The following is a 72089-nucleotide window of genomic DNA, read 5'->3' as shown; positions in this document are numbered from 1 at the left end:
ATCACAGCACCCTGGAAGGTATCTTTGGACCCTCAGTGGTCTGTGGACTCCAGCTTAGGAATCCTTGCTCTACAACTTCTACACAGAATAGAGTTAAAAACCCACAAAAAATATCCACATTTTATTTTACGCAAATTAAAAATGCAAGGGCTCCCAAGGTCCTTGTGGCCTAAATACAGAGCCCAGAATGTTATTGAGCCATTACATTAGAAAGACCCAGGTTTGATCTGTGGTATGTGCTGATTTAGTTGCTCTCAGCTCGAGCAGTGGCGAGCTTGTTTCAATTCGCCTTAGTTTTCCCACATTAAGAAAGGAAGAGATATCCAGACTCAAATCCGGTTTCATTTTGAGACTGCAGACTGTAGAGGAAAGTTATGGAATTCATGGCTTTTGGGAGTTCAAAGCTGAGGTAGGGCTCTTTTGTCCAATCCACCACCAAGCCATTTGGGTGGAGATCAATGGTACAATACTGATGAACATAGACGTGCCTAAAATGTACTGCAAAAAGCAGGCTACTTGACCCAAATAGTGTGTGCTTGTATTTATACTCCACGAGTCGAATATTATTTGCAACTCAAAGTTTGGAAAACCAACTCATGATAACAAATGTTGAGGGTCAAGCTCAGAAAAGTGGTGAAATATACTCAAAGTACTGTACCGCATGCAAAGCAAAATTTATTAATTTGGTTATTTTAGATTTGTATTAGCATTTTCCTTTTAAGTACTGAATGTACATATGGTCCACTTACTGTCTCAAAAAGCAATTGGACATATTGGGCAGAATCTTCCCATATTTGCACTAAGTGCGGTAGCGGGTGGGGAAAATGAAATTTTAACCGCCGGCCGCAATGGCGGCTTCTCACGCCATATCGTCCCTAACCTGCCGCATTGATTATGCATTCCCGGGAAACATGCTGCTTCCATAGTGGGCGGGCTCTCATTCGCCTGCCATGCCATCACCTCACCACTTCATCATGCCGGACGCCATATTTAAAGTGCAGTCACGCACACCTCTCAGAGATTCCAGCCCAGGACTGCTGCACAGGAGCCAGGATGGCCGAGAAAGGCAAAAAGACCGAAGCCCCCCTACTTCAGTGATGCATCCCTCGAGCGTATACTGAACACCATGGAGGCCCATCGTGATGTCCTCTGCCCCTGCTCTGGCCGCAGGATGGGCAGCGGCATCACCAATCCAGCATGGGAGGCAGTGGCAGCGGTGGTCAGCGCCAATGCCATGAAAAAGAGGACAGCCACTCAATGCTGCTACAGGATGAATGATCTCACCCGTTCCACCAGGGTAATTAGCTCTTCACATCACTCTCAACTCGCGCACTCACAAACGCATCACACATCCACAGGGATCTCACACCTCAAGGGACAACACCACTAACTCTCACACACACCCTCACATCTACATCAGGCTCATATCCTCTCGAGCTTGTGTCCTCATCCTGTCCGTGGCTCCACTCGCCACACAAACATTCCATACAGTGCCGTGTGTCCTTCTCATGCTCTCTCCATCTGTTTCCACGCAGGACAAGAGAAGCCTGCCCACATCAGTAGGGAGGCGTCCCAGTCTGGGGGTGAAATGGCCCACATTGGGCTCCTCACTCACTTTTAGGAGTATACCATCGCACTGACTAGTGAGGACATGGACCGTGCCTGCAGTGATGGTAGGTCGTCAGCCAACATCCTCGTGATGATCCTGCACCACATCATCCCTCTCTCAAAGCAAATGTGGGTGCTCTCTCTCCTGCTTTTGACTCTGCTGACATACACTAATTATCTCTACTTTGGTTCACAGGGAGCTCTGCCACATGACCGACACCCTCAGCCAGCCAGTCCCTCAGCTCCATCCAGGTCCTCACTCCAGCCAAGAGGACACCTCCTCCATTGAAGAGCTGTAAATAAGCAGCCTGGAAGACCCATCACAGCGCTTACCCACACCCTCCACCAGCGCAGAGACACACACCTCGGCGGGACCTAGATCCGGAGCAGACTTAGGTTCACAATCTGGTGGTCAGCGCATGGACACATGTCCGCAGCAGGAGGAGGCAGGTTTGGTCAAGCTCCCCAGGACTCAGAGGACTGCTGGGGAAGAGGCATCTGTGAGGTCTGAGTCAGATGACGAGCCTTTGGATTTGGCCTTCCAACTCATCCTGGAGAGTCAGCAGAAGGCGTGGGAACATCATGCAGAGCTGTTGGAAGCCCTGGAGAGAGCGGCACATGAGTCGGAGGAGTGCATCTGCCTGCTCTCTGATGAAGTGGTGCCCACATGTGCATGTAGGAGGGTCTCAATGGGGAGGATGGCAGACGCCATGGAGACCCTGCTCCAACAGAACGCTGAGATGTACGCAGACCTGCACTCCATTGCAGTAGCCATGGGTGAGTTCCTGCAGTGGCAACGTGAGAGGGAAATGAGTCACCTCAATGTCCCTCCAGGTGCTCCTTCCTCTCAAGGAGTTAGGCCAGGGCCTTCGGGCACCCGATGGGAGGAGGAGCAGCAGCTGGACACCCCTGGGTCATCCACTCAGTAATCTCAGAGGCTGTCCTCTCCCTCCCCGTCCGCTTTGCCTGTGAGGACCTCAACCCTGTCCTCTGTCATTGCATAGGGAGCAGCTGGCCAATGAATGATTCTAGAGGGAGAAGAGTGTGTGTGTGTGTGTGGTAGGGCCTTTCATAGTCTTGTGCAAGCACTCTCCCACACACGCGGATCCTTCGCGTATCACACTCATCTCACTGTGCTGAGTATTTTCAATGCTGCCTGCTGGGGTTTGCTTTCAGTTGTCCATCTGACCTGACCTGCATCTCCACACACCCAATGATCACTCCCATTCAATACCTGACCTTGCCCATCACGCCTGTCGTTTCACTTGCAATTTAGACAGCATGATTGTGATTCAGTTTTTTGTTACAGCCCTTGTTTTTTCTTCTCCCCCAGTCACCTGTTTCCTTTCCCCCAACCACAGTTGACCCCCGGCATCACCTTCCACCTCCCCTCCGTGACCTACCAGCCACAACCCTTTTCCTTCGGGGATGTCCAGGTGAATGTGCATGTTCTCTCACTTCCCGAAAATCTCATCCCCATCCACATTCACCTACCCGACCTCCTCCTTCCCATCCCCAGGGTCCGTGTCTGCCTCCGGGTCACCACCAACCACCCTCACCATCCCTTCTACTGCTACCATCGAACCCTCACCCTCCCACCCTACCACCCCATTCTGCCCTTGGTCATTCTCACCATCCCCTTATTCCACGCCCACCCTCAGTTCGCTCCCCAGGAGGCAGTCATGGACTGATCAGAGCCCCCCCTTGCACATTTACCTGAACATCACCCCCTCCAGACCCCTTCCCTCATGGAATCCCTTTCCCCCTCTGGACCCCTGCACATCCTGGAACCATTTCCCCTTTCCAGAACCCTTCCTCCACGGAATCCCTTCCCGCTTGGAATTCCTTCCTCCATTGGAACTCCTTCCCCCCTTGGAACTCCTTTCCCCCCTTCCCCCAGACTCTCTCCACTGCTTAGTCCTTCCCCACTCCTGACTCTTTCCTCCAGCTTTACTTCTCCCTCCAGCCTTATTTCTTCCCGCGTCCTGACTCCCTCCTCCATCCTTACTTCTTCCTCCAGCCTTACTCCCTCCCCTCTCCACACTCCTTCTTGCCCCCTGGACTCTCTCCCCTCTCCGCAGTCCTTCCTCCCTCTAGACTCCCTCCCATCTCCAAACTCCTTCCTCCCCCAGATTCCTTTCCCTCTCCAAACTCCTCCCATCCTCCAAACTCCTTTCCCTACACCTTCCACCCCCTTTACACCTACCTCCCCAGTTGCCATCTTCTCACCCATTATCCCCTCCTCCCATGTACCCTCTTCCCCCTCCCAACCTCCTCCCCCGACACCTTTATTCCCCCATCCCAGCCTCATCCCCCAGACACCTTCATCTGCCCCCTCCCAAGTTTACCTCATCCTGACACCTTCATTCCCCCCCCTCCCAGCCTCACCCCATTCTGACACCTTCTTCCCCCCCCTCCCAACCTCACCCCCTTCTGACACCTCTTCCTCTCCTAGTAGGTCCAAGAGCTTCCTCTCCCACTCCCAGTACATCTTCCTCTCTCAAACACAGCTGGACCTTCCACTTCACCCCCCCGACTATCATCCGTTGTGAGCAGACCCTCAATGGTAACTTTCCAACTTCCGTGTGTAGCTTCAGAGCAGAGCCATGCCCATGAGAATCTACCCAGCATGCCATGGACGTTCTCTGGTGTGAGGTAATTCACTTGGGGAGGGCTAACAAGGCAAGGGATTACACTATGAATGGTAGGACTCAGGAAAGTACTGAAGATCAGAGGGACCTTGGTGTGTATATCCACAGATTCCCTGAAGGTAGCAGGGCAGGTAGATACGGAGGTTAAGAAGACATATGAGATATTTGCCTTTATTAGCCAAAGCATAGAATGCAAGGGCAGGGAGGTTATGCTGGAGCTGCACAAAATGTTAGTTAGGTCACTAATGGAGTACTGCATGCAGTTCTGGTCACCACATTATAGGAAGGATGTGGTTGCACTAGAGAGGGTGCGAAGGAGATTTACCAGGATGCTGCCTGGGCTGGAGGGTCTGAGCTATGAGGAAAGATTGGATAGGCTGGGACTGTTTTGCTTGGAGTAGCAAAGGTTGAGAGGAGACCTAATAGAGGTGCATAAGGTTATGAGGGGCATAGATAGGGTGGATAGGAAGGTAATTGTTCCATTAGTAGAGGGGTCAATAACCAGGGGGCGTAGATTTAAGGTAGGAGGTAGAAGACTAAGAGGGAACTTGAGGAGAAATCTTTTCACCCAGCGGGTGGTGGGAGTCTAGGACCCGCTGCCTGAAAGGGTGGTTGAATCAGAAACTCTTGTAACATTTATGAAGTGTTTAGATATTCACTTCCGTACCATAGCCTCCAGGGCTATGAGCCAAGAGCTGGAAAATGGGATTAGTGTAGCCAGATCTTTGTTGACTGGCATGATCACAGTGGGCCGAATGGCCTCCTTCTGTGCTGTCGACGTCTGTGAGTCTATTTCTTTCTCTTACTACTGGTTAACGACAGTTTGTTCAATAAACAGTTTACTTACTAAGTTTACAAACCTGGTGCTCGTATTCTGTTAACCTAAATTAAACAGTTAGGTAGAATTGGGACAATCTGGTGATTTGGTCAAACTTTTCACGCTTGTCGCGGCTCGGGGAACAGTGAGGCTCGATATAACAGCGCACTATCCCCAGTGAATCGTGACAAAGTTTGGGGGCTTGGGTCCGGGATATTTTGGAACAGAAGACAACAACGATTTGGGTGTAGATTTAGTAAGTAATAAAAGCTAAAAGGCAACACCAGGTTTGTGCTGTCAAATATCAGATGACACTGGAAACTGCTAAAGCTTTCCTGCAAGCATCCGTGACGATTTTACAACCTGGCCAAAAGCCAGGTTAATCGAATTGGCAAGTAAATTAAGAGTAGGATTGCCTGCCAAAGCTAGGAAGGCGGAGATAATTGAGGAGATGGCACAGCATTTGAAATTGGAAGGAAGGGGTGGTTCATTGGAATGGGCTCAAATACAGCCGCAAATAAAAAAAAAATTGGAACTAGAGGCAGCAGAAAGGGAAAGAGAAAGTACATTTCAAACAGAGTTAGAAATGGTGAAGTTAAAAAAGGAGGAAAGAGAAAAAGAGAATTTCAGCTTAAAATGCTGACAGTTAAAAAAGAAACATCAGTAAGTGAGGCAGGACTTATTTCCAGTGGGGAGATGTTTAAATTTGTACAAGATCTTTCAAAGTTTGAGGAAAGGGATTCTTTATTTCATTTGAGAAGATAGCTAAACAGATGAACTGGAAAAGGAAAACCGGACATTGCCACTGCAGAGCAAATTGACAGGTATAGCACAGGATATTTATACTTCAATGTCAGAGGGGGTTTATAGGGATTATGACGTGATAAAAAAATACATTTTTGAGTGTACATGAGTTGGTCCCTGAAGCATATAGATAAGTATTTCGAAATTTAAGGAAACAGCCTGGACAAACTTACATTGGATTTGAAAGGATTAAGCAAAGTAGTTTTGACAGGTGGATACGAGCATTAAGAGTTGAAACTACCTATAAAGTTCTCAGAGAGACCACACTTTTGGAAGAATTTAAAAACTCCCGACCTTCTGTAATAAGAACTCACGTTGAAGACCAAAGGGTTGCCACTGCTAGACAAGCAGCAGTAATAGTTGACAATTCTGAGCTGATCCATAAAACAAATTTTTTCCCAATGTATTTCCCATAAATTTGAAAAGGATAGAAAGTGGGAGAGTGAAAGGAAAGCAAGTAGCCAGGGTAAAGAATGGATAGCTGGGAATACCTTGAGATCCCCTCCCCAGATCAGGAAGAAAGGTACTGAGGGTGGGAGTGAAACTTGAGGGCCTAAGTGTTTCCATTGTAATAAAGTGGGACACATTCGTTCAGAATGCTGGAAGTTACGAGGGAAGCCCATGGGACTTATTGGAGTTCATAAGAGTGAGTTCGAAAAGGGAACTCAAAAAGAAAATGCCATGGGTCAAATTGTAGCTTGAACTGCAGAATGGGTCTGGAGGTAAACACTGCTGTGAATGCAGGTGAAGTGGATAAGGTAGATGAGGGATATAAAGGGCTTTTGTCTAAAGGAAAGATAACCCCTTTTTCATCAAATGCTGCAGTTAAACCCATAACAATATTAAGGGACACAGGAGCTACTCAGACTCTTTTGCTGAAGAAGGACCTAATTTTCCCTCCAGAGAGTTCAACGAAAGCTAAAGTATTGGTAAATGGGATAAGTGGAGAGTATGTCCCGGTACCATTGTACAAAGTGCAATTGGAGTGTGATTTGTTGTCTGGGTCAGTGGTTGTACGAGTGGTTAAGAAGTTACCCCTGGATGGAGTTGATTTACCCCTGGGGAATGATTTGGCAGGAGTGAAGGTTACAGCTTCTCCCATAATTACAGAAAGTCTGAGGGAGGTTAAAGAGACGGATTAGTTAAAAGAGCAGGTTCCTGGTATTTTTTCATCGTGTGTGGTGACCAGAGCAATGGCTAAACCAAGACCATCACCAGAGGTCAAAGTAATATCACGGGCAGATGTTAGAGTAGCTGAAACTTTCTTTAAGGATGAGGATAATTCAAAGGAAGTGTTTGGCATGTCTTCATTAATTGGGGCTCAGGAAGCAGATCCAGAGTTAAACAAGTTAGCACAGTCAGCTCACACTGAAGCTGAGGCTAAAGGAGTTCCGGAGTGCTATTACCTTAAAAACAGAGTGCTGGTGAGGAAGTGGAGGCACCCCTGCAAAATGGCGGATGAGGAATGGTAAAATGGTAACCCTAATTGTAAGTATTGATTCCATTTTTAAAAAATCAGCAAGCAGGATATTTATTTGGAAGTGGAGAAAACCCCTATTCAAATATGCAGTGAAGCCTGGTGCTCCCCCCACTCCTCCCCCAGCATGTTGGGCTCCATGGTGCTTTATGCTAAGGAGCAATTCCACTCTCTATGCTATGAATTCCAGGTATCATCTATGCAATCACGAGGAAATGTTAAGCTGAAACCCAAAACTAAAGTCAGGAGAAGTGTGGGGGCAGGAGGAGTGTAGTCATCCCAATCTACTCCTAACAACAGGCCTGACCTCTTAGTCGGGAAAAGTGTGCGCCACTGGGAGATTAAGGTGGGATAAAATAATAAACAGTTTAAAAATACAAACGGACATCAAGCAACTGAATTTTGCAGCTGCCAAATCCGAGGTAGGATCAATTTGCTCTCTCAAAAGAAAAATATAACTTCTTGTTCTGCCGAAGAGGCTTTCACTGTGAAAGTCTGGGAGGGGCTGAGACGATACATTTTCAGATAATTTCAATGGCACCTTCCATTCTGTGAAGATGCAACCAAATGTTTTGCCTCAGGAACCTTCCTGGCATTTTTCTTAAGACAACAAGAGCTCCTCTGAAACATCATTGTGAAAGCAAATCGCAGCAGACTGTAAAAAATAAGTTCATCAGATGAGCCAAATGCAAATGATAACTCTTTTTTCCCAACCAAGAAGCAGAAGAATTTCCGGTGATTTCTATAAGTTCGCTACATTATAAATGTAAGAACAGGAGACAATTAAGTTCAAAACCAATGCATCTAATAATGATATTTCCTAGCAGAAGTAAAACCTTTCATGACATTGGAATCAATTTTTTGGATCATTGCTAATGATGCATTTTTATATATATAACAAATGGAGCAAAGACTGTTCCACCATACATTTTAGCTGAATTTATTTTATTTATGGATTATTTAACTCTTTCTATGTTTATTGACTGCTTATTTTGGAAAAAAAATGCAAGGCCTCCTATTAATATTGAGATTAAGCTGAAAGTCTGGCTTCCTGATTTGCATAGTTGGTGGGTGAGGATCACAGCCCACAGAGCAATCTCAGAATGAGGTGCTCGGCGATGTTTGTCAGTGAAAGTGAGTGACCAGTTTGATTTTGGTTCTGCCTTAGTTCCAGCCATTTGTGACACGTATAATGAACGTGTGACAAAACTGCACCTGCAGCGTTCCCACTGGGAATAAGACCAAAACCTTTGATCACCTATCCTGATTGGTTTTTACGAGGCTTGGTGTCAATTTTTTGTCTGATAATGCTCCTACGGAACACCTTGGGACGTTTTACTATGTCGAAGGCATTATAAAAACGTACATTGTTGATATTATCATATACCGAGAATTCAGGCACCTGCACCCCACCATTTTCGATCTCTCGCAGATAGGAAACCATGGGAACCGAGCGCACAAATTCCTGATACACACTCCTGTCCGACAAAACTATGTGCCAGGATAGCGATTTTGTGATTTGCTTAGAATGGCCTGGTCTTAGGTCCGCATGCTAGTCACTGCATTGGCTCAATTATAAAATGAACTTGCCTTATTCAGACATTTGAGGACTGATACATTGAACTATTTCAATGAATAATAATTCCTGAAATGACATTGCTTTAAAGAGACTTTGCTCTCATTTGTGAAAGGGTGGACTACCTGGAATGGTTACCTGAGGCATTTTAGGATAAGTTCATTTCTTCGGTTCCATTTTTACCCCTTTTTGACATCTCAAGATTATAAGCTCCACTTTTAATGTTGGTAAATCTGGATACACCCACCCTTAGTATTGTAGTGAGGACTGCTGGCTGGTTTTGTGATACTGGTCCCTCCTCTTTACTTTAATAGTCTCCCCTATCCTCTTAGAACCAACAAGGGGATAGGCCAAACTGGATTTAGTGAGGAGTAATGAAGCTGAATTCGTTAACAATCTGATTCCTCTTTTCCATAAGAAAAACGATCAAGGTGTTTCTCCTTGCCAACAGATCATCTGTCACTTGCTTGATGCATCCATGGACTGCAGATTGCCAGGTGTCCCCTCCAGCCACTTGGAAAATATCTGGTGGCATAAAAGTTTGATGTTGTGGCAAACTTCACAGCTATGAGGGGAGCTACCTTCTATTAAATATTCGGTTGATCTGAAAAGGAATGCAGCTATAAATACAAAGTTATAAGAGAGTCCAGCTATAAATAAGGATTTATAAGAGTAAAAAGAGTGATTCTTCAATGAAGTAGGGACTAAAAATTAAAAGCTGTTCATTAGCTGGACAGAGGTTTAAAAGTTTATAAACATGCCTGGACATAATTGTGTGCTCAAGGACAACAACATCCTGTGACATATCCTCTAACACAAGGTAGCTCTGAAAATAACAGGGAATGACCTTTACAACACCTCACCAAGGCATTAGTAAATTGTAAGGCACTACAATAAAACAATAGATAACCTTAAAGATAACCCTATATGACTTGTGAACTGAATCCTGGAAACTGGGTATTGCAAGGAAGTGACCACAATCTGCATCTCTCACTATCTTGTTTGATTGAAGAATGTTGATGGAAAACAAAGGATGTTGTCCACCATGAGTGCTCAACATGATTCCTGCTGGTTTTGTTCTTTTGGGGTATAAATATTGGAGCTACACAGTAGGATTTTTAAATTCATTGGATTCGCTCCAGCATCTGTCAGGGTAAAGGTAGATGCTGTAGTGTGGCGATGATAGTTCTCCCCTTGATTGTCATAGAGGTATCTTGCTGGACTTAGCAGCTTTCTACTCAGCCATTTAAGGTAAATATTACTTTAAATATTGATGGGGCAGAATTTTTTGCTCGATGGGTGGGCACATGCCCGACCCACTTGAGCGTGAAATAACGCGCGTTGATGTCAGCCGGGCATCCCGATGTCAACGCGGACTCTTGCGATATTTTACTCGGCGCGCGAGTAATTAAGAGGCCAGGTAAGGCCCTTGACACATCAATTGTCTCTGAATTTGCGTAGCAAATTGTGTGTGATTTTTTGGCCGTCGCAGGGGCAAAACGGGCAGGCAGGCAGGCCACAATTTTGCGATAGCTCATCCACGGGCGGGACAAGAAGGGTCAGCAGCATTGTCAATGTGAGTAGTGAGGAATTTTGGAGATCATGTGCTGCTGGTTGCTTATGTGAGCTGGACATCTTCATCTCGCTTTAGAGCTGCATGCTGATCATTTCTAGGCTTCATTTCAGGACTCATTGTTATCTTCCAGGCACCCAGAGGATTCAGACTGTGTGGGCCCTTCCAGGTATCAGACAGCCTTCCATAGCCCCGGTAATGGTGATTGTGGTCTCTGCTGGGGCACCTCCTGTGAGGAGGAACAGAGGGGCAGAAGGGAGAGGAGGCCAGGTGTCCCAATGCAGCTTCCAGGGAAGGGACCTGTGGGAGGAGAGGCGTAGGCACAAGGGAGGGCAGGGCCAGTTGACAGTCCAAGGCAGAAGGGGCCACAGAAGATGGCGCTATCCTACCTCCAGGGTTTACAGGCAGAGATGCAGCTGCCTCTATATGTCCGAGATGCAATGCTAAAGGAGGCTCCGTCTCTCAAGGGAGACAGTGAACTTCATTTGTCAGAGGATCGGGCTTGAGGTCAGCTTTGACTGTGTGGGTGGACACCCCATGCCAGGGGACTCTCCTAAGTCTTCCAATTAGCTGTTCACAGTTGCATCAAACTGGTGACAGAAGCTCTGTTCAGGCGTGCATTGACTTTCATTCATTACTGCATGGATAAGGCCAGCCAGGCACAGCGAGCCAGAGGCTTTGCAGCCATTGCTGGCTTCCCCCGCGTGCAGGGTGCAATCGACTGCACTCACGTGGTCATCAAGGCTCCAGTGGGTGAGCCGGGTGCCTTCGTCAACAGGAAGAGATTCCACTCCATGAACGTGCAGATAGTGTGTGATCACAGGATGCAGATTTAGCAAGTCTGTGCAAGGTACCCTGGCAGCTCCCACGACACTTACATCCTGAGACACTCCCAGGTGCTGAGGCTCTTCAATGCTCCAGCCCAACTGGATGGATGGCTGCTGGGTGGCAAGGACTATCCATTGAAAAGGTGGCTCATGACGCCTCTCTGCCACCCAAGGACAGAGGCCGAGCAGCGGTACAACAGGAGCCATGCCTCCACAGGAGTGATGATAGAGAGGACCATTGGTCTTCTCAAGATGCGCTTCTGATGCCTGGGCCATGCAGGGGGCACACTGCAATTCCCCCCAGAGCGGGTGTCACTGATAGTGGTTGCATGCTGTGCTCTCTGCAATCTGGCACTGGCAAGGGGGGGTCCCACTGGAGGAAGAGGATGCTGGCACAGCTGTGCAGGCAACAGATGATGAGTCCAGACGTGGGTTTAGGGACGAACATGGTGAGGAGAACGCTGAGGGCATGGACGCTAACCTGGGTAATGTCCAGGGAGGCAGGGACACCCAGAACGCTTTGATCCAATGCTCCTTCAGCTAGACTACCAAATAAGAACATTTCCTTGGCCACCACACTTTATGCCTGTGTAATGAGGTTTCAGGAGACACACGTCCATCGTTACATAATGGCCTATCCTGCATCTACAGAACAAATGAAGCATACTGGAAGCCAATAACACAAAATAAAATCTCATTTAATGTTGCATTAAATTGCTGAACTAAACATTAACCAGTGTTGTTTATCATGCCATTAAAATAGTTAAAGCAAAATGGGAGAACAAAATATCACCCGTGATAAGCCCGTCTTGTGCTTAAGGTGCTTTATACTTACGTTTGCGGGTGCTACGTCTAGGTGTTCCCCCCTCGCTGGCACCAGCATTGGAAGCAACCTGCTAACTCTGCTGTCTTGTTGGCCTTGATGTCCTTGGCAGTCGTCCTCTGGCCAGTAGAGCCTGTGTTGGCCCCGCCTGGAAGGGTGCGGCCAGTACCACAACTGGCATCTCCCCAGTCGTCGTAGCCTTATTTGATGCGATGGTCACTGGCAGAGGGGCAGAGGGGTGGAGCGCCCTGGGATGAGCCCACAGAGACGACAGGCAGCTCGTGAGCCAATGTGAGGTCGCTTTTGACCTTCCTGCTCACCATTGATGGACAGGAATCTAGATGGGATATTGGGTTCCCAATCTATCTCTCACATGGACACTGACCAGCTGAGATCATTGCTTGCAGGTTCGAGTGCATCCCAAGGGACCCCTGATTCTGCCCCTGGAGGAGCCTCTCCTTGGGAGTCGCCAATCTCTCCATGGGGAAGGCATTGTGCTTGGCCATGAGGGTCAATGCAGTGATCATGTTCCTCAGGGACTCCTCCCAAACAGAGACCATGGCACGCATACCCTCATGTATCTCCACCAGAACCTCCTGCACATCCCACTAGACTTCCAGCATCTGCTGCCCAATGGACAACTGTAAGCACATCATCAGCCACCAACTGAGCATGTTCCTTTTCCCCAGCAGTCCTCCGACTGCCGGTGCCCTTGGCACTCTCTGCCTTTGCCTGCACCTCAAGCGAGCGTGAAATGCCCTCACCAATGTGCACCGAGATACTAGGCGGCGATCTTATGCCCACCGAGGTGCTGGTATCTGCGCTGGTGCCTGATTGAAAGAGCGGATGTGACGCAGTTGCGTGTGAAGCCTGGTGGTCCTCCGGGGTCAGGGGTGGCCCTTCAGGGTCCCCGGTGTGAGTGCCTGCTGGTGAACCTAAAAGGGAGAAGAAGGACATGTCATTTGAGAAAGTCAGCACACTGTCACTGTGCATGCCAGGCACCCTGGTGAGACAATGGAGATCTTCATCATGGTGCCCTCGACTTTTGATTATCAATGGGGATTCCAGGTTCGAGGCTCACATCAATATAAAGACTACATTAGAATGATTGCAATATATCAGACATTCTCACCTCTCTGCACTGCACTCTTACCTTCGTCTGACACCCAAACCTCACCGTGGCCAGTTGATCGCGGTGCATGCCGCCTCTCGAGCTCCAAAGCCTCCTGCTCACAGCGGGTGAGGATGAGGAGGTGTGGGGGTCCCCTGCCAGTCTGCGACCTCTCAATATTGTTATGGGATGTCTTCTCGTGAAAGGATAGAGGAGCATTGATTAGTCCAGCCTCTACTTGCAGTGCCATTGCACCATGGCCAACCCCACCTTAGGAACACCTCGCAGGACTCAGCCAATTCGTGACCCATGAGCTGTAAGGCACTTAGTCAAAGCAGCCAGGGCTCACCCCCTTGGCCAGCTCTGGCATCATTGTAAGTTGCCACTCATACTCTTACACCCCTGATGTCTGTGGGGGTGATGTCCAGCCCTTAACTGTTCTCCACACTGGCCCATGCCAACATGGCACTCACCCTTCCTGAGTGCAGAAGATTATTGAAGCGCTTCCGGCACTGCACCCATGTGCGCCTCACTGCATCGTGGCTGCTCACCTGGGATGCCACCTCCTCCCATACCCTCTTGGTGAAGTGCAGTCGCCTCCTCCTCCCGAATCTGGAAACAAAGGTGTCCCTCCTGGCAGTCACCCCCGCCGGGAGAACTTGTCGGAGAAACATGGGGCCGACTGCCCCGCCAACCTGCCCTCCCGCCTGCCATGTCCAACCGCACTCGAATCCATATCGAGGGTGCAGGGGATGGTCTTCCGTGGCAGCCTTCCAGGGGCTGTCTGGGCCGCTTTTGAATCGGCCACCGGGTCACCATTGGACCCAGCGGACATCATGCCCCCGCCCCCTCCCAGCCCTTCTCAGAGCTTCACCAGCCGTCTTTCATGCTGGGGGGGTCTTAATTGGCCCACCAGCGTGAAATCGCCTTCCCGGCATGATCGCCAGCGGCAGTCGGCATCCCAACCACACTTGCTTGGACCCGTCGAGCCCGGCCATCAAGGGCAAAATTCTGCCCATGGGTATCTTAAATATTTCTCTGTAACATTAATAAGACTTTGATTCTCCATTAGAAACGAGATTGTACTTAACTTTCCTAGAACTGTCAATGTTGTGATTGAATTGCCATCAAAAGTGAATTGCATGTTTGAACATAAGAACATAAGAAATAGAAACAGGAGCAGATCATTCGGCCCCTCGAGCCTGCTCCGCCATTCAATAAGATCACAGCTGATCTTCTTGTTTTTCAATTTCTACATTTCCTAATAATCTTTGATTCCCTTGCCTAACAAGAATCTACCTCTGCCTTAAAAATATTCACTGACCCCACCTCCACCACCTTCTGAGGCAGAGAATTCCAAAGTCACACAACCCTTTGAGAGAAAAAAATTCTCCTCAACTCTGTCCTAAAAGGGCGTCCCCTAATTTTAAAACAGTGGCCCTTAGGTCTGGACTCACCCACAAGAGGAAACATCCTTTCCACGTCCACCTTGTCAAGGCCATTCAGGATCTTGTATACTTCAATCAAATCACCCCTCACTCTTCTAAACTCCAGTGGAAACAAGCCCAGTATTGGTGCCAGTGCCCCACAAACCAGAACCCACTTCTCCTACACCAGTCTTTGCGCCACGCATTCGTCTCTCTAATCTTATTTAATGTATGCCAATTTGCATGTGGCTCAGGTAATAATCCAGAGATGATTACGTTTGAGGTTCTGTTTCTTAATTTAGTACCTAGCTCCTCATACTGACTTTGCAGGACCTCTTTCCTAGTTCTACCTATGTCATTGGCATCTACATGGACCACGACAACTGCATCGTCCCCCTCCCACTGCAAGTTCCTCTCCAGTCCTGAGCAGATGTCCCGAACCCTGGCACCAGGCAGGCAACATAGCTGTCCTGACTCTTGATCTTTGCTGCAGAGAACAGTGGCAATCCCCCTCACTATACTATTCCTTGCTGCCACTACATTCCTTTTTGTTCCCCCCGCTTGAACGGCTTCCTGTACCACAGTGCCATGGCCAGCCAGCTCATCCACCTTGCAGACTTCGCTTTCATCCACACAGGTTGTGAGCACCTCAAACCTGTTTGACAATTGCAAAGCCTGAGGCTCCTCCCCTACTGTCTGCTCGGTCCCGTTACCTGCCTCGCTGACAGTCACATCCTCCTGTCCCTCTCTGTTGACCAAAACAGGTGTCCCTCTTCTAAGAGGTGTGACTGTCTTCTGGAACAAAGTATCCAGGTATTTCTCCCCCTCCCTTATGTTGCGCAGTGTCTGTGTTTCAGCTTCCAGATCAATAGCCCTGATCCGGAATTCCCCAAACTGCTTACACTTCCTGCAGACGTGTTTGTCATGGATCGCCTTGGTGCCCAAAAGCTCCCACATCTCACAGCTGCAACATAACGCCCGTCCCGCCATTCTAACTTATGTTATTTAGTGAATTTACTTTAATTATTTTCTTCCTATGTATGCTAGAATTTACTGTTTTTATTGAATGCTAGCACCACTGACAACTAAAGGTTATATGCTTCTTAACTACAAAGTATGTGTTTTAGATGTTTGTTTAAATTACTTTATTTTTATTACTTTTTTGTCTTTATTGTTTGATTTTAATTTTAAAATTTTCAAATTTTGGTTTATTATTTTAAAGTTTTAGTTCTTTTTATTTATAGATCGACCTTAACTCGCCTGTCCTAAGCTGGTTTCTCACACACTGTCCCTTAGACTGAGCACTTACTGGCCAATCAAGTTGCTAGCTTCCTGTGATGTCACAGCATTTTTAACCTTTATATAATTTAGAAAATATATTGTCTCATATAGTCTTCTGTATCCAAATTCAAACCCATCTCCGTGCAGACTGCAATGGAGAGGTACATTGTTAAGGAGAGATGCCCAGACCTTTATAATATCCGGGTTGTTGTAATTGAGTTAAAACCTGTTAAAAAAGCTATCTGGAGAATGGCGATATGTTCTGGTGGTCCCTTTCCTTTGGGGAGTTGTGGATCAGTTCTTCAGTCCCAATTAAGTGTCTGTGGGGCCTGTCTTTCCCAACTTTAAGTGAGGTTGATCGTCCGAGGAGTATGCCTGATCCGGAATAGTCCCGAAAAGGGGCTAGGCTTATAACCCATTCCAGACGTGCCTGGAGTAGAAGGTATAGATCAGTGATAGCCTCTCTCGTAAAGTGGAGGTGGTAAAGATCACCTCTTGGTGGAGTGTTATGTTCTGTAAATGATATTACTGGAGTAGCAAAATCAATGCCTCAATTGCTGTTGCACCTTCATTTGATGCTGCCTTACTTGGTGACTTCATCTTTCTCTGAACCATGCATTGTCATGGGCATCCCCAAATGAGTGTTTGCTGCAATTTTGGTTAATGCTAAACACTAACGCTTCTTTCAAATCAACTCTCAAGTTTAGCTTCAATATAAACCTAGCTTTAAGGACTCAGCCTCAGCAGTCTAGGCATGTAAATCAGTCATGGCCTAAATGATTTTGGCTTTGATAAGTGTTGGCGTTACAGCTAGCGCAAGAGGCATGAAATTCCGTATGGGACCTGATTAACGTAATTTTGTATATTCCAACCACCAATGCAGTCTCCCATATCTGATTACATTTTCCTCATCCTGAACTGTTGTGAATCAAGGAGCCCACAGCTGCTCACCTGATTTAATAACCTGCATTCACATCTGGAAAGACTCAGAAATGCTTCACAAAACTGAGGTTGTGATTCCGATTTGAGTGTGGTTCCGCTGACCCTGACGGTTTTCCAGTCCCCTCGTTCACATTTTCTATCCTCATGAGTGAGCATAACCTGTGAGGTTGGGCTGTGTAGTCAATTATATTGCTAAAGTTTTACTTACTTTAGTTATGAGATGCCATTCCTTTAATTACTAAACTGCAAAACGTGGCAAGAGAAACTAATCCTTTATAAATGGCAGGATCGGTCCATAAGTTACTCAAAGTCATCAAATGACTCGTGATTCTATCTTTCCAGTGAAGTCATTGGGGAGAATTGTTTCCCCGTCTGGTGGGCTGGGCGGGAGCGGGCGCGCAGCCATTTTACGTGGGCCACCCAGCGTGACGTGCACCCGGAAGTTCTGAGTGCTCCTTGTGAGGGCAGGGGGGAGGAGGGAGTGTCAGGGCCACACCTGATGCCTCAGGGAGATTATTTTCTTTATCAAAACTTCAAAAAAAAATAGATAACATTATTCAGACATGTTCCCTCATGTGACAGTGTCACATGAGCTGGGACATGTCAATGGATTTTAATAAAAACATTTATTTGATTTATAAAGCCTTCATGAAACCTCATCCCGTCCGTGGATGAGGTTTCATGATAAATGCGAAGGCCGCCTGGGCTCTTCGCCTGCCCGCCAACCTTAAGGTTGGACGGGCAGCCCTGTTAATTGTTTCAATAACTTTTTAAATGGCCTTAATAGGCCTTTGACAGTTCAGCGGGCGCGTAGCTGACTCCGGTGTGCGCCCGTCGAACTGAAGACCGGAATGACACGTGGTGACGTTGGGACGCACGCCTGATGTCATCGCGCGTCATTTTACTTGTGAGCAAGCGGGACCCGCCCCCACAGGCTGACCAGACGAGTCAGGCCATAGTATATTTATTTAGTGGGATTCAAATGCCATCATCCTTTCATGTTGCTGCTTTATTTTTGCCAACAAGTATTGCGTTTGCCATAATGTCAACAACGATTAAAATCGTTTGAAAAATTACACGGAATTTACAGCACAAGAATAGGCTATTTGCCTCCATATGTGCCACGTGCCTCCTCCCACCTTCCTTCATCTCACCCTATCAACATATCCTTCTATTCCTTTCTCTCTCATGTAAATATCTGGCTTTCCCTTAAATGCATCTTTGAGAACATATTCCCATTAAAAAAAAATGTAAATGAGTGGGACTTAAATCTTTGCGAAAACAAAATGCAGTTCTTTGGTCTAACAGCTCCCAGAATTGAACACTGCTGATTAGGGGAACCATTTTTTGACAAGCTGGTTATATTTTGCCTAGTAATTTGAGCATTCCATCAATGAAACCTTTCACAAGTGACTGCAATGTCTCATTAAAACCATACATCAATTCAATGTCACGTTAGGGATCATTACTCATTGAAATATCATACACCTATGTATTGGATTGTGGCAGTGCTTGATGTTATATTAAAGATTAACACAATTATAATGATAGGACCAAGTAAGTGAAGCAGATAGAGCAGTGTTTACACAGGGATATGGTTCAATCCATGATTTGACATATAGATCCTCTGTGTAATGTACACAAATATTCATACTGTAAGCACGGTCCCCTTTATTAGCTGTCATGCTCTAACTCACGGGGTTTTTTAAATTATGTATTGTATTCTCATCCATCTCTTAACACAGATTGAAGACTTTTTAAAAGAAAAGCAATTTCTTCTGAAAAGATAAACCTGCGACTCTTCAGAGTCTGAAGAAGTAGCACATTATGCAAGGCACTACTTCTGTATTAAAGCAGGGCCTAATGATAGCCCATTGGTTAACCCATGCGGTACTAATATTTTGCTGATGCTGCCTTAAGCTGTTGCCATTTTGATTTCCAGTTGGCATGATTTTTATACTCCCTTAATAAAGTGCATCTACTTGAGGGGTGGTGGGTGTTGGAGAGTGTTCATACCAAGCACTGGCTTAGAGACTGCACAATGTAAATGGATGGATAAGTTTCAATGTTGTTGCATCAAAATCCTGGAACTTTCTAACATCACTGTGGGTATACATACACCACATGGACTGCAGTGGTCCAAGATAATGGCTCACATGGGCAATTGGAGATGGACAATAAATACTGGTCCTGTCAGCGATGCCCACATCCTGTCAATGGGTTTTTAAAAATGCCTTCACAATATCACATTCAGTGCGATTGCTGTATCACAATTTGCTGGCAAGGATTTCATTTCCAGTTGTCCTGCTGAAATCTAGCTACCCCAATGGCAAATTGGACTTACTCTGGAATTCCCTCCCTAAGTCTCTCCACCTCTCTACCCCTCTCCTCTTTGAAATCACTTTTAAAATCTACCTCTTTGACCAAGCCTTTTGTCACCTGTCTCAATATAATCTCATATGACTTGGTGTTAAATTTTATTTGGTTATACTCCTATGAAGGGGAGGCCTTAAGGTGCATTGGTAGTGTCCCTACCTCTGGGCCAGAAGCTCTGGGTTCAATTGTCACTTCGGGGCTTGATGGCCACAGAAGGTGCATTCATAATCTGTCCAAACAGGTTGATTATCAGCTTGTAAATCCTTCCAATATGTCTGATGGTGAGTGAGAGAGTTTCCTGGTCAGCTATACTGCAGAAAGCAAAGGCAAACCACTACAGTGCTGTGCCAGGCATAATCATGGACCAAGTCAATGGAAGTCTGTGGCAACCAATGCTCTCCTAGGGCATAGTACCTGGAGGAGGAGGATACTCCTGTGAAGGGTCTTTAGGACATTTTACTATGTTAAAGATGCCATATAAATGCAAGTAGTAGTTGTTGCTGCAAAGATACCACAGAGTGCACTTTCTGGTACTGGTTATTTAAATTAAGATCCTCTTTAAAACTGTGGGCCTCCTATTTGCCAGTGATTTTGACCTGATTTTTGTCCCACAGCTGCCTCATTCACGCTGAGAAACATGGCAGGAGCAAGGCTAGAACACACCTCAAAAAATTGTCTTTAGAAGAAAAGCAAATTCACAATGATTGCCACAAAGCTGTCAATCCTCAGTGACTGCAGTTCTGGGAACTTTAGTGCACAGATTGCTTACTGACACGAGGAGCCAGAAATTTGCTATTGAGGCGGGTAGCCTGAGTCTGGAAATTTCTCAGTTCGGCGGACTAGCCTCAGTTTAGAGCCTCTGTTAGACATGATTTTCACTCTGGGGAGACGTTGGTGGGATAGAGTCAGGCCTGTCAATGCCAGAAGCAGATCATAGGTGGCTACAGGTGCGGACGAGTGCCAAAGTGAGCTGGTTAGAAGGCCAGCCCCTGTTCCCTGGGACTTTGTCCACCCTAGAGGGACGCACATTTATCTGAAAAATAGGCTGGATATGAGGCACAAAAGGAGTAAGAAGGTGTCGGAATTCCAGCAGGCAAAGCTGCTCCACTGATTGCGCTTGATGTCAAGGGGCTTCTCCAATGCTGGTTGGAAGTTCTAACAGCCCACAGCCCAAAATCAAGGAAATTCAGGGCGCATGCTTTTTTTTTAGCTGCCTCTGTCTGTCACAGAACAAGGCACTATGTTTATTAGCCTATAAGACATCATCTCATAAAAAGAAAAAGTGGGAAAAAAAATGAAAATAAGTTCAAATGAAATGGTTGTCAATGATGGGTGTAGAGTAAAGGGTTAACTCTGATAATAGCTACTGATCATGTGCACAAAGAATTCTGTCATAGTGACATCACACTGTGAGAAGATGACTGAGACACCCTTTAGAGAGATGCTGAAGCTACGTCCTGATGTTCTATCACCTTGTAAATAGTTAATGATGTAAATAAAGGTATTTTGAATGAAAGACCATTGCCTCCCGTGAGGAGTCTTCTAGAGTAAGAAATGGAGAAATCCCAAGACTAACCCACAATAACAGATGGTGACAGCAGTGACTGCACCCACAGGGAAACAGTAGAAAAAGGTGGGAAAAGCCTGAAGAGGTATCCAGCAATACAGTGCAAGCAGGACTTTGAGGCAAACACAGCAGGCATATTGGAGAAGGAAAGAAAAATGAGGACTGTCCATTCATCAGCAAGGCAAGGGGCATAGGAAAAGGGAACCTCGACATAGGATGAGGAATGGCTACTACTTTAACCCTACCAGAATCATTTCAAAACATAGAGGGCCCCAGACTGGCTGAGCAATGGCAAAATTGGTGAACCTGGTGCCACAACGCTTCAGGTCTCGTCAGTAAAAATAACAAAGACCAAGTTAACACTTTGTTATACACTGCCGGCAGCATTGTGGATGAAACGACAGAGGGTGAAAGAAGAGACAGCCTCCAATGAGGATGTCATTGGAGCTTTTGACTCATATTGTGATAGAGAGGGCAAAATGTAATCAATGTGGTCAAAAACAGGGAGAAGGGATTGTCTCATTTATCAATGAATTGTAACGTCTAGCTGAAAGTTGCGAGCATGGAACATTAAAAGACGACCTGATCAGAGATAGAATAGTCATTGGTGCTACAGAAATACTTCTTTGGCTTTTTACAATGTTAGGAAAGTTTGATTTTAGGTAAAGTTGTACAACTGGCCAGACAGGCCGAAGAGCGGGTGTTATGACCGCAGCTGATGTTAATGCTGAGCAAGCCAGATCTCAGACTGAAATCCATCTCGGCTGATTGTAATTTTTTTCTGTATTGTAGAAACGAGGAGGGAAAGCTACTGCATACAAGAGCACAGGACTCCAGTGATAACTTTTAAAATTCAAAGAATTAAAATGTTTATTAAAAAAACAACTTAAACAAACGAGATATAAGATACACAGTTAGAAATAATCTTACAAAATAACCCCCACAATGCTTTATCAAAGGTATACAATACAACTATCTTTTTGGCAGCAGCCCTTATAGTTTCTTAACCAGAAAATCCAGGAAATATTACCCAAACCAAGAAATTGCTTTCACTTTAAATAGAAGTGCAATCCATGACTTCCCAAGCTTATGTGGTTTTTCCAAAGGGACATTTAAAACAAACTGTTTCTCAGGAGAAATATTCTCCTGGCCCCAAAACTGAGTTGCTTTCTTCAATTAGAAAAATACTTTCACAAATTTTCAGCACACTCCGCAGGGGTTGGCTTTCAGTAGAGCTTCTCCCCATAGCAACTCCCTGCAGCTGAAAACTCATTCTCATGAATACCTTTTCACCCCTTTCATCTTGGTTCTCCACTGTCACCAAATACCCCTTTGAAAACTCAGGTTCCCAAATGTCAAAACCTTTCATGGTCCTATTTTACGTTTATTTCGAGTCAATAAAATTTAAAATGCCTGCCCCTGTGTACTCATGAATCTCCTGTAAAATGCAAATACTCTTTTCTACCTTTGAGACCCCTTTGCAATGCAACAGCTGCAAATCGATTTCAAAACTCATCCCCAAATGCAAATTTTAGATCTACCCTATTTCCTTGTAAGTTAAGACCCACCATAAGGCCTCATGACAAAATGCAAGAATATAACACCTTTCGTCTTTCATCCCTTAGATTGTACAGACAACCTGATTCCAACAACTTCACCTTTAATATTGTTGAAAAATGAGACACATCTAAGCTTTTCATCTTTCATTCATCAGGGCACCTTGCAGTGGCAACACGAGTGTCATTCGCCACTAACAGGATGCTGCCGTCAAGCCAAAAAGACTATCTGCCTATCACACAAATGCGTAATGTGGTATATGAATTTCAGTGTCAGTGTGGTGCTAGGTACGTAGGCCGTATGTCCCAAAGACTGGTGGATCGTATCAAACAGCATGTCCCAGCCGCTCTTCGCAACGGGCAGGGTACAGACCATACCCAACCAGCCCGTGCTTGCAAAACTCAAATCACGGTGTCCAACATTAAATGTGATTCTGTGATTGAACAACATTTGCGAAATAATCCTCAATGTGCTAAGAATTACGCTGACAACCAATTTAAGATTGTCAGTCGGGCTTGCAATGTGGTGCATTTGCGTGAACTGGAAGCTACATATATTAATTTTTTTTATTCATTCATGGGATGTGAGCGTCGCTGGCTAGGCCAGCATTTATTGCCCATTCTTAATTGCCCTTGTTCAGAGGGCACTTTAAGAGTCAACCACATTTTCTGGAGTCACATGTAGGCCGGACCAGGTAAGGACGGCAGATTTCCTTCCCTGAAGGACATTAGTGAACCAGATGGGTTTTTATGACAATCAGCAATGGTTTTATGGTCCTCACCAGACTTTTAATTGAATTCAGATTTCACTATCTGCCGTGATGGCATTCAAACCCAGGTCTCCAGAATATTACCCTGGACCTCTGGATTACCAGTCCAGTGACAATATCACTATGCCATTGCCTCCCCTCAGATACACAGGGCCCTGCTCTTTGCAGACAGAAATAACATGTACAAACATTGTGCCTGTTTCAGCTAAACAAAATAAGTGACAGCCATTCGTTGACTCATTCCTCAGGGCAATGCCTTGACCAATCAGGGTCAAGATGCCTTGTTTAAATTTCAAACAATGCTTGGCAGTTTACTGTCAGTCACCATCATTGGCGCATTCTCCATGGCAACACCACTTGCCAACCAATGAGCGCTCTGTTCACATACAGTATAAATTGTTGTTTTCCCCTTATATTGATTTTCTTGCGAAGTGTCCTGATGAGTGTAAGACAAAAAGCTTAGATATATCTCTTATCAGCAATACTCAAGTTCTATACTACCAAACCTCACCTTTGATTAACTCTGGACACACACTGACACAGCTTACTGTTACCTACACAGAATATACACATAAACACAGAAAAATATACACATATTGGGCTGAACTTTGCCGTAGGCGAGAAGGGGGCGGGGCCCACTCACCGACGTGCAAAATGATGCGGTATGACATTGAGGGGGGACCCAATCCAACGTCCTCCTGCCCCATTTAAATTTTCAGGAAGGCGGGGGCGCAGCAAAATCAGCTGTGCGCCCGCCGACCTATCAATGGCCAATTGAGGCCAAGACAGGATAATTAAAACAATTAAAGGACCTGCCCGTCCAACCCTAAGGTTGGTGGGCAGGCCAGGAGCCCTCGTGGAAACTAGAAAAAACATGAAACCTCATCCACCGGCGGGGATCATGTAGGGTTTAAAAAAACTTTAATAAAGTTTTAGTGAAATTTATTAACACGTCCCATCTCATATGACATTGTCACATAAGGGGGACATGTTAAGGATTTTTTTATTTTTCTATTTTTAATGGTTGAACAACTTTCAGCAATCTCCCTGAGGCAGCACTTAGTCTCAGGGAGATGTGCACATGCACAAAAGAGCGCACTCTTGCATTTGGGGAATCCACCCCCCACCCGCACAGGAAGCGCATAGCGCTTCCCACCGAGTGTCACACTGGGCGGGCCTTAATTGGCCCGCCCACTTAAAATGGCGGCAGGGCCCGCTTCTCCGGCTGGATCGGCTCCCCGCCCGCCGGATATTGGGTCGGGCCCGGGCCCGCCCACCCAGTGGGCAGAAAATTCTGCCCATCACCACAGGAGGCAGAATAGGGTCTTTGTAACAGGTGTGAGGGGAGTCCCTCAGGAGCAGCCCAATGAAGTCCTGATGAAGTGGGTTGTAAAACCTGAAGTTTGGCAAGGCAACAGCCAGGGAAGGGGCCTGAAAAGGCGCCAACTGCATTTTCAAATGTCCCCACTGCGGCAGGGAGAAGGTTCACAGGCATGAATTCAAGACCTTGACAACCAGGAAAATCATCTTCCTAGGAGAAATAAAGGAAAATAAAAGCCAATATTAGAGTGCTAACACTGGAGTTACACCCTATTGAATTCAGATTGGATACAAGACCTGGAACTCTGCAACCTACCCTATTCAACTCCAAGGACCAGGAGGAATTAAGCTAAATGTTAAAGGTCAGCTTGATGTGACAGTAAAGTACAAAGATAGGAACATTTCTGAAACATTATATGTTATTCAGAACCAAGAATGCTCTTTACTGAGCAGAAACGCCTGCATAGCTCTCAACCTGCTCATTAAAGTTGGTGAAGTCAACGAACAAACACCAGATAATGAATTTAGAAGGAAATTCCCCACATTCTTCAAGGGCTTGGGTAAATTGAAGACTGTGTATCACATCATGCTCAAGAAGGTGCAAAACCCATTTGTCTATTTACACCCAGGAAGGTCCCACACCCACTCCTGAAAGACTCAAGAGTGAGATAGAGGCAATGCATCCAGGGGTCATTTCACCAGTCACGGAACCAACCAGGTGATGCTCTGGTATAATACCAGTCCCGCCAAATGGCTTCATCCAAACCTGCATTGACCTGACACACCTGAACAAGGCAGTGGAATGAGAAATACATCCAATGGCATCGTTAGGTGAGAACTTGGCCAAACTCATGAAAAACACAATCTTAATCAAACTCAGCACCAACTCCGGATTTTGTCAGTTACCATTGGATCAAGAGTCAAAACTCCTAATCACTTTCATAACACCCTTTGGAGGTTACTGCTTTAAACATCTGCCATTTGGCATCACGTCCACCCCAGAGGTTTTCCAAAGGACAATGTCCAAAATACTAGAGGGCATATGACAGATGGATGATGTTTTGATCCATGGCTGAACAAAGGAAGAACATGACAAACCGGTTAGAGAAGTCTTACTAATGCTTCAAGATGCTGGCTTGATGCTCAATGACAAATGTGAGTTTTCTTGGCCCATGATGAAGTTCCTAGTCATATTATACAAGCAACTGGAATTACCACAGACCCACAGAAGACAAAAGATATAAAGGAATCCCTGCCATTCAGAAATAACACCGGACTACAAGGATTTATAGGTATGGTCAACCAATGAAGTAAATTGTTACCTCTCAGCCCAGATAAATGAACCCCTCAGACATCTTTTGTGACAAGACCAGGTGTGGTGCTGGACTGAGCATCAGAAGCAATCATTTGAACAAATCAAAATAATGTTAACATCCTCAGAGGTCCTACCCATTACGATCCTGAACTTACAACAATTGTAGCAGCTGATGCATCTGAAACAGGACTGGGAGCAGTGATATTCCATGTACAAAGTGATGGGAAAAGAAGACCTGTCCATTATGCATCCAAGTCTTCAATGGAGACTGAACAGTGCTATGCTGCCATAGGAAAAGAAGCCCTCATAGTGACTTGGGAAGTGTGAGAAATTCTCTGACTATGTCCTGGCCTCCAGTTAAAGATTGAAACTGACCATAAGCTGGTAGTAACCTTGTTCAATACAAAAGAAATTGCGAAGATGCCACCCAGGAACCAGAGATTCAGGTTGAGACTCATGCAATATGATGCTACTACGGATTAGGTACAGGGAAAATACCAGACTCTGGCTGACACTCTGTAATGGATACCTGCCAATTACCCAGTACAGGGAGATAAAACCTTCATTGAGGAAGTTGAAGCCTTCACGATCTTAACTACTTAATGTTTGCCAGCAACAAAGAAGAAGTTGCAAGAATTTTGTGAGGCTCAAAAGCAAGATGAAGAGTGCATCCAAACTTGCGCAGACTGCCTGGCCACAGTATATTCCAAGCAATCCCATCTTGAGGCAATACTTTGAACAACATCATCACATTAGCATAGTAGATGACTTCTTGGCCCATAATGAGTGATTGGTGGTACCATAAACTCTCCGCTTGGAAGTCATCCAGAAGATTCACCAAGGACACCTTGGTATTATCAAGTGTTGAACTATTGCACAATAGTCCATATGGTGGCCAGGTATCTTGCTCTCTATTGAAGACATGATCTCCAACTGCGTCACATGCGCCATTCACAGACAGGAGCAGAAAGAGCCACTTCTGCCCTTCTCCTTCCCATCCAAGCTCTGGGCACACCTTGGCATGGACTTGTTTGGATTCAAAGGGAAAGTATTTCTCATAGTAGTAGACTATTATTCCTGCTGGATAGAGGTGCAAAAGCTACATGGTCTCACCTCAGAACCGTTATTGCCTCCTTGAAGAGGATATTCTCTACACATGGCATTCTGGGAATTGTCATCTCTGACAATGGGCCACAATTCACCAACGAGTGTTTCCAATCCTTCGCAGTGCCATGCGGATTAGTCCATGGCACAAGTTTGCCAAAGTACCCGCAGTCTAATGGAAAGGCTGAGAGAGGAGTATGTACAGCAAAAAAACCTACTAAGGAAGAACGACGCCTTTGAGCCTGCCCTGCTCAGATATCACTCTACACCATTACAGAATGGTTTCATCCCATGCGAGTTTCTGGTGGGTTTAAGAACCCAAATCCTTTCCTTCCCCACACGTTGATACCCAATGCCATGGTAGAAGACCATGGTTGGGCTAGAAAAAGGAAGAAACTTATAGAGCGAGGCAAGCCCATACTTTTAACCAAAAGCACAGGTCTGGTGACCTTCCCGTTCTTGAAAGGGGAGAAAAGGTATGGATTGGAGACCAGCAGTGAGATGGCACTGTAATAGAGAAGACACAGCAACTCAGATCATATCTGGTCCAGGCACAGTCAGGCATCACTTGAAGGAACAGAACCCTCTGGTTTCAATGGACAGAAAACCATTACTAGGATGGGCTGCATACCCTGATCTTCAGGAGAGCGTCACACCTACAGAACCACAAGTGAGGGAAACCAAGCCTGCCAATCCCCCAAGAACTGATTTTGGAGCCAACAGACTCCTAACTACTTCAGAAGGAACTCTGCACTCACTCAGGAAAACTGGGTGAAACCACAAAGGAATCTATCCCTTTAAAACCAGAGACTTCGTGGGGAGGTGTAGGAGGATGTGTACATAATAATTTGAGGATAAAGACTTGGGGAAAGATGTAGAGTAGAGGTTAATGCTAATAATTGCTACAGAGCATATGCGTAAAGAGCTATGTCATAGTGATGTCACTCACTGAGAGAAGATGAGTGATTAGCACCTTAGTGAGGATCTGTAGCTTTGTCCTGATATTCTATGACCTTTAAATATTTTGTGATGTAAATAAAGGTAATTTGAACAAAACACCATTGCCTCCAGCAAGATCTTTTTGTGAGTAAGAAACCAGGGGCAGAATTTTTCATATGGCGGGTGGGCTGGGTGGGAGCGGGTGGGGGCGGGCGCAGAGCCGATCGCCACCAGCGATTGGCTCCACACCGCCATTTTACATGGGCAGGCCAATTAAGGCCCACCCAGCGTATTACACAACCAGTAGCACTCAGCACTACCTGTGCAGGCGGGGGGGAGGAGGGAGAGTTGGGGCCAACACTCTTTCAATCAGGGAGATTGAATGGATATTAAAATTATTAAATAAGTGATTTAAAAATTTATTTAAACATGTTCCCTCACGTGACCGTGTCACATGAGATGGGACATGTGTTTATTTGTATGAAAGCTTTTCTATTTATTTAATAAAGGGTTTCGGAAACCTCACCCCGCTCGTGGATGAGGTTTCTTAAAAAACGTGAAGACTGCTTGGGCTTTTTGCCTGCCCGTCAACCTTAAGGCTGGACGGGCAGCATTACTAATTACCTTAATCACTCCATTAATGGCCTTAATAGGCTGTTTACATATCATCGGGTGCGCAGCTGACTCTGGTGCGCGCCTGCCGAACAAAATATCGTGGGTCTGCGGGATGACGTTGGGACGCACGCCCTACATCATCGCGCGTCATTTTACATGTCAGGCCCGCCCCCTCACGCCGACTGAAAAATCCTGCCCCAGGGAATCCTATGACAAACCCACAACAACAGAATGGGAACAGGGATAATTGCCAAAACATGAGCTTGAAGGGGAAATCAAATTGAAAAGCATATGAATGGGCAGCGGAATTTGTATTATCTGAAAGATATATGAAAGTATGTTTGAAACTTCAAGGTTTATCCATGATGCATTGCTGAAATGTCATTGCTTGCATAAATAACCCCATTGGATTCCAATTTCATAGCATAGTACCAGCCATTTATTACTTTGAATTTTTAAATATTATCTAAATTATACTCATTACCAAGTCCAAGGCGGGATAGAAATTTGTCCTCAGTGTGTCCATCTTTCAGAAGGGTATAGGGAAAAAAAAGTGTTCCTTCTGCGGGGGTATATCCAATGCCCCGAGGACACCTGAAATGCACCTGACAGATGGCAATTTTTTTTTTGCACTTCAGTTCTGTTACAAAACATTGAAAGTCACTGCCAGCCTGCAATCAATCCCCCTCCTATTGTCCTCCCCTGTCCCACAGCCGCTTCCCTTGTATTGGCCTGAGAATCACTGCTGGCCAGGCAAGCTGCCTGAAATTGACCATCCTGAAGTGGTCCAGCTGTCTTTGGAGGCACAGCAAGCTGGGGCAGCTCACCTAAATGATTCAAATGAAGTCCATGGTTCAGTTTAAGGTGAGGCTCAGGTTTGGGCCCAGGATGTCTTGCTGCTTGGCCCCAAAAGAGGCCACAACCAATGGAGGAACTACATAAACCACAGTCTGATGTGTTAGAATTACACTGAAGCCATGAATACCTTTGATAATATCCTCAGTGAAAACGGCTGCATCTGTCGAATTTTGAGAGATAATGGGAGATTGATTGCAGGGGTTGAATTCTTTATCATTTTCCTTGTGCTGTACCGTTCTCAGGAGCCTTATGTCCTTGGTGGTCTAGTTATAGATAATTAATAAAAGCAGGGAGAAGCACTACACATCTAATTGATATACTTTGCTTCCCAGAAGGAAAATCAGTAAAAACTGGGAAATAGGAATACTGGTCTGAACTGTTCTTGGTTACCTTAAAATGGAACACCAGTAAAAACTGGGAAACAAGAGTATGGGTCCGAACCATTTTTTTCTTCTGAGTCAATTTTATTTTTTGCAAAGAAACAAGGAACAGATTGGAATGCTCACTAACAGAGTTTGCTACACTTCTGAGGGAAGGAGGTCATGTACTAATGGTGCCCTTATGTTGTTGATAGAGAAAGTAAACTTTAATACTGTACACATCGTGCCGTGAAGACCAAGGAGCTGCATGATCTCCTTAGCATTTTAATGTAAAGAGCCTGAGATGGCTTCTTCTTTTCATGTGAATTCTTAGGGAAAAATCAGGATTTAAAAATATATATATCTATATATTTATGCTGAGATCAATGTGAAAAAGCAAATAAAACATTGTTCCCAACATGTTTCAAAGAAGGCAGATTATATTGTAAATCAAAAGAAACTATCCACACCCCTCTCTCATCTTGAACGCCCCTTCAGGATGGGTGCGCACAAAATGCCTGTTCCTAATAAATCTCAGTAAAATTGCAGCTCCCTACGCAGGGTGTTGCCTCCTGGTGTTACAGTGTTTTATATCTATTGGGCCATGTCGGTTTTAGAATTGCAAATATAAATGTATTTGGCATATAGTTAATTGTATATTTGTCGGTAATTGAGGCTGGTCATGGGAATAACTGAGCCTTATGAATGGAGGGAGGCATTTTGATGAATGCCCTATTGGCTGCAGGTGAGTTTGTTAGGCTACTAAAATTTATTGATGTGTTCGGCAGGACTGTCCAAACCATTAAGCAGCACCACACTATTTGATTTTTTTGAGGCTGGTTTGTGTTAGTTCTTTATTTGTACTGTGTTGTGCGCATATAATAGATGTGTTAATGATGGTATCTGTATGAACAACCTGCCAACATTTTTCTCAAAAATCTTACATGCCAATCTCATTATATAAAAATGAGGTGAGGTGAGGTGGGGGGAGGGGGGTTGCTCAATTCCTGAACTCGTTTTAATTAGGATTTATTTTCTTAACCAATGTTAAAAAAATTCTTGCTTCCTCTCCTTTCCTGATATGTTCTCATTAACAATGACACCACTGTCGAAGAGGCCAGATAGAGGTGAAAGTGCTGCCCATTGCACACAAAGGGCCGATTAGAGCAATGGTCTTGAAATGCTGTCACAACGCAAATATAAAATTGGAGCCCGAGGGTCCAATTTGCCAGCTGATGCGCATGTGCTCATCCTGTGCTGGAAATACGTTACCTGCCATGTTGGATTGGACTACTCTGCAGGCACCAGGGCTTGGGCCAAAAGTGTTCAAAATCTTCATTAAAATATTTAGATATGTGGCCTATGTTTGCTCTAAGGACACCTTTTGTGACATTGGTCTGTCCTAGCATCTAATTTGCCATGTGACAAACTGACCTAGCAATGCATGGTGCTAACAGGCAGTCAGGAGTCTTTAACAACTCAATTAAAAGTCCCCATACAATACAAAAAATGTTAATTGCTGGCTCGTCTATTTTTGACAGCTGGTTAACTTCTGGGCATTTGTTTTACCTATTTTCTGCCTTCTGACTTTTGCTAACAAGGTTTTGATAATGTTTTACTACTTCTGCCTGCCCTAAATATTTAGGCTGGAGGATGAGTTGGGGCAGGCAAGAAGGAGCTGCTGGGAGAAGAGGGAGGGGTAGGGAACTATGCAGGAGGCCATACCCACTACAGGGTCTTCAGGGAGCACTCCTCCAACCTGAACTTCACTGAGGAGCAATGACTGAGGTGCCCAAGTCCGGGATTTTCCTTGCATGCTGGCATCGGGCATGTTCATTGGCGTGAGCGGACAATATGGCAAAAAGGCCAAAAAGCCGTGAAACCAGTTTGCGATCTTCCGCACCGCCTGCCGATGGCAGCCCACGTTCCTTGCCATTGGACGTTGGGAACCTAATTGTAATACATCAGCATATCATGATAAGGCCAGCCTGCCGGGCTCATTGGCAGGAAAAAAAGACGGCGCAGAACACGTCTTGACAACTGTGATGTGCAAAAGTCGGGACTTACCGCCAGGGCCTTGCTCACATTGCGGGTGTCTGAGGAGCAGAAAATGCTGGAGCCAGACAGCAAAAGGATCCCCGAGGAACGTCCATGGCATGCTGGGTGGATTCTCATGGACACGGCTCTGCTGTGAAGCAGGTCACGGAAGTTGGAAAGTCACCGTTGATGCTCCCAATGGATGATGGTCAAGGGGTGGGGGAGGAAGTTCTTGGATCAACTGGGAGAGGAGGTGGTGTCGGGGTGGCGAGGTTGGGAGGGGGGAGGGAGTACTGGGGGAGGAGGCGTAACAGGGGAAAGATAGCAACTGGGCATATCACAGAGGAGAATTTTACATGGGCAGGCTAATAAGGCCAGCCCAGTGTGATGCACACCTGGAAGCGCTGAGTGCTCCCTGTGCGGGCGGGGGGAGTAGGCTGAGTCGGGGCCTGTGGGGGGTAGAAGGTGTAAGGGAAGGAATTCGGAAGGGGGAAGGAATGTGCAGAGGGAAAGGAGTCCAGGCGGAAGAAGGAGTGTGGAGAGGGGATGAAGGGGAGGGAGCACTGGGGGAGGAGGGAGTAATGGGGGAAAAGATGGCAACTGGGCAGATAGGTATACGGGGCAGGGGGTGGTGGAAGGTGTAAGGAACCTCCTTTTCCAGAGTTGGCTGGACATCAGGTGCTTCAGTGGGCACCTGCAGTTCTGTATCCTCAACTCTTACAGGAACATCAGACATGTCTGTACTGGGTTGATGACTCTCAATAGGAAATGCTGACCCAATCGTGGACACTGGTGGAATCAATTCTTGGTGATTTGTTTCTCTCTTCCTGAGATAATCCACATGACTCAGCTTTCCACCTCCACATGTTAAAATAGAAGTCCAGTCACTGCACTTATTTCACCTGGTAACCATTTTGGTCCTACTCAAAGTTCTTTACATATATTGTTTCGCCCGCAGTAAATTTGATCTCACAACTATGCCAGTCATGTCTAGTTTTCTGGCTTCCATGACACGTTTCCACCTTCCCCTCTAAGTTTGGCATTATTAAGCTCAATCTCTTCCTGAGATGATGTTTCATCAATAACTCCGTAGGTGTGACACCCGATGTTGTGTGAAGGGTGGTCCTATAATGGAAAAGAAAACGTGCCAGCTTGGTTGCTATGGAATCTCCAGTTAGCTTCTTCATGCCTCCCTTGAATGTTTGAACCGCCCTTTCGGCCACTCCATTTGAGGAAGGGTGGTACGGTGGAGTTTTTACATGAGTGTGATACTGTTGAGGCTGATAAACCGTTGAAACTCAGCACTCATAAATGCTGTGCCATTATCAGAAATGACTACTTCTGGTAGTCCATCAATGGCAAAACTTTGACGTAGCTTCTCAATTGTAGCAGGAGATGTTGGTGACTTCACCTCATATATGTTCATCCATTTTGAATGGGCATCAACAATGAGCAGAAACATTGTTCCCATGAAATGTCCAATATAGTCAATGTGTAACTACACCCATGGTCTTCCTGGCCGCTCCCAATGGTGTAATGGAGCTGTTGAAGGCAACTTTTGCAGTTGCTGACATTGCACACAATTCTTCACTAAACTCTCTATTTCACCATCCATCCCAGGCCACCAAAGGTAGCTGCGAGCTATAGCCTTCATTCAGGATATTCCTGGACGTGCGTTGTGTAGTTCAATTAGAAGTGGCTCCTTTCCCTTTGGAGGTACTATCACTCATGCTCCCCACAATAAGATGCCATCCTGGCTGATTATTTCATGGCTTCTGTTGAAGTATGGTTTCATTTAATCAGATGCGGGCTCTTGTGACCAACCATGAAGCACTTGTTCTCATACAAGACTGAGTCCTGACTTGTCCAGCATCTGATCTGTTGAGTGCATACCGGAGTCTAAAAAATTTAACAATAAAACGTGATCCTGTGGAACTGGACTATCCATATCATTTTCTTGCAAAGGCAAACGGCTAAGTGCATCGGTGTTTGTGATTTGACTTCCAGGCCAACGTACGAAAGTGTATGCGTATGCTGCCAGGATTAAAGCCCATTGTTGTATTCTTGCCGAGACCATGGGTTGTATAGCCACGCCCCCGCTGAACAATCCTAGCCATGGTTTGTGGTCGGAAACAATTGTAAAATAGTGGCCGTGTAAGTACTGGTGAAATTTCTTGACATCAAAGATGATTGACAGGCCTTTTCTATCTGCGAGTATCCCGTTTCTGCTGTGGTGAAGGTTCTTAATACGTAACCTATAGGCCATTCATGCCATTGTCTATCCGATGGGAGAGCACTGCTTCTATTCCATAGAGGGATGCGTCACGTGTCAACACCACTTTTCTTCTGGTCATAATGTACTAATAGGTTGGACGTTTGCAACAACTGTTTCACCTTTATGAAAGCTTCTTTCTAGGGCACTTCCCAAGACCAACATTGGTTCTTCTTGAGTAGAGAATGTAGGGGGGCCAGTTCTGTTGACAAATTGGGTAAGAACCGTCCATAATAATTGATAATTCCTCGGAATGATTTGAGCTCTGAGGTGTTCTTTGGTGCAGGTGTTTCTCTTATGGCTCTTACTTTCTCCTCATCCAGGTGGAGGACCTGTGAATCTACCCGGTGACCCAAATAGATTACCTCCCTCACTTGGAACATGCACTTTTCTTTTTCTAAACGCACTCCAGCTTGCAAGAAACTTTTTAAGACTTCTTCTAAATTGAATTGATGCACCCCATTATTCAGATATCTGAAGGTATGTTCCCCAATTACTGTAGTGGAAGCTCCTGCGTCCATTTCCATTCTAACAGGTCTGCCATTCACGTTCACTGTTACAAGTATTGGTTCTGTCTTTCCAACCTTCAAATTAAACAACGGGTAAATATCTGAATTTGTTGTTTCAGGCTGTTCTACATAGAGGCTCCAGCCTTGCTGTTGCTTGGCTCCCCGGGCTCGACTCCTGCCATACCTTTGCTTCCCTCGAACTGGCAGCCCTCAGCATACTCACCGACGTCGGTGTTCACTGCTCCTCCAATCAGAGTCTGTTTCTGTCCCTCATTTGCTGTTGATAAGCTCACTGGTGAGCCTAAACAGAGGAGAGAAATGGCCTGTGATTGGAGGAGCAGCTGCTGGCAGGACCTTCCATTGAGACTCACCTGTTTGACCGGAATTTTGAGAAACGGCTCCGGAGGCTGCATAGAGGGGCTTCGCAGGCCACATCCAGCCCACGGGCCATACATTGGACAAGCCTGGCTTAAGCTATTTGTTCACAATTTCTTCATTAACATTTATTAGAATAATAAGCATAAGGTAACTTATCTCAAATAAGTTAGCAGCTGTAGTTTGTGTTTAATTAGGAGGTCTTAAGAGGGTTATGGCAGGAAATTTCCAGGTTGGTCAATGCATTCGCGTGTGGTTAAAATGGCGCTGCAGAACAAAATTCCGTGGCTGTTGAGTGGAAATCCATCCCATGTTGAAATCTATCTCATGTTTTGCATCAAGCATTCTAATCAAGGACTCCAGTGAAAGTTTGGAGATGAACAGCAGGAAATGCAATATCTACTTAAATTGAGATCAAAGGTCAGGAGTGGAGATGATTCACTAGAAACTGTTGAGGGCAGGTTCTGTTGGTGAGAGCTGTTTGAGCTGGCGTTTAAATTACTTTAAGCAACGTGTAATCAGAGATTTTTTTATTTACTAAAGTCACCTAACAAACATCTTACTACTTGGATGAATGCGTTGGCCTGAAGTATCTGATGGGTTGCATCGGCTTTTTTTCAGTGCAATTTGCTCTAAATCAGCTGAATTGGTGTGAAAAAAAACGAGCAATTTCAAGCCCAAATTACAAACAGCAGGAATTGAGTCTCTGCGATCTTTTTAAAACATTGCATTAAAGGCAGCCCCTCCCACAATACAGATCACATCCCTGGACTGAGTTAATCCAACTTAATCACCATGGCCTGTTTCTGCTAATTGTGCCCATTTACTGACCTTCGAGGGAGTTCTGGAAATCAAGTCATTTTACTTAATTTTTAGATTTTCTTTCTAATTTGCTAAGAAACTGACTTTGTACCTAATGTAGCCAGTAAAGGATCTGATTAGCTTTTTTAAAAAGAAATTTTCATTTAAAACCAGGTTATGCACAGGTGGTGGACTAGCCACTCTGATTTAAAATGTTTTTTTGTGTGATAAATCCATTTCCACCCAGACCGTGATTGATTTAAATGCAGAAACTCTTAGCCTCTGTTTTTGTACAATGTATGGCCAATGAAACAAGAATTCCCATTCGCAGCAATGATAGTTACTTCCACTTAAAAAAGTGCCATTAATGTAGAAATGTTATAATGGTGAGACTTAAACATGTCTATATACCAGAATGTCCAAACTGCCTCATAGACATTGAATATGATTGCACTTTTTGTGATGGCCATTTTGAAATGTTTTGTAATGTTCTTTCAGATGTTTTATGAATAGAGTATATCTTTCCAAAAAAAAATTAAGCAAAAAAAAGGATGCTGAGCCAAAGGCAGCATATTAGGAGGGGTGGCCTAAAGCTTGATGAGGGAGGTAGGCAGTAAAGAGGGTCTAAAAGGAGAAAACAGTTGTGGGGAGACAGTTCCAGCATGTCAGGCCTAAGTGGCTGAAGACATAGACATCAATGGTGGCACAAAAGGAGGGGGGGATGCACAAGTGTAAAGCTGGTCTCCGGTTGGTAGACGTAGAGTGAAAGGTTAACATCAGAAACACATGATGCTGATGTAACAATGAAGTAATAAAACATGACTGAGTAGCAAAGATCTGGAGAGAGGAGAAGCTTCAACCTCCTGCAGAGTTCCTAAGATGTACATTGAGTTGTTAGTAAATAATAAAGGTTTTAACAAGCCATAATCTCAAGCAGTTTACTTTGGGAGAACAGAATACATCCAAAGAACCCCATCCAGGCTCTGAACGCACAATGAAACACGATGGTAGTGGACAGCGAGTAAAAAGGCCCATAAAAAAACTCCAAGAAGCAGCTACAGACCTGTCAAGCCAACAGATCCTTGAAAGAAGGGTGAAAGGAACACATTGAAGACTCACCAAAAAAGTCGGAGCATCGCGGATACAGCAGACTCAGGGTCTGGACAGCAGTGAGCACAAACCAGCATCTACATGGAACACCAGTGAAGCAGCAACAAGCCCTATTCTTGGTATAAGCATGGAATGCACACTATCACTCCCAGAATCATTCCAGAATGCTGAAGGCTTGCAACAGGCTCAGCACTGGGACAACTGAAGGAAAGGGTTTTCCAGGTAAAGAACTGCTTCCGGTTTGCACAGAAAGGAACAAAAGGATCAGGCCAGTACATTACACTATGCAGTTGGAGCTATTACTGACAACGTAATAGCGAGGCAGTGAGTCGGTGACAATTCAAGTTCTTCCAAAGAAGCCCTCCAAGCATTTGATTTATATTTCAGTGTTCGAAAGAAAATAATGATAGGGCAAAATTTAACAAGTGTAAGCAAATACCAGGAGAAAGCATGGATTTGTTCATCAGCAATCTATACAGGTTGTCAGAAAATTGCATTTACAGAGTATTGAGGGGGTGAACTGATTCATGATTGCATAGCATTTGGGTCCTAAATGAAATTGAGATAGTTTAAGTTGTGTTTGTATTTGTGGGTGTTAGGAATAAGCTATAGCTTTGAGTTTAAGTTTTAGCTTCAAGTTTAATGTACATTTTCCCATTTGTGGGTTAAAAAGGTGAAACCTGGGATCTAGTTTCATTTTAGAGTAAAGACGGCAGGTCTAAGGCTTTGATAAAAGCAAAATACTGCGGATTCTGGGAATCCAGAACAAAAGCAAAAAATACCTGGAAAAGCTCAGCAGGTCTGACAGTATCTGCGGAGAGGGATACAGTTGACGTTTCGTGTCCGAATGACTCTTCATCAGAACTAAGGAAAAATAGGTGAAATATAAGCTGGTTTAAGTAGGTGGGGCGGGGGGGGGGTGACAGGTAGAGCTGGATAGAGGGCCAGTGATAGGTGGAGATTGCCAAAAGATGTCATAGACAAAAGGACAAAGAGGTGTTGACGGTGGTGATATTATCTAAGAAATGTGCTAATGGGGACATTAAGGGTAGAAAGCAGGTTGAGCAAGGGACAGATAGCCCTAGTGGGGGAGGGGTGGGGGAGGGGTCAAAATAGGCTAAAAGGTAGAGATAAAACAATGGATGGAAATACATTTAAAAATAATGGAAATAGGTGGGAAAAGAAAAAGTCTATATAAATTATTGGAAAAAGGGGGATCGGAAAGGGGGTGGGGTTGGAGGAGAGAGTTCATGATCTAAAGTCGCTGAATTCAATATTCAGTCTGGAAGGCTGTAAAGTACCTAGTCGGAAGATAAGTGAGGGCAAGGGGGACCCTATCATGGTTCTGGCAGGGAGAGGATCCCTTGACTTCATTTATCACCCCACCAGCCTCCGCATTCAAAGGATCATCCTCTGCCATTTCCGCCTACTCCAGCATGATGCCACCACTAAACTTATCTTCCCTTCACCCCCCCGACGGCATTTCTCAGGGATCGTTCCCTCCGGGACACCCTGGTCCACTCCTCCATCACCCCCGACACCTCAGCCCCCTCCCACGGCACCTTCCCATGCAACCGCAGAAAGTGCAACACCTGCCCCTTTACTTCCCCCCTCCTCACCGTCCAAGGGCCCAAACACTCCTTTCAAGTGAAGCAGCATTTCACTTCCACTTCCTTCAATTTAGTCTACTAAATTCGCTGCACCCAATGCGGTTTCCTCTACATTGGAGAGGCTAAACGCAGACTGGGTGACCGCTTTGCGGAACACCTTTGGTCTGTCCATAAGCATGACCCAGACCTCCCTGTCGCTTGCCATTTCGACACACCACCCTGCTCTCATGCCCACATGTCCATCCTTGGCCTGCTGCAATGTTCCAGTGAAGCTCAACGCAAACTGGAGGAACAGCACCTCATCTGCTGAGTAGGTACTTTACAGCCTTCTGGACTAAATATTGAGTTCAACAACTTTAGATCATGAACTCGCTCCTCCATCCCTACCCCCTTTCCGATCCCCCTTTTTCCAATAATTTATATAGACTTTTTCTTTTCCCACCTATTTCCATTATTTTTAAATGTATTTCCATCCATTGTTTTATCTCTACCTTTCAGCCTATTTCGATCACCCCCCCACCCCCAACCCCCACCCCACCCCCCCACTAGGGCCATCTGTCCCTTGCTCATCCTGCTTTCTACCCTTAATGTCCCCATTAGCACATTTCTTAGATAATATCATCACCGTCAACACCTCTTTGTCCTTTTGTCTATGACATCTTTTGGCAATCTCCACCTTTCACTGGCCCTCTATCCAACTCTACCTGTCCCACCCCCCCCTTAAACCAGCTTATATTTCACCTCTTTTCTATTTTTCCTTAGTTCTGATGAAGAGTCATTCGGACTCGAAACATTAACTGTATTCCTCTCCGCAGATGCTGTCAGACCTGCTGAGTTTTCCCAGGTATTTTTGTTTTAGGTCTAAGGCTTTGTTTGTATGCCTGTATTCTAATGAGATTTTACGGCTCTTGAAGGGAAGGTAAAATAAGCCCAAGGTAGAAAAGAAAACTGCAGTTGCCTAGCTACACGAGGCCCCACAGAGGCAGAAAAGTAGTTTCAGTTCAGTTTGAGTGCAGTTGGTCAGTGTGCTCCAAGGTTGAAAGGAGTCACCAGCAGAAGCAGCATAAGAGAGAAATGGATAGCAAGTCCCAAAGTAAAGTTGGAAGCAGTGGCCAACAGAAGCAGGCCAGGGGAGGGAACTGCAAGAAGCTGGTTCCAAATACCAAAGAAAAAATTTCCAAAACCAGGGGCTGGAACAGGAAAGGTCCCAAGACGACAGTTAAGTCAAATGATGACCTGGTCCACTCCTCCATCACCCCCTACTCCTCAACCCCCACTTATGGCACCTCCCCATGCCCACGCAGAAGATGCAACACCTGCCCCTTCACTTCCTCTCTCCTCACCGTCCAAGGGCCCAAACACTCCTTTCAAGTGAAGCAGCATTTCACTTGCATTTCCCCTAACTTAGTCTACTGCATTCGTTGCTCCCAATGAGGTCTCCTCTACATTGGAGAGACCAAACGCAAACTGGGCGACCGTTTTGCGGAACACCTGCGGTCTGTCCGCAAGAAAGACCCAAACCTCCCTGTCGCTTGCCATTTTAACACTCCACCCTGTTCTCTTGCCCACATGTCTGTCCTTGGCTTGCTGCATTGTTCCAGTGAAGCCCAACGCAAACTGGAGGAACAGCACCTCATCTTCCGACTAGGCACTTTACAGCCTTCTGGGCTGAATATTGAATTCAACAACTTTAGATCTTAAACTCCCCCTCCCCCCATCCCCACCCCGTTTCTTTTCCCCCCCCCACCCGCCTTTTTTTTCAATAATTTATATAGATTCTTCTTTCCCCACCTATTTCCATTATTTTTAAATCTAAAACTAAAACCTTTAGTCTTTCCACCCCACCCCCACTAGAGCTGTACTTTGAATATCCTGTCTTGCATTCTTAATTAGCACTTTTCTCAGACAAAGACCACCACCTTCAACACCTCTTTGACCCTTTTGTCTCTGACATCTTTTGATTATCTGCTCACACCACACCCTCAATGTGTCTCTTCCCCCCCACCCACCTTAAACCAATTTATATTTCTCCCTTGTTGAAACTATGCTTCAGTTCTGCTGAAGGGCCATGAGGGCTCGAAACGTTGACTGATTTCTTCTCCACCGATGCTGCCAGACTTGCTGAGTTTTTCCAGGTAATTCTGTTTTTATTTTGATCTAGAAAAGGTCCTATTAAGTGAAGCTAAGAGTGAGGAGCAGAGAAAGACTCCAAGCTTAAAGGGAGAAAGCTGCAGGATGCAGATTTAAAGCAATATAGGCTTGGAAGAAGTCATAAGATCCAAGGGGGCAGCTAAGTTCTGTAACTCTTTACTAAAGGCATGTGAAGCACTGGTGTTCTGTTGGCATGGCTGAGTCAGTGAAAGAAAGTGTGTAGAATAAAGATTGAATGCATGTGGTGATCCAGGGGAGAGCAACATTGGAAGGAGAGTTCGAAACCATGGAGGTGAACCCTTGTAGAAGGCATCTGTTTGGGAGAAGATTCCAAAGCGAGTTCTTGGAGAGTGGAAATTGGAAACCCTAGTGTGTAAGGTAGGGTTAAGTGAGACCAGTTTGCTCATGGTGTGACAAGCATCTGGGGGGAGTTGATGAGGGATCCATAGCATCTGTTTGGAGTGGCATCTGTCACTGGGTTCCAGAGTGTGGGGTGCCTGACCACAGGTTGACACATGGTTCACATGGACTGTGTACTTCCTGTGAACATTAGAGTATAAAATAGCTTTTATAACTTGTGTTATCCGTACAAATCTGCATATACCTGTAAAGGTATAGTTGTGGGTGAAGGAGTAACGTAATATTTTCTTGTTTAATAAATGATTTATTCTTTTAAAAGCTCATCAGCTGACTCCTGTGACTCTGTTCAGTAGCCTCTCTCCACAGATCTAAACAAAAAATAAAAGTTAGGATCTATCAAGCCGTGTTCCACCCTGGGACCTGGCTCGTCCAATAGTAACATTAGCTGGGACCATAACGCAAACGAGAGAAGATTCAACTTTAATCAAAGTGGTACAAATTGTGAGGCAAACTGAGCTCAAACAGCAAAATAGAATCCATGGAAATGAATGAGTGAAGCCATTCAATACGTCGCCCAGAAAAGGGAACATACACCAAAATGAAACCCGTGAAAATGGGGAAAAGCCTGCTGAGAGCCACCTTGAAATACACTCGGTGTGGCGGGTAAAGGTTGCACAAGTGGGAAGAATGCCCAGCAGGGGAGCAGGGTGTCGCAACTGTGGAAAGTTAAGGCATTTTTAAATTGTCTAACAATCTAAATCGCAGCCTGCAAAAGAAGGAAAAATGATTGAAGCCAAGCCACATACAAGTGGAAGAACCACAGAAAAAAAGAAATAACTTTCCTTGGAAAAGTACATGAAACAAAAAATAAATACTGGAGCATCAAACTGGAAGCGGACGGACACCCCATAGGGTTTAAATTAGACACGGAGTGGAGTGTCTGTCTTATCTAACAAAGTAAAGAGGCTTAAGCACATTACGCTACAGTCATCATCGATCCAGTTACAAGGTCCAGTTGGAACTAAACTGAAAGTCATTGACCAACACCTGGCAAAATTAAAATACAAAGATAGAGGAATCATTGAACCTCTGTACATCATCCAGAACCAAGCAGAAGGCATGCTTACAATTGAATCCGCTCTATGAAGTTGCTGATGAGCAGTACAGTAGTACATTCAGGAATGAATTTCCAAGATTACTTACAGGCTTGGGAAAACTGAAGACTGAATACCATCTTACCTAAGAACTGATGCTAAACCAATTTGTCTCTTCACACCAAGGAAGGCCCCTGACCCATTCATGGACAAAGTCAAGAATGAAATTGAGAACATGCTACAGCAGGGTATTAGTTTTTTGGGTGTGTTTAACCTCCAAACCCATAAGCCTGCGCTCACTCAATATCAATTTGTTCTATTGAACCTTTAACCATTCAGGCAATAGGAAACAATCTAGTAACTCAGAAATGTTTATCAAGCAACATAAGCAATACGTAAGCTAGGCAGCGACTTTATTGACTCAACACAGTGCCTGCTTCCCGATTCAGCCTAGGGTGCGAGTTGACACCCGGTCTTCTCTCTCTCGCTCTCTCTCTCTCTCTCTCTCTCGGTCAGTACTGAGGTCTTCTGCTCCCAGCTGGAAAGCAGTCTCTTGTCATCAGTTTCAAATTCAGTGTGTGCCTGGTAGCTAAAAGCTGGTGTTTTTTTTTAACTCTTTCCAAGCCGCAACCCACGTGCATGATCAGTGATGTTCCTGAATTCTGATTGGACTGGGCAGCACATGATCAGTCCCTGATTGGATTAGGTTGTGTGTGATCATTTTCTGATTGGTTTCTCGAAGGTGATAGTCATCTATTGATGTAATTTCCTGCTATCTCCTGACATGCCCGCTACTCTGTCAGGTACTTGTGTCAGTTACATTATAGCATACTGATATAGTGGGGTGCCTTAAGCTAGTTCCTTTGTGTGCTTATTTGAGATGACAGCTCATGTGATGTCAAACTCTAAATGATTAACAAAAACAAAAATAGCTGGAAAAACTCAGCAGGTCTGACAGCATCTGTGGAGAGGAAGACAGAGTTAATGTTTCGAGTCCGTATGACTCTTCATCAGAACTAAAAAGAAATAGAAATGTGCTGAAATATAAGCTGTTTAAGGGGGGGCTGGACAGGTGAAGCTGGATAGAGGACCAATGATAGGTGGAGGCAAAGGAGAAATCGCCGAAGATGTCATAAACAAAAGGTCAAATGGTGCTAATGACGACAATAGCATATCCTTTAGCTAATATCACCACCGTCAACACCCCTTTGACCTTTTGTTTATGACATCTTTGGCAATCTCTCCTTTGCCTCCACCTATCACTGGTCCTCTATCCAGCTTCACCTGTCCAACCCCCCTTAAACAGCTTATATTTCACCACATTTCTATTTCTCTTTAGTTCTGATGAAGAGTCATACGGACTCGAAACGTTAACTATCTTCCTCTCCACAGATGCTGTCAGACCTGCTGAGTTTTTCCAGCTATTTTTGTTTTTGTTTCAGATTTCCAGCATCCACAGTATTTTGCTTTTATCTAATGATTAACATTTGGACTAATTGTTCCATATGTCTAACTGATGCATAGCTGTCCTGTAGAATTCTTATTAGGGCAGGCGCCTATCACTATGTTTTGGTTACAGGAACTGTTTTGCTATTATATGCTTTGTAGTATCTGCTAGTGCTTGGTACAAGTTAATTAAAAATAGTAAAAGAGTACAAATGGTGCATAGCCTTACAGGAATTACAAAGTTACTACGTACATAAGATTTATATAATGTAATAAAATCAGTGCATAAAGTTGATTGGTGTGTTAAAGTTGAGGTAGCAAGATACACTTATAAAATATCAGAATGACACATTCAATAAATACATATTTATCAATAATAAAAGTCAAAAACTACATAGTTACAAAAACTGATTACCAAACTTAACTCTAAGCTTACAGAACCAAGGATGGTTACATGTTGTGAAGGAAAGCGAGTGTTTCTCCTCTTTTTACAATACTACAAGTTTAAGGACTAAACTAACTCTCAGAAAAAAGGGCTAAATGTCTAACACTTCACAGCAGTTTCCTTTTTGCACTATGGGCCTTTCTAACTTCCCCCTGAGTTACAGGTATGGGTACCACTGATAAGCTTTAATTGCCAGGGAGTATGATGGTCCCAGACTTAGACTGCTAAACCATGATGACCTTGTAGTGTTTTCTCTGTGTGTGGCTTTACATGGCTTGGGGCCATGCGGTGTTTCTTCTGTATTTGCTATTTTTGTCAAGTGAGGATGCGACTACAAATAAAAAGCCAGTCACATGTTATACTAGTGTCCTCATAGACGTTTACAGCACAGAAGGAGGCCATTCGGCCCATCGTGCCCATGCCAGTCAACAAAGATCTGACTGCACTAATCCCATTTTCCAGCACTTGGCCCATAGCCTTGGAGGCTATGGCAACACAAGTGAATATCTAAATACTTCTTAAATATTATGAGAGTTTCTGACACAACCACCCTTTCAGGCAGTGAGTTCCAGATTCCCACCATCTTCTGGATGAAAAACATTCTCCTTAACTCCCCTCTTAGGCTTCTACCTCTTACTTTAAATCTATGCCCCCTGGTTATTGACCCCTCTACTAATGGAAAAATTGCCTTCCTATTCATCCTATCTATGTCCCTCACAATCTTATTTACCTCTATCAGGCCCCCTCTCAACCTTTGCTGCTCCAAGGAAAACAACCCCAGCCTATCCAATCTTTCCTCATAGCTCAGACCCTCCAGCCCAGGCAGCATCCTAGTAAATCTCCTCTGCACCCTCTCCAGTGCAATCACATCTTTCCTATAATGTGGTGACCAGAACTGCACGCAGTATTCCAGTTGTGGCCTAAACAGTGTTTTATACAGTTCCAGCTTAACCTCCCTGCTCATGTATTCTACACCTCGACTAATAAAGACAAGTATCCCATATACCTTCTTAACCACCTTATCTACCTGCCCTGCTACCTTCAGGGATCTGTGGATATACACACCAAGGTCCCTCTGATATTCAGTACTTTTCATGGTCCTACCATTCATAGTGTAATTCCTTGCCTTGTTAGCCCTCCCCAAGTGCATTACCTCACACCTTTCTGGGTTGAATTCCATTTGCCACCGCTTTGCCCACCTGACCAGTCCATTGATATCCTCCTGCAGTTTACGGCTACCCTCCTCACTATTTACCACCCTACCAATTTTCATATCACCCACGAGCTTCTTGATCATACCCCCTACATTTAATTCCAAATCATTTATGTACACCACAAACAGCAAGGGCCCCAGCACTCTACAGGACATCTATGCATCAGCTAGACATATAGAACAATGAGTCCAAATGGTAATCATTAGAGTTTGACATCACATGAGCTCTCATTTCAAATAAGCACACAAAGGAAACAGCCCTGTGGAATCCCACTGGAAAAAGACTTCCAGTCACAGAAACATCCCTCTACCATCACCTCTACCATCAGCATTGATTACAATTAAGCAGAATGCAATATTAGGTTAATTGATTAATATGTACATAATTACAATTAGGTTGTATTTTAGTTAATTATTAAACCTGAGTTTCTCTGCACTATACCAACTAAATGGTGCTGTGGAATTGTCATGGTCCCAAAGCCAAATGGCTTAGTTAGAATCTGCATGGACTTGGCTCAACGAAACAAATCAGTGGTACGTGAGATCCACGTGATCGCATCAGTGGCTGAAACTCTTGCCAAATTAACTAAAAATACCCTATTCGCCAAATAAGATGCAACAGCGGAAATTGGTAGTTGCCTCTGGACGTAGAGACCAGACTGTTGATCACTTTTATTACGCCATTCAGTCATTATCGCTTTAATTTCCATTTGGAATTGCATCTACTCCAGAAATATTCCAAAGAACAATGTCTCAAACCCTAGAATGTATGGAATGAGTAATGTGCTAAATGGACAACATACTTGTACATGGCTCCACAGGGGAAAAGTATGATTGTAGGATGAGAGCAGTCATGAAAATTCTACAGAATGCAGGGTTAATTTTGAATGAGAAATGTGAGTTTGCAAGGCTTGTAAATAAATTCCTTGGCCACATTGTGCAAGCCTCAGGAATGACAGGCAATCAACAGAAAACAAAGGTGGTTAGAGAGTTTCCATAATCTAGAAATATTACAGATCTACAAAGATTCCTCTAGATAGTCAACCAAATAGGCAAGTTCCTACCAAAACTGGCAGAAATCAATGAGCCGTTGAGACAGATGTTGAGACAGGGCCAACAGTGGTGTTGGAATGTGGACCAGAAAAATGCTTTTGAGAAGATCAAACATCTTCTAATTTCCCTGGAAATTTTAGCATACTACAGCCCAGAATTGCTGACCATAGTAGCAGCAGATGCATCATCTACAGGTCTGTGTGCAGTATTATTCCAAGTACAAAGAGATGGTAAATGTAGACCAGGTTATTACGCCTCAAGGTCACTGACAGACATGGAAAAAACATACACTACAATTGAGAAGGAAGCATTAGTAGCAACATGGACATGCAAAAAATTCTCAGACTACTGATGGGCATGTGGTTTAAAATTGAAACTGACCATAAACCACTAGTCACTCTTCTGATCATAAATGAGATTGTGAAGATGCCATCTAGAATCCAATGCTTCAGACTGAGGTTAATGAGGTATGATTCCATAGCCGAGTACGTTCAAGGGAAGTATCAGACTACAGAAGATACACTATCAAGAATGCCAATTTAAGGAACCAAAATTGAGGATTTGAATTTCATCGAGGTGGTAGAAGCATTTACATAATTCATTACTAAACATCCACTGGCTCCTGCAAAGAAGCTGCAAGAGATAAAACAAGCACAACAGCAATATGAAATATATGTTCAGATAAAAGAATACTATCTGGAACAATGACCAGACTATACTTCTAACAAGCCAGTACTGTGGCAGTGCTTCGAACAGAGAAAACGCCTCACAATCGTTAATGATCTCCTAGTTTTCAATGACAGAATAGAGATTCCGCAAACACTTCAGCTTGTTATTCACTTCAAAGAATCCACCAAGGTCACTTAGGGATAAAAAAGAGCCCAGCAATCAGTCTGGTGGGCAGGCATAACTTTTTAAAAATTCATTCATGAGATGTGGGCGTCATTGGGTAGGCCAGCATTTATTGCCTATCCCTAAATGTCTTCATTCAGAGGGTATTTAAGGTCAGCCACATTGCTGTGGGTCTGGAGTTACATGGAGGACAGGCCAGGTAAGGATGGCATATTTCCTTCCTTAAAACACATTAGTGAACCAGCTGGGTTTTTATGACAGTCGGCAACGGTTTTGTGGTTGTCATCAGACTTTTAATTCCAGATTTTTTATTGAATTCAAATTCCACCATCTGCAATGGTGAGATTCAAACTCGAGTCCCCAGAGCATTACCCTGGTTCTCCGGAATACTAGTTCAGTAACAATACCACTATGCTACCAGCAGATCATCTCAGTAGATGATGCTTATTGATGGCAGGGTTTGTAAATTTTTTTTATTCATTCTTGGGATGTGGGCATCAATAGAAAGACCATCATTTATTGCCCATCCCTAATTGCTCTTGAGAAGGCGGTGTGAGTTGCCTTCTTGGGCCGTGGCAGTCCATGTGGTGTAGGTACACCCAGAGTGCTGTTAGGAAGGGAGTTTTAGGGTTTTGACACAGTGACACTGAAAGATGTTCAATCATCAAACCAGCATTCGGCTACTGATAATTGTTTTCCCGACCTGTCTGTTGTCCATGAGACCTACTGTGAGTCTGTTTGTTGTTTGGGAGATATTGATGAGGAGAACTATGATTCTCTTCCTTCAGAATCTACAGATTGTTCAGGCAGATTCTCCCAATCCATTGCTGCCACTTGCAGTGTCCAGAGACCAGGCTTCTGTCTTGATCCTGACCTAGCCAGTGAATAGTCAAAAAAAAAAAATCATTGTTTTAAGCACAGGTTAGTATCTGCTTTGGGTTATAGGACATCCTATAATTAAACACCTTCATAATCGATATGAAAAACACCATGACAATTTGGCTAATCTTCTCCAAGTAGTATTCTCAGCTATTTGAGGCTCACCAAACCATAGCACATGATGTGTTTTTTTTACTATAGGGCAGGGCTCAAGCCTACCTCAGTCAGATTGAACCTTTGCGCTTTTTGCATTATTCTGAACCACATATTAGCCATCCAAGCTAATCTGCACGACCTTATAATTAGCTGAGCCATTGTTTAGCCCAATGTGATCAACTGTTTCAATGAATATGCTCAGTGAAATTTATATCTGGAGATTTACAAAGTATAAAAAGTACATGATAAATTGAATATAGAGATAATTATCATGAAACTCATTATATTTGATTAAAATCATGTTTCTGTAAGTTGCAAAAGAACAGCCCACTAGAGGGGGCTGGCATTATCTTGATGAAATACTTACAGGCCTCCAAAACTCAGATATCGGAACAAGACCAGGGGCCTGAGTTTTCAGCTGGGCAGGCGGGCGCGATCGGCAGGCCCGGGATTGGCCGGGAAACAGGCCCCTGACTGCGATTGGCCACGACCGTGATTTCACACTGGCTGGTCTGCCCGGCGTGGAACGTGGCTTCCCAATATTCAGTAAGGGCCGGGCGGGGGAGGGGGTGGGGGCCTGTTGGCTGCTGGGTCCAATGGCCAGTTTAAAAATGGCACAGGCAGCCCCTTGAAGGCTGCCGGTGAAGAAGCATACAGCCTGCGTTGCGGAGACGGTACTTATGGCCTCGGCAGCAGCTGGAGATGCCAGATGGAAGAGCAGGCCGGGTGGGCATTCGGACCCCCCGCCCCCACCACTCCCCGCTTTTTGGATAAATGCCTCGTGGTCCTCCTGAAGGAGGTAACTGCCAGGAGGGACACCCTTGTACCATCGGACGGAAGGAGGGGGCCACCACACCTGACAAAGAAAGCCTGGGAGGAGGTGGCAGCCCAGGTCAGCAGCCATGACGTGGTGCGACGCACATGGATGCAGTGCCACAAGAGGTTCAATGACCTGCGGAACCCAGGAAGGTTGAGTACCATGTTGGCATGGATCAGTATGGTGAAGTGTTATAAGCTGGCCATCCACCTGTGGAGCTCAGGGGCATTACAGTCTGAGTGCCAACTGTCAATGGTACCGGAGTTGGCCATGGGGATGAGCTCTGGCAGCGTGGACTGAGTGCCTTGCGGCTCGAGGGCCATGACTCGGATGGGCCCTGCAAGGTGTTCCTCAGATGGGGTTGGCCAGGCTGCAATGGCGCTGCAGGTAGAGAGTGGCCTAATCCATGCTCCTCTGTCCTTTCAGGAGAAGACAAGCCATAACCAATTGGAGAGGTCACATACAGGCGGAGGCCCGCCCAACGTGTTGCTGGTTCCAAAATAGGACAGAGTGTTTGGAAAGGGCTAGGAATCTAACTTCAAGCACATCAGATAAAGGGACGACAATGAGAAGGGGGATGGGAAATACAGGACTGAAGGTGTTGTATCTGAATGCATGCAGTATACGAAATAAGGTAAATGAGCTTGTGGCGCAGATTGAAATTGGCAGGTATGATGTGGTGGGCATCACGGAGACATGGCTGCAAGGGGATCAGGACTGGGAGCTAAATATCCAAGGATATACATCCTATCGAAAAGATAGGCAGGTTGGCAGAGGGGGTGGGGTTACTTTGTTAGTAAGAAATGAAATTAAATTGATAGCAAGAAATGACGTAGGGTCAGATGATGTAGAATCTGTGTGGGTAGAGTTGAGGGACCGCAAAGGTAAAAAAAACATAATAGGAGTTATGTACAGGCCTCCGAATAGTAGTCAGAATGTGGGGCACAAGATACACCAGGAGATAGAAAAGGTGTGTAAGAAAGGCAAGGTTACAGTGATCATGGGGGATTTCAATATGCAGGTAGACTGGGAAAATCAGGTTGGTAGTGGATCCCAAGAAAAGGAATTTGTGGAATGTCTACAAGATGGCTTTTTGGAGCAGCTTGTGGTGGAGCCCACTAGGGAACAGGCAATTCTAGATTTAGTGATGTGTAATGAGGCAGATTTGATAAGGGAGCTTAAGGTGAAGGAATCCTTAAGAGGAAGTGACCATAATATGACAGAATTTACCCTGCAATTTGAGAGGAAAAAGCTGGAATCAGATGTAACGGTATTACAGTTGAATAAAGGCAACTACAGAGGCATGAGGGAGGAGCTGGCCAGAATTGACTGGGAGATGAGCCTAGCAGGAAAGACAGTGGAACAGCAATGGCAGGAGTTTCTGGGAGTAATTTGGGAGACACAGCAAAAATTCATCCCTAGGAAGAAGAAGCATACTAAAGGGAGGACGAGGCAACCATGGCTGACAAGGGAAGTCAGGGACAGCATAAAAGCTAAAGAGAAAGCATACAATGCGGCAAAGAGCAGTGGGAAGCCAAGGGATTGGGAAGCCTACAAAGACCAACAGAGGACAACTAAAAAAGAAATAAGGAGGGAGAAGATTAAATATGAGGGGAAACTAGCCAGTAATATAAAAGAAGATTGCAAGAGTTTTTTTAGATATATAAAGGGTAAGAGAGAGGCAAAAGTAGACATTGGGCTGCTGGAAAATGACACTGGAGAAGTAGTAGTGGGAAACAAAGAAATGGCGGAGGAACTGAATAGGTACTTTGTGTCAGTCTTCATGGTTGGAAGACACAAGTAATATCCCCAAAGTTCAAGAGAGTTGGGGGGCAGAGGTGAGTATGGTGGCCATCACCAAGGAGAAGGTGCTAGGAAAATTGAAAGGTCTGAAGGTGGATAAATCACCTGGACCAGATGAATTACATCCCAGAGTTCTGAAGGAGATAGCTGAAGAGATAGTGGAGGCATTAGTGGTGATCTTTCAGGAATCACTGGAGTCAGGGAGGGTCCCAGAGGACTGGAAAATCACTAATGTAACCCCCCCTGTTTAAGAAGGGAGTGAGGCAAAAGACGGGAAATTACAGGCCGATTAGCCTGACCTCGGTCGTTGGTAAGATTTTAGAGTCCATTATTAAGGATGAGATTTCAGAAGACTTGGAAGTGCATGGTAAAATAGGGCAAAGTCAGTTTGGTTTCATCAAGGGGAGGTCATACCTGACAAATCTGTTAGAATTGTTTGAGGAGGTAACGAGTAGGTTAGACAAAGGAGAGCCAATGGATGTTATCTACTTGGACTTCCAGAAGGCCTTTGACAAGGTGCCGCACAGGAGGCTGCTCAGTAAGATAAGAGCCCATGGTGTTAGAGGCAAGATACTAGCATGGATAGAAGATTGGCTGTCTGGCAGGAGGCAGAGAGTGGGGATAAGGGGGTCCTTCTCAGGATGGCGGCTAGTGACTAGTGGAGTTCCGCAGGGGTCAGTGTTGGGACCACAACTTTTCACTTTAATCATTAATGACCTAGATGAAGGAACTAAGGGCATTCTGGCTAAGTTTGCAGATGATACAAAGATAGGTGGAGGGACAGGGAGTATTGAGGGGGCGGGGAGGCTGCAGAAGGATTTGGACAGGTTAGGAGAATGGGCAAAGAAGTGGCAGATGAAATACAATGTGGGGAAGTGTGAGGTCATGCACTTTGGTAGGAAGAATAGAGGCATAGACTATTTTCTAAATGGGGAGAGAATTCAGAAATCTGGAGTGCAAAGGGACTTGGGAGTCCTAGTCCAGGATTCTCTTAAGTTTAACTTGCAGGTTGAGTCGGTAGTTAGGAAGGCAAATGCAATGTTGGCATTTATTTTGAGAGGACTAGAATATAAAAGCAGGGATGTGCTGCTGAGGCTAATAAGGCTCTGGTCAGACCACATTTAGAATATTGAGAGCAATTTTGGGCCCCGTATCTCAGGAAGGATGTGCTGGCCCTGGAGAGGGTCTAGAGGAGGTTCACAAGAACGATCCCAGGAATGAAAGGCTTAACATATGAGGAACGTTTGAGGACTCTGGGTCTATACTCGATGGAGTTTAGAAGGATGAGGGGGGATCTGATTGAAACTTACAGAATACTGAAAGGCCTGGATAGAGTGGACGTGGGAAAGATGTTTCCATTAGTAGGACAGACTAGGACCCGAGGGCACAGCCTCAGAGTAAAGGGAAGACCTTTTAGAACAGAGATGAGGAGAAACTTCTTTAGCCAGAGAGTGGTGGATCTATGGAATTCATTGCCACAGAAGGCTGTGGAGGCCAGGTTATTGAGTGTATTTAAGACCGAGATAGATAGGTTCTTGATTGGTAAAGGGATCAAAGGTTACGGGGAGAAGGCAGGAGAATGGGGTTGAGAAACTTATCAGCCATGATTGAATGGCAGAGCAGACTCGATTGGCCGAATGGCCTAATTTCTGCTCCTATGCCTTATGGTCTTATGGACCTGCAAGCCATCACACAGGCAATGATCTCAGCTGGTCAGTGCCAGTGTGGGAGATGGATAAGGCACCCACCCCAGCTAGGTGCCCGTCCATCAATGGCGAGCAGGAAGGTCCAGAGTGACCTCACGTTGGCACACAACCTGCCTGTTGTCTCTCCGGGCTCCTTTCAGGTGCTCCAGATGACGGCAGCAGCTCCTCCGCCCCTCTGCCAGTGGCCGTGGCATCTGATGAGGCTGCGATAACTGGGAAGATGCCAGCCATGGCACTGGCCGCTCCCTCCCAGGCAGGGCCAGCACAGGCTCCACTGGCCAGAAGACGACCACCGAGGTCATCAAGGCCAATAAAACACCAGAGTCAGCAGGCTGTCTCCAATGCCACTGCCAGCGAGGGTGGGGGCACCAAGGCACAGCACTCGCAAAGGCACCATGAGCACACGAAGGACTGTTCACAGGTGATCTTCTGTTCAGTTATGTTTGGTTTATATGTCTACTGGTGTGGACATCAACACAGGTAATGCTCATGTCAACGTGATTTCAATGTGACAATAACATTAAATTTGCTTTTGTCGTGATGACCTGAGTATGCTTCACTTTTTTTGGTGCAGGATATGCCAATATGTAATGCTGGACGTGAGTGGCTCTAAACTTTATTGCACAGGCACTGAGTGGACTTTGGGTTCACATGACAGGGGCATTTTGGGCTTCCTGGATGGAAGCAGCAGCCCTGGCTTGGGAGCGGATCTTTGGTAGCCTAGCTGAAGGAGCATTGGATCGAGGCATTCCTGGTGTCCCTACCTCCCTGAAGGTTATAGAGGTCTACCTCCACACCCTCAGCATTCTCCTCACTGGGCTTCTCTTCTGACTCACTACTGGATTCATCCCCTGTGGCCTGTGCAGCTGCCTCAAGATCCTCTTCCTCCAGTGGGTCCTCCCTTGCCAGTGCCAGATCGTGGTTGAATGCTGTGTACTACACAATCAGTGACACCCGCTCTGGGGGGCACTGTAGTGCTCCCACTGAACCTTTCAGGCATCAGATGTGCATTTTCAGAAGACCTATGGTCCTCTCTATCACTACTCTTTTGAAGACATGACTCCTATTATAACACTGCCCTGCCTCTGTTCTTGAGTGGTGGGGAGGTGTCATTACCCACCCTTCAACTGATAATCCTTGTCACCCAGCAGCCATCCATCCAGTTGGGCTGGAGCACTGAAGAGCCTCGGCACCTGGGAGTATCTCAGAATGTAAGCGCCATGGGATCTCCCAAGGTACCTTGCAGAATCAAGGTACCTTGTAGTCACAAACTATCTGCATGTTCATGGAGTGGAGTCCCTTCCTGTTGACAAAGATATCTGGCTGACCCACTGGCACCTTAATGGCCACATGTGTGCAGTCGACGGTGCCCTGGACGTGGGGGAACCCAGCAATCGCTACAAAGCCTCTGGCTCACTCAGCCTGTCTGGCCTAGTATGTACAGAAATGAATAAAGGTTAGTACCCGCCTGAACAGAATTTCTGTCACCAGCTTAACGCAACTGTGGACAGCTGATTGGGAGACTCCATACAGATCCCCCACTGAGCCCTGGAAAGAGCCAGAGCTATAGAACTTGAGGGCCACTGTGACCTTCAGAGCCACTGGCATGGGGTGTCCACCCACATAGTCGGAGGTGATCTCAGGCCCAATCACATGACAAATGAAGGTCACAGTCTTCCTCGAGAGGCGGACTCTTCTTCAGCATTGCACCTCGGACATGTTGAGGTAGCTGCATCGCCGTCTGTTATCCCTGGCAGCAGGATAGTGGCGTCTTCTGCAGCCCCTTCCACCTTGGATTGCCTGCTGGCCCTGTGCCCCCTGTGCCTGCGCCTCTCCTCCCACAGGTCGCTCCCCTGGGAACTGCCTAGGGACACCTGGCCTCCTCTCCCTTCTTCCCTTCTCTTCCTCCTTAGAGGAGGTGCCACCAGCGGAAACGACAATCCCAATTACCAGGGTAAAAGAAGGCTGTCTGATACCTGGAAGAGTCCATGCTGTCAAAATCCTCCGGGGGCCTTGGAGACATCAATGAGTCCTGAAATGAGGCCTGGAAATGTTAAGAATGAAGCCCCGAACAGAGATGAAGCTGCCAAGTACCAATAAGGGACAAGCAGCAAACTACCTCCAAAACTCCTCACTACTCACACTGGCAATGCTGCACTGTGCCTTTTTATCCTGCCCTTGGATGAGGTTTTGCAAAAGGTCAGCTGCCCGCATGCCCGTTTTGCCCGTACGAAGAGCGCGAAATCGCACGGACAACGTGAAATCTTGGTCAATTGCCTTTTTAATGGCCTTAGCTGGCCTTTTAATTGATGCCGGGCGCGGCTCTGACAACCATTCGTGCCTGCTGACCAAAAGAATCATGTGATTCCCCCCTCCCGATTGGGTCGGGCGTGCGCCCACCCTATCAGAGTAAAATTCAGCCTAGGGAGTTTGGTTAAGGCACCTCAGAAGTGAACCCTGTGAAGTCTGAGACTTTGGGGAACGATGTAGACGATGTATATAGTTGGGATAAAGCCTTGGGGGGAGATGTAGAGTAAAGGGTTAACATCTGGAGTACCTGATGCTGGTGTAATGATGATGTGATAACACATGACTGAGTAACAGACCTGGAGGGAGGAGAAGTTCCAGCCTTGTGCAGAGTTCCTAAGATGTACATAGAGCTGTTAATAAATGATAATGGCTTTAACAAGCTACAGTCTTAAGCAACTTACTTTGGAAGCATAGACAAACCCTAAACAACCCTAGACCCTGGACACATGAAGAAACAGCAGATGATGCTTATTGATGGCAGGGTTTGTATATATTTTTTTTATTTGTTCTTGGGATGTGGGCATCATTAGCAAGGTAAGGTTTAGGGATGTTCGCATCCTTAAAAGAAAAAACAATGGGCAGGAGTTTCCAGTCCCACCCATCGCTGGGATCGTCTGGTCCCACCGAACAGCTCGATAGACTTTTGGCTGGGCTGCCTGATCTCCTGCAGCAGGTCCCACCACAACAGGGCTGGAAAATCTACCCAATGGATTTTTCTTGCACGTTCTAAATAAGCAGTCATCAGAATTCATCCAGAACTAAAGTCTTGAAATTAAAATTTTATCACAAGAATGCTATCAAATTCCTATTTTGCGCCATTTTGATAGAGGAATGAAGCAATTTATAGTGAGCAGATCAATGCCCCAGCTAAACTTCAGAAGCCATTGTCTGGGATTTTCCGTGCGGGCATTTTCGATGACGTGAGCAGACAATATGGTGAGAAGGCCAAAAATCGGTTTCACAACATCGTGAAACCAGTTTGCGATCGTCCGCTCAGCCCGTCAACGGCGGGCTGTGTTCCTCGCCATTGGACGTTGGGAACCTTGTCATAATACATCAGATATCATTATAAGGTCAGCCTGCCGGACTCATCTCCCCTGTCGGATCGTCCGCCCACATCGGCGGGAAAGCACGCCAATGTATTTCACAACAGCATATATAAGGCAAGCACTTGGCGGGCTGCACTTCGCTCAGGACTTCAAGGTTTGTTTTCCTACCTTGCTTCCATCAGCACTCACAGTCACAGGCAGCATCATGTCACTTTTATGGGGGCTCACGGGTAGGTCCCTACCTACCAGATCAGCCATATGTGGGTGGCTTTTCAATGGCTGCAGGGCTAGGGCTTGCTTGAGGAAGGGGGAGAAATGGCCTCAGGCAAGGGAAGGGGTTGCAGGATAAGGGCTGTACTGCGGAAGGAGGGGATCCCAGGGTGTGTGTGGAGGGACCCGTTGACCTGTGCAAGTGGCCTCAAGTTGGTGAGAGCCGAGGAGGCAGTCTTCAGAGGAGATGAGGCCAGATGGACATTTGAGGACATGTGTGAGAATGGGTGGTGATATTTCTTGAGCTGGCGGTGAGTGAGATGCCAGTGAAAGTGTGATGGGCTTGAGTGTGTGAGTTTAGAGTGCTGAGAGGGTTGCCATACCCTGGCTGCACGGATGAGATCATTCATCCTCTATCTGCATTGGATGGCCAAACTCTTCTCTGCAGCATTGGCACTGATCACCACTGCCATCACCTACCAAGCCGGAGTGGTAATGTTGCTGCCCCTCCTGCGGCCAGAGCGGGGGTGAAGGACATCACAGAGGGCCTCCAAGGCATCCAAAAGGTGCTCGAGGGCTGCAGTCTCCCTGCCTTTTGAGGCCATGTCTTCACTGCTGCAGTCCTGGGCTGGAAGCACTGAGCGTGGCTGTACTTTAAATGTGGTGCCCGGTGTGATGAAGCGACGAGGTGACGGCGTGGCAGGTGAATCGGAGCCCACCCACCATGGAAACGACGTGTATCCCAGGAATGCCTAAATAATGCGGTGGGTTTGGGATGATACGGCATGAAAAGCTACTGTTGCAGCCAGCGGTTAAAGCGTCATTTTTCCAGCCCACTACCACACTCAGTGCAAATGTGGGACAATTCCGCCCATTGTCTTCAGCCTCCAGCACAATCTCCATTACCTTGCTCATGGCTATATCTCTACTCTCAACCAGGCAAACTCTGTACCAGATTGTTCATAAATTGGGAGAACCTGTTTGACCCCAATTTGAGTTTTCTCCTTCCTCTCTTTCAAATAAAAACTGCTGGCTTCCAGCTCCATGGTTTCTATGCTTGCATTCACCCCAATAGCTAAGGAGTGGGACAGTTTGTAAAGCACACAGTTGCTATTTTAAATTTGTTCTTGGACTGCAAAATTTCACTGGAAGTGACTAGAGTCGCTACTTTGGCCGGATTTATCGGTTTTCGTCTCACACACACCAAAACCCCATAAAGCCTATTATTAAAGCAGGAGAACAACTCAAATGTCACCGCAGTTTCATTGCTGAAATATTAATCGTAAAATAAAAAAATGGAATAATTTTTAAATTACAGCTAATTTGGAATTTTTTTTTTAAACGTTTATTTTTTTCTACTTTTCTGACACCAATCTTTGATTTTGAGGTTGGAAATGAAAATTAAATTTCCGTCATCCAAAAACACCAATTTGCAGACCACTTCTCAATCACTCGAAAGCTCAAAGAGTTAAGATTCATGTAGTCACATCTCAGACACATAAGGGATAATACTCTGATGTTGTTTTCCTGGTGGGAAACTCTCCGGCTGGGTGCACATCATGGAATGGTGAGTGGAACTATGTACCATTTTCCAACCATTAATTTAACAACAGTGGAACCCAAGACAGCTTAACCACTCCTCTAGCATGGCTTCTGAAGTCTCTGGAAATGTCAGACACATAACATTCCAGAAACTGATGAAGGAAGAGTCATCTTCTTCATCTTAGACATTACCTCAGGGTCAAGGATGACTTGCTTCCACTCCAGTTCAACGGTTTGGCAGATGGCTGATAATTCTTAACTGCGACCTCCAGACTCTATCACATTTGGGGCACATTAGGACAGCTGACTAAACACTTGGCAAATATCTTAAGGCAGAATCCTAAAGGAGGAGTGAGAAATGGAGAAATAATGAGGTTCAGGGAGTGAATTCCAAGGCATAGAGTCTAGTTGGCTGAGGGAATGGCTGACATTACTGAGTGAAGGAAAGGTGTTCTGAAACAGTTCACAAATTTAGCAGCCTGCAAATATCTATTAATATTTAACATAAGGTATGGATAATGAGTTAAAGTTAATTTATTAATCTTGTCAAATTACTGGGCCTTGTGGATTTAAATACATTCATATGGCACCTGGAATACTTAGAGTTCTCCGTAGGTGAAGGTTAGGGCCTAGAACTGGAACTTCAGCCAAATCCTAAATAAATTCTTGATGGACCCATTTTTGAAACATTTATTGTTCTTGGATTACCTTCATAGGGTTTTCATTTTGCTGAAGGGATCAAACCAATGAATTCTGACTGTACCATATGCTTGTTTTTGCTAAAGCGGAGCAGCTGCTTCAGGGAGTCTCGAAGATGATTTATTTATTCCATCAGCAACGCTCATTAAGGCCAGGTACTGCCATACCTGTGTTCATTAGTTGGAAGTGTTCTGCCACACTCGCTGCTGCACTCAAGCACAATTTAATCACAGGATTAAACCAAATGTTGTCCTTGAGAACCGAGAAACAAAGGATACAATAACAAATAGCGGGAGGATGGAGGAGGAATCTGATATGGACTAAAAATGCACGCAGCAGTCTTCCAGGAGAGCTCTGAATCAAGGCTTCATTGAGTTGATGCTTGCAGTTGAATTGGTGGTGAGAGGTGGGGGTGGGGAAGGGGAAAATCGAGGATTTTTTTTCTGTGCAGTTAATTTCAGTTTGGTCATACCTTTGGTACGTAGGGGGTGGAATGGACTAATTGTCATTCCAATAAGGATTCCCGCTGTTTTATTGCTCTTCCATAAAGAAATGCTCCGGGCTACACACCTATGAGTACAACAGTTGCTTCTCTCCTGAAACTGCATTTACTTCATCTACCTTTACACAAGACCATGATCCTTAGAATAGAAGTTTGACTGTGATAAAAAATGAGAAATAAATTAGAACCTGGTGGAGTTACTCCGAGGTCCATTTGAGAAATGATGATGATGATTTTTAAATTTTTATTAATATCCCCATATCCCGTTCAACGAGTGTGGCATTGGCCTTTGTTCTTTTTCTTTCTACTTTACTATCACAGACACATCAAAGTAAAGTGATCTCTAGGCTGATTCCTGGGATGAAGGGGTTGTCTGATGAGGAAAGGTTGAGCAGGTTGGGCCCATACACAGTGGAGTTTAGAAGAATATTGAAACATCTAAAATTCTGAGGTGGGGCTTGACAGGGTGGATGCTGAGAGGATGTTTTCTCTCTTGGGGAATCTAGAACTAGGGGTCGCAGTTGAAAAAATAAGGGGTTTCCCATTTAAGACAGAGACAAGAAGGAATTTCTTCTCTCAAGTCTTTGGAATTCTCTTCCCCAGAGTACAGTGGAGGCTGGGTCATTGAATATGTTCAAAGCAGAGTTAGACAGATTTTTAATTGACAAGGGAGTCAAGGATTATGGCGGACAGGCATGGAAAGTGGAGTTAATGCTATAATCTGATCACCATGATCTTATTGAATGGCTTGATGTGCCAAATGGCCTACTCCTAAGGATCTTATGATTTATGACAATAAGTTTTAAACTTAAACAGTGGCCACCACTCCTGGTTGGGCTGCCAGTACTGGAGAGCTGCCAGCCTCCGATTGGTTGGCAGCTCATTGAGGCAGGACTTCCCAGTCCTGAGGAGTGGAAGTTCCGCCTCCAGTCTATTAATGGCCAATCAGGGGCAGCTAGGAGACTCTGGTGCCTTGTTAAATCCAGCTCCAAGATTCAGTCAATTAACTGAAGGATTGTAGAAAATACAAATACAAAGATAACATTAAGTTCTTAGGAAGGCTATGAGAAAGGATTAGGAGATAGCATTAAATTGAACCCCAAAATATTTTATAAACATATAAAGTATAAGTGGTTTGCTAGGGAAAGTTTGTGCCTGTTAAAGAGTCAAAGTAAAACTTTCATGTAGAGGCAGAGGACAGATTCTAAATGAGTACTTCTCTTTGAGTACAACCTTAGCATCTGTCTTAACAGAGAATGAGTGAAGTGGGATATTTTGGAGTAGAATAGTAATATATTGAAAAGACATACTATAAAAGGTTAACATTAATGAAATTTGGTAAGTCACCTAGTCCAGGCGGAGTATATTGTAGGTTGCTGAAAGAAGCAAAGATAGAAATAGCAGAGCCATTGGTCACAACCTCTCATTCCTTAGTGGATACAGGAATAATGCTGAAGGATTCCAAATGGTATACCACTATACAAGACAGAGGAGAGTGTTAAATTATGAAACGACAAGCCAGACAGCCTAATAGTGCTGGGAAGCTATTAGAAATCATTATCAAGGACAAAGTAAATTTTCATCTGGAAAAGCAAGGGTTAATCAAGGAGCGCCAACATGGAACAGTTAAATGCAAATTGTACCTGGATAACTTGATTAACCTTTTTGATGTGGTAACAGAGAAGGTAGATCAAGGTAGTGGAGTAGATGTTCTATATAGGGACTTTCAGCAGGCATTTGACAAAGTGCCACATGGGAGGCTTATTTAAAAAAAGCAATTAAGGAGGAAGTGGCAGTATGGATTTGAAATTGGCTCAGCAGGAAGCAAAGGGCATTGGTGGATGGGTGATTTTTAGACTGGGGGGTGTTTTGCAGTTACGCTTCTCAATGGTGGCCACGTTGCTTCGTTGATAATTAGCTATAGTCCACAAAAGGCTATAGGCATCTTTCTCCGTTAGAGTGAGAGACAGTTGGTTATATAGCTTGAGGGACACAACTCCACATAAAGCACGGGGCAAGGCAAGGAGAGGCCTCCATGAACTACCACAGCTAGTACAGGGGTTGAGCCCTTGCTGTTGACATCACTCTGCATCACACTCTAACCAACTGAGCTAAGCAACCCCCATATAAGGGTCTAGTACTCTTTGCACTTTTTATAAAGGACCTAGACTCGGGTGTAGGGAACAATTCTATGAAGTTTGCAGATGATCTGAAACTTGACAAAGTTATATGAGGACAGTTACAGGCTTCAGAATGACAGATGACATGGAAACTAAGAGCAGGAATAGGCCATTTGGCCCTTCGAGCCTGCTCCGCCATTCACAATGATCATGGCTGATCCTCTATCTCAACGCCAAATTCCCGCTTTCGCTCCATACCCCTAATATCCAAAAATCTATCAATTTCTTTATTGATAATACTCAGTGACCCAGCCTCCACAGCCTTCTGTGGTAAAGAATTCCTCTGAGTGAAGAAATATTTCCTCATCTCAGTCCTAAATGGCCTGTCCCATATCCTGAGACTGTGGCCCCTGGTTCTAGACTCCGTCACCAGGGGAAACATCCTCCCTGCATCTAGTCTATCTAGTCCTGTTAGAATTTTATACGTTTCAATTGGATCCCCTTTCATTCTTCTAAACTCTGGTGAATACAGGTTCACTCAAACCAATCTCTCCTCATACTACAGTCCTGCCATCCTCAGTGTCAGCCTAGTGAACCTTCGCTGCACTCCCTCTATGGCAAGTATATCCTTTAAGTAGGGAGACCAAAACTGCACGCAACACTCCAGGTGTGGTCTCACCAAAGCCCTGTATAACTGCAGTAAGACATCCCTACTTCTGAACTTAAATCCTCTTGCAATGAAGGCCAACATACCATTTGCCTTCCTAATTGCTTGCTGCACCTGCCTGTTTACTTTCATTGACTGGTGTATGAGGGCACCCAGATCCCTTTGCACATCCACATTTCCCAATACATCACCATTTAAATAATATTCTGCCTTTCTGTTTTTCACACTGAGGTGTATAACTTCACATTTATCCACATTTTACTGCATCTGCCATGTGTTTGCCCACACACACAACTTGTCTGAATCACCCTGAAGCCTCTTTAATCCTCCTCACAACCCTGCTCAGTTTTGTGTCATCAGCAAACTTGGAAATATTGCATTTGGTTTCCTCATCCAAGTCATTTATATATATATTGTGAATAGCTGGGGCCCAAGTATTGATCGCTCCGGTACACCACAAGCCACCACCTGCCAACTGTAAAAATACCCATTTATTCCCACTCTCTGTTTCCGGTCTGTTAACCAGTTCTCAATCCTTGCCACTATATTACCTCCAATCCCATGTGCTTTAATTTTGCCCACTAGCCTCTTACGTGGGACCTTATCAAAAGCCTTCTTGAAATCCAAATACACCACATCCACTGGTTCTCCCTTATCTATTCTACTAGTTACATCCTCAAAAAATTCCAGTAGATTAGTGAAGCATTATTTCCCTTTTATAAACCCATGCTGACTTTGTCTAATCCCGTTAATGCTTTCCAAGTGTTCTGTTACCACACGTTGTATAATAGACTCCAGCATTTCCCCCAATACTGATATTAGGCTAATTGGTCTGGTCTGTAATTCTCTGTTTTTTCTCTCTCCCTCCTTCTTTAAATAGTGGGGTTACATTTGCCATCCTCCAACCTGTAGGAACTACTCCAGAGTCTATAGAATTTTGGAAGATGACCATCAATGCATCCAATATTTCCAGGGCCACTCCCTTTAGCACTCTGGGGTATAGATTATCAGACCTTGGGGATTTTTCAGCCTTTAACCTCATTAATTTCTCTAGCACCATTTTTTTTATTAATACCGATTATCTTCAATTCCTCCCTCTTACTAGACACTTGGTTCCCGAACATTTCAGGGAAATTATTTGTGTTCTCTTTTGTGAAGATAGAAGAATTGAACATATATTTTGATTCTGCCATTCCTTTGTTCCCCATTATAATTTCCCCCATTTCTGACTGTAAGGAACCTACATTTGTCTTTGCTAATCTTTTTCTCTTCGCATATTTACAGAAGCTTTTTGTCAGTTTTTGTTTCCTGCAAGTTTACTCTCATACTCCATTTTCCCCTTCTTGATCAATCTTTTTGTCCACTTTTGCTGAATTCTAAACTGTTCCACTCCTCAGGCTTGCTGCTTTTTCTGGCAATTTTTTATGTCTCCTCTTTGGATCTAAGTACTATGCTTAATTCCTTTTATAATCCATAGTTGAGCCACCTTTCCTGTTTTATTTTTGAGCCAGAGAGGAATGAATAATTGTTGTAATTCATGCAAACGTTCCTTAAATATTAGCCATTGCCTATCCACCATCAACCCTTTTAATAAGGTTCTCCAATCCATCATTGCCAACTCACGCCTCATAGGGTTGGTGAAATGGGCAGTTGCATAGCAGATGGAGTTCAATGCGGAGAAGTGTGAAGGGATGCTCTGTGGGGGGACTAATTTGGAAAGACAGTGTACTAAAAAATCAAAGAGTTTTGAAAAGTGTAGATGAACAAAGATTTTGGTGTTCAGAGCACTTCGTAAGGTGATTAAGATGCATGTGGATTATTAAATTAAAGGGATAGAATATATAAGCAAACTTAGAACCTTATAAATTGCTGGTTAGGGCTCAGCTTGAGTATTGTGGACAACCCGGGGCACACATTTCAGGAAAGAGCATAATGGCCTTAGAAAGTATACAGAGTTGGTTACCAGAGATGAAGGACTGCAGTTATGAGGAGAGGTTGAAAAGTTAGGACTGTTCAACTTGCAGCAAAAAAAAAGATTACGAGGTGACCTATTAGAGGCTTTCAAGATAGTGAGAAGCTTTTGATAGAATTGATAGAGAAAAGCCATTCCCATTGGTGAGTGGACCATACTAAAGGTGATAGATTTAAAATTATCGGCAAACGATCTAAAGAGGAAGAAAGGAGAAATCTTTTTACTCAGTTGTAGAGATCTGAGATGCTCCTCCTGAAAAGATAATGGGAGCTGATTCCATAAATAAATTTTGCAAAGGGATAAAGGACAGGGACTTGAGGATGAAGAACTTAGAGAATTATAGACAAAAAACATGGGTGTGGGACTCAGCATGACTATTTTTTTAAAGTGACAGCATAGCCATAATAGGCTGAATGGCCTATGCACAGTGCTGTAAGTCTCTATGACTCTAAAACTGGTTCATAAGCGGGAATTCCCCCCTCACCCAAGACTATTTCTGACTAATCTTTTCACTTATTCTTTCCTTCCTTTGCTTTGAAAGTATTATCTCAGGCTAGGAGACATCGGGGATGTTCGCTTGCCGCTACCGCAGGCAGACGCTCATCCTTTATATATGAGGTAAGTTATTGTTGACGGCTTGTTCAACCGTAGTCAAGCACAAGCTTCAGTGCCCATCCAAATGTAGAAACCATGGTTGATATGCCTCTAAAGGGTGCTGTTGTCAGCCGGAACACTCCATCTGTCACCTTGGACAAAAAAAATCAGTTAACTAAACAAACTGAAACTGAAAGCCGGCACCATCTGCAATGCTTTGTAACAACATCACCTTTTAATCCATTTTATAATTCAATATATTATCAAGGAAATTCATGGTTTCCCATAAGCAAGTTGAAATATCGGTTCAGTTACACCTTGTAAATAACATCACAATCAGCTCAAAAACAAGAAATGGAAATCCATAAAGAGGAGCTTTTATTGCATTCAATTTTAATCTTTAAGTCCTCATGAACTGAAGTAAGAACCTGTTGTATAATTTAACAGAACTAAAGGAATTGGAAAATTCCATTAAAGTTGCAAAAATATATCGGCATTGGGTCTACTTAAAAAGAAAATCTTCTAATCCATCATATGCATCTTTTTCACGTTTGTGTGTGTCATGCGCCATTTTTAAAGTTTTTTTCAAACAACATATACTGATCCAAGAGTAATTAGTTGAACTATTTCCAAAATCATTGTATACCTTTGCTTCATGCTTTATTCAGAAACGGGTTGCCCTTTGCTCTATACAACACAAATGGATATTCATTTTGACTGTATGATCACGTATTATGTAGATTGTGAGTGCACCCAAATCATCTCTCATGCAATACACTTTAGTTATTTTGCAGTTGGAATTAAATTCAGGGTTTATTTGGCACAAATTTATGCAAAATCAATTTGTTGAAAATGTCATAACTGAAGTATAAATGTCCTGTACACAATACATTTACTGATAAATGTAACAAATTCATCAATTGATATTAAATATGTTCATAGCAATTTAGCTTATACTTTCTCTTTACTTGGTCTCAGTTGGTTTAATTTAATTTCTAAAGTTCAGCTCAACATTATTAATGACTCCAAGTTTGACGCAAAACCCCTGTCACTGGCGAAGAGTTTTCTTTGTTCTTATATGTGAGGCAAATGTTTCTGCTGATCTTTGGTTTAAACCATATTGAGTTCAAAATTCTTCTTCTGGAGTGAAAGAATATGCAGAATGCATAATTAACAGTGGATTTTAAGTTAAACTGTTGAGTTTGATTGTGCTTAGCGTTAGCAATTTTGGGGGAACGTCGAGGTTTACTTAATGCAAGACTGAAGATGTCAGGTGGTTTGTAGACATACAAGTTCAGTCATGTTGACTGCACAGGTTGTTTTACATTGCACCAGTGGGAGTGTTGCACAGGTCCCAGCTGAGCTTATATTCAACAGCTGATTTCCATTACCTCCACAGACTGGTGTGATAAGTGCCAAAGAGACTCTTAGCAGGTACAGTACATAAAATGAGTTATGAACATTTAGTGATGAATTAATTTTATTTATTAACCAATTGTTTTGTGGAGAGTTATCACGGTATTTAAGAATATTCAAACTAAGTTACTAAGAAATCTACTGATGTGGATTCTTGTTTGTCCCATATGGATTGCATGCACTCTCCAATTGGGACAAATTCAGCTAAGTCCAAAGAACATACATGCAGGTTGGCAGAGTCAAATGCTTTGGGTCCCAGTTGCATCAAGGGGCATGTCTAAAATTTAACTACCTAAGAACACAGAGCTTACTGAGTACAGTGTACCTGTGAACTTTCTGCATTTGCCCAAGAAGGACTATTGGTTTTAGTTAACTTGCAGGGTCAGCTGCAGTTGGGAAGAATCCTGACTCCAGTGCCTGGTTTATGCTCCAGGTTTCTTCAGTGAATCAGGCTAGCTGGTCAATCATCAGTAATGCCCTAGTGTACTGTGGACCTGATTGGTGCAGGTTGTGGTAGACTCCTTGTTCGAGGATGTCCAAGCTGTAAATAATTTCAATCTTCTGCAGATCCTTTTACAACTGAAGAATCTGATGTGCATTTGGCATGGATGCCCACCAAACTGGCAGTTCATTTTGTTATTGTTGGCGCTTGGGGGTGTTGTAATATGCCTTTAAGGAATAGCAACATGACATCACTTGAAGGGAAGTGTGTCATGCAATCCAGTCTTAGTTTCACTTTTGCTTTTGGGCAGACCACACACAGACAGCCCTACCTCAGATGTCTTAAAGATTTCTACTTATGTATAAATATTCCCATGTGCTTAGTATCAATTAATGAGCCCACAACAGGTTTATCCAATCTCTTATAAGTGAGTGGTGCCTTTACATCATTATAGCAATACAACATGGTGCACAGTGATGGTCAAACAGCGTGGCAGCAAGATTAAGTACAAGTGCAATATGGTGAACAGCTTTAGATCATGCCATATGGCATGAGGCAACCCTTGACGTTTGGGTCAGACTGCTACGAGGTCAGTGTGTCGGAGAGTGTTGCAATTGCAGCGTGCTGACTGTGCAGAAAAGCTTGGAAGACACAGTGAGATAATGTTAAAATAAAGAGCTGATAAGAAGATGGATTCTGTGTGGTGAGATTGCAGTGCACAACCTGTCAGTTCAGTGAGTGGGACAGCAAGTTGATGGGACCTGCACCAGGTTAACTCAGTCAAGAAAGAGTGACCATGGTGTGGGCCAAATAGATAGCAAGCAAAGACAATCAAAAAGAAAACAAAATTAAAAAAACTCAAATCAGACCAGAGTATGTTTTGAATATAATGGGCAGAAAAGCGCACAAAAGCAGCTACAGTGACACTCATCCTAGATACTATAGGAGAAGGAAGGTCAAAAGGATAAAGGGATATTGTTAGAAATTCCACAAAATTCCCTAGTTTGAATTGGGGTGCAGCTGACCTACTAAATCAAAATGTTTAAACAGCGTACAGAGCAATGGTTTCTTGATTCAGGTGTGTCTGAACCAGGCAAAGGAAACCATAAATATTTGCTTAACAATTGGGACTGAAGGTCTACATAGGCTGAACACATCAGGATTCACAGAAGATGAGCTAAAGGATCCACAAAAGATATGTACCACATTGGAAGACCAGTTCAGAATCAAGTTAAACTTCTGTATTTATCAATCAGAGTTCACGTCATTTCAACAGCCTAGAGAATACATAGACCACTTCATCAGCAGATGGAGAAAAAAGTATGTACCCTGATTTTCTGGATGAAGAACTAGCAAACAGAATTGTGTTGGTGATTGCATTCACTTCCACGGAAGAATTCCAGAAGGATCTTCTAGACAAGCCCAGAACATATTGCATCAAAGAGCTACTCAAGGATAGACGTTGAAGATGCAGAAAATTTGGATTTATTTTAAAGTGCCAGCCCGGAACAGCAGCTAGGGTGCTAAAGCATTCACAGACAATCACAGCCTTGCATGAAAGCTAAAAAAACTTGTACAAAGGGCTCAGCTATAAATTTGCAATTAGGAAATGGGAGACACACATGGGCGTGGACCCGGGATAACTCTATCAAGAAATGGGGAAGGCCATTTCGCACCGTCTGATAGCCTCGAATCACATCCAGTCAGCTCCCATAATCCTTTTGTATAGAACAAACATACATTCTTTGCTATCTCCAAAAGGACAATGCTTAGTCTCTGCACGGCAATTACTGTACAAGAACACAATTATCAGCCCACCGGGGGCCTTGGTCTAACTAATACCATTAAGTTATAACTGATAGTAAAAGATATATAAACTGTGCTCATTTGAACCTCGGTGGAGAAGCACCTGGACTGCCCAGTGTTTACTCCCCGCATGCGTAATAAAGGAACCACTTGAATATTGCATCTGGACTCCGAGTGTTGAAATTTTGCACCAGAGTATTCCTCGGAGCTTTTAACGTAAATTTGAAATAATGCTTGCAGGTTGACAAAGCTCACAGGTCCTAAGTACAAACACAACTGTTAACACTTACTAGAACACCTGAACCTAACTAGACAAAGGTGTGGCCTTCTGCATACACCAAGGAAATGCACAGATTTCCAGCAATTCTGTAAGGCATATGGCAGATAGGGACATTGGTAGTGGCAGTGAATGAGAGCAAAAGCTGATGCAGCAACAAGGAGCCGTACACTGACCCAAACAGACCATACACAGTGGGTGCTTTCAAGTGATAAGAATGACTAGTGGTATCCTGTCAGAAACATATACATAAAACAATTGACAAACCAGAAAATGATGATGATGTGCATGATGAGACGAAGATGGTGACCACATGTTTTGCACTGTCAACCTCGTGGAAAACATTGATGCCATCTCACTTCTGAAGCGTCTGCCAAAATTTGAATTATCTGTCCTAAGAAATTTGGCAACTATTCATAATTGGCCAAGAGTGACACAGGGACAAGTGCCAACAGCGGGACAACTACCCTTGCAAATTTTAAAAGATATGTATCCACAGACATGGGAAGGCATGGTAAAACCTACACCTGTGTAACTTTGAGTACAATGGTTCACTAAGTCCATGTGCAGGATCCATTGTGCTGGAGTGCAAGTACAATCAATCCTCTTGGGTGCCACAGTTATCCTACATCATGGAAACTAAAGACCGAGTGATTGTAGGTCTACCAGAATGCCATTACCTTGCACTAGTGACTATCCATGGAATCAGTCAAACCTCATACAGAAGATCAACCTCAAACTACTCTTATCACCTCAGCTCATGACCTAGCATTGAAATATCTAGAATGTTTAAACAAGATTGGCAGTTTCAAGGGAGCTACAACATTACACTTGCAGGAGAATGCAAGTCCTTCAACTGATCCACCACATGAGTGCAGCAGTGAAGAATTGAAGGTAGATCTAGACAAAAAAGGAGAAAGACAGAATCATTAGAAGAGTACAAGAGCACACAAACTGGTGCAGCTCAATTATGTGTATCGTAAAGAAGGACAGATCATTGAGAATATGCCTTGATCCACAACACTTAAATGCAGCTTTGAAACATTGTCCTTACAAAATATCCACATTAGAAGAGTTAAATCAAAGATTTTCAGGTGTAAAATTCCTTTTGAAGCTTGATGCCAAGCATGGCAACTGGTCAGTACATCTCGCAGAGAAGTCCCAAGAGCTTACTACATTTTGTACCACATTCGGATTATACTGTTTTCATGTGTAGCAGTAGGTTTCACCATGGCCTTCCATGCCATGGACATGAAAGAGGTCAAATGCAATTTTGGATCAAGGACAGGTAGAAACTTCATATAGAATCAATGGTACTTGGTACTGAATTGGCATATGGTCTTGACATGCCTCGTACTTCTTGATGACAACTTCAAAGTCATTGTTCATACCCAGCCAAATGAGTTCTCTTTTGCGAGTCTTCTCATCCAATCTGTGCCCATGTGCAAGTGATGAAGCTCTTCAAGAATATCAAGTCGCAAAGATTCTGGTATGCTGACCTGCCTGCCTTTAAAAATGACTCCCTGGGGAGATGACTACCTCGTCTTGATAAGGCCAAAATTGTGTCTTCCTTTCAGTCTGTGTTAGGCCAGGATCTCTTTCAAGTTCACATGGACTGCATTACATGCACTGTGCCATAATGCATCTGTATTGCCGATGACATTGCCGTTGTGGTTAAGTACAAAGCAAGAACATGGTCATAATCTGCACTTATTAATAGAAGTAGCACATAAAGGATTGGTGTTCAAAAGTTCGAAATGTGCCTAAGTGCAGCAGGTAAATTTCTTCCGTTTTATTTATTCTAGTGCTGGCATATGTCCTGATCCAAGTTAAATAATTGTTAACTCCTCAAGATAAAGATGATCTTCGAAGATGTCTAGGTCTGTTTAATTTCTTGTCTCCATACCTTCCCAATTTAGCTGAAAAATCTTCTTCACTAAATGAATTGTGAAAAAGGATGTCTCTTTCCTGTGGCACAAAGACCATCAATACCTCTTTGGAGAACTGAAACACTTATCAGAAGCATCAACATTGAAATTTTACGATCCTAGGAAGACAACTACCCTGGAGATAGATGCCTCACAGAAAGTTCTGGGAGCACGCATAATACAAAAAGGCAAACCCATTGCATTTGCTTTAAAATCTCTGTCTGTAATACAGTCCAACTATTCCAACATAGAGTGGAAAACATTAACTTTAGTGTTTGGAATCAGGCATTTTCATTCCCCTCTATTTGGCAAAAAGATTTGTGGTAGAGACTGACCACAAACCACTGGAGCTGATTTGGTGAAAACCATTGACCAGTGCACCGCCAAGAGTGCACCATCTCTTGATAAAGATACAAGGTTATGACTGTGGCATTAGGTACAAGCCATGTAACTTGATGGTCACATTGCATACACTTAGCAGATTGCCTAGCTCCACAAAAACAGAAGATATATCTTTGGATCTACACATTGACTTCATTGACATTGAACTTGAAGATGTTCTCCAAACACATCTGGTATATTTTGTGCAATGCAAATGCCAACAAATACAAGAGGAAACAGCAAAAGATTCCACACTATAGAAGCTGTGGAAAACCACCATTGAAGGATGGCCTGATTCAATTGAGCATGTCCACAAACACATGACACAATTTTGGCCTCATCGGGATGAGCTAGGCATCTCCCAAGGAGTCATTTTTAAAGGCAGACAGGTCACCAGACCAGAACCTTTGTAACTTGATATCCTTCAACAACTCCATCACTCACACGTGGGCATAGATTTGATGAGAGGACTCGCAAGAGAGACAATCTGGGTATGAACAATGGCTTTGAAATTGTCATCAAGAAGTACGAGACATGTCAAGAGCATATGCCAATTCAGCACCAAGTACTAGTGATTCTGTATGAAGTTCCTACCCGTCCTTAGTCAAAACTGACCTCTTTCATGTCCATGGCACTGACTATATGGTTATCGTCCACTACTTTACCAAGTGCCCCATCATTCAACAATTGCACAATACGTCAAGCACAACTGTCGCACACATTCTTAAGTCCTATTTTCAGTTCATTTGGTGTGCCTAGAGAGATCATTACAGATAACAGTCCACAATTCATTGGTAAGCCATTTAAAAGGATGTGAGAAGTAGAGAAATGGAATATCAATCACATTAATTTTCCTCATTACCCCAGATCTAATGGCCTAGCTGAACGAGTGATTCAGTGAAATCCTTAATTCTCAAATGTAGACAGGACAAGCAAGATCTATACCTTGCAATGTTACCTCTGAGAGTGACACCTTTAAGTGCAACTAATCCATCTCTAGCAGAGCCCATGTTTGGCAGATCAGCGTGCACCAATTTATCGACTCTTACCCATTCTACTCTCTCAGAAACTAGACAGCAGCTATAAAAACTGCAAGAGAAGATGACCAATGTGCATGATAAAAATGCATATACAAAATTGTCAAGTTTTCAGTTGGGACAATAAATTCACATCCAGGACCCCACAGAAGGTATGTGGCAACCAGTCGAGGTGACAAGGATTTGTTTGGAACTAAGGTCCTATGAAGTCATTACACACAAAGGCACAACAGTGAGGCGTAGCCAAGGACAAATCAGATCCATTCCAGCTCCTCAACCATTGTACAGTCCTGTTGCATCTAGGACAAGACCCCAAATGCAACCAGGAACAGCACCCAAGAATGACAAGCCCACAGAACACTGCGAGCAATCAATGAAACCTCCAGACAAGGTTATCATTACAAGATCTGGGTATACCAGTAGATTACTTCTATGCATTAGAGACTGATAGATTCACCAGTCCTATACACTTATGTAAAGGTAATTAAACATAAATATATATTGTAAATAGTTCTACTTCTTTTGAAGGGGGAAAAATATCTTTTAAAAAAGAAAGACAGGTGTTGTAATATGCCTTTAAGGGATAGCAGCATGACATCACTAGAAGGGAAGTGTATCATGCAATCTTAATTTTTTAATAATCCTAATACAGTCTTAATTTCACTTTTGCTTTAGAGCAGAGCACCACAAGATGTAGGAGCAGAAGTAGACCATTTGGCCCATCAGGTCTGCTCCACCATTCAATGAGATCA

Source organism: Cetorhinus maximus, chromosome 22 (assembly GCF_964194155.1).
Source record: "Cetorhinus maximus chromosome 22, sCetMax3.hap1.1, whole genome shotgun sequence".
In the NCBI taxonomy this organism is placed as follows: Eukaryota; Metazoa; Chordata; class Chondrichthyes; order Lamniformes; family Cetorhinidae; genus Cetorhinus; species Cetorhinus maximus.
This window is presented reverse-complemented; position numbering follows the sequence as displayed.